The sequence below is a fragment of the Leucoraja erinacea genome, chromosome 26 (assembly GCF_028641065.1).
Source record: "Leucoraja erinacea ecotype New England chromosome 26, Leri_hhj_1, whole genome shotgun sequence".
In the NCBI taxonomy this organism is placed as follows: domain Eukaryota; kingdom Metazoa; phylum Chordata; class Chondrichthyes; order Rajiformes; family Rajidae; genus Leucoraja; species Leucoraja erinaceus.
In genome coordinates this window covers 32,097,771-32,161,993 of record NC_073402.1, presented here as the reverse complement: position 1 = coordinate 32,161,993, position 64,223 = coordinate 32,097,771, and the positions used below count along the sequence as shown (strand labels likewise).

Here is a 64,223-nt window from a genome sequence, read left to right as displayed (position 1 = left end):
GACACACACAAGCACACAGATAGAAGCACAGCACACACACACACACAGACAAACATGCACCGACAGACAGACAGACACACAGACAAACATAGACACACACACAGGACAGACACACACACACACACACAGACAAACAAACACACCGACAGACAGACACACACACACACACACAGACACACACACACACACACACACACACACACACACACAGACAAACATGTACCGACAGACAGACAGACACACACACACAGACAAACAAACATACACCGACAGGCAGACACAAACACACAGAAAAACAAACATACACCGACAGACACACACACACAAAGACAACACACAGACAAACATACAAAGACAGACACACTCAGCCACAGACAAACAAACATACACCGACAGACAGACACACACACACACAGACAAACATACACCGACAGACACACAGGCACAGATAGACACACACACGGGCATACAGACACACACGCACACACACACACACACACACACACACACACACACACACACACAGACACACACACACACACACACACACACACACACACACACACACACACACACACACACAGTCTATCCCTGATGACTATCCAAATGTACAGAAAAACATTCCCCTGAGGATTTTCTCCAACACTTTCCCCGATTACTCTCATGTGTCTGCTCAGCCTGTGGGATAAAGGACAACACAGTCCACATACCTACGGAGGGATTGAATGTTCTGGAGACCGACTGCTGTAAAACATAATTCCTTAACTCAAAGCTGTAGCTGGAGCTCCTGTTGCCATTGGCGACTGCCAGAATACTCTCCAGCGAGTAGAGACCATTTCCGTCTCGTTGGTGCCAGATCTCGGACTGGAAGGAGATGTTCTTCCTCCCTGCACTGTTCCAACAATCACTGGCTTCAGGGTAACCGCGGGACACCAATGTGAATGTCCACCCAGATGCCGTTAACCTGATGAGTAGCTTGGGTTCTGTGTAGTACGCTGCAGAGTAAAAATTAAACTTGTCAAAAAACAATTCCAGGCAGAATTAGGCGGTGTAAAGTGAGATGTTGCCACAGCAACAGAGGCAAAGTAGAATGGAGATGTGCCTGGACTTTTTGCTGCAGAGGGTGGTGGATGCCACGGGTGGTGGTTGAGGCAGTTGATAAATTATAAGAGCAGAGTTAGGCCATTCGGCCTATCAAGGGCCTGTTCCTGTGCTGTACTGCTCTATGTTCTGAACAACAGTGAATGATACTGTGAGAGAATCTCAAGCATCCAAGAAGATGATAACTGCAAGGTCAAACTGGTAGGAGAAGTTCATTGCTCTTTATTGTGCTCAATTTGTTGAGATATCTGAATAGTTTTATATAAAATAATCACAATATACAATAGGTGCAGGAGTAGGCCATTCGGCCCTTCGAGCCAGCACCGCCATTCAATGTAGTCATGGCTGATCATCCACAATCAGTTCCCCGTTCCTGCCTTCTCCCCATATCCCCTGACTCCGCTATTTTTAAGAGCCCTATCTAGCTCTCTCTTGAAAGTATCCAGAGAACCGGCCTCCACCGCCCTCTGAGGCAGAGAATTCCACAGACTCACCACTCTGTGTGAAGAAGTGTTTCCTTGTCTCCGTTCTAAATGGCATACCCCCTATTCTTAAACTGTGGCCCCTGGTTCTGGACTCCCCCAACATCGGGAACATGTTTCCTGCCTCTAGCGTGTCCAAACCTTTGATAATGTTATATGTTTCAAAGAGATTGCCTCTCATCCTAAACTGCAGAGTGTACAAGCCCAGCCGCTCCATTCTCTCAGCAGACAACAGTCCCGCCATCCCGAGAATTAACCTTGTAAACCTACGCTGCACTCCCTCAATAGCAAGAATGTCCTTCCTCAAATTAGGGGACCAAAACTGTACACAATACTCCAGGTGTGGTCTCACAAATCACCTACAACATTGCACTGAAACCAGGTACCACTAGATCCAGGAACAGCTTCTTCCACACTGTTATCACCTCCTGAGTCTCCCATAGTCTAGGAATGTAGTCCCCATCTCCCAACCTACATCTTGTTTCTCTGTAACTAACACAATAACCCTGTAACTCTATATTCTGCAATGGTATTTTTTGCTTTGTACTACCTGGTATGGGTTGGTTGTACTCATGGCAGTCTGACTGGATAGCACATAAACAAGGCTTTTCACTGTACAAATGGTAATAATAAGCTAAAACAAACACCAGTAAATCTTTCACCAGAACCAACCAAGGCAAACTGGAAAAGCTAGCAATCTGAAGTTCTTGAATTCCGTGTTCCAGAGTGCTGGAGTAACTACATGGGTCAGACAGCATCCCCAGAGAAAGACACAAAGTGCTGGAGTAACTCAGCGTCAGGCAGAATTTCTGGAGAAAAGGGATGGGTGACGTTTCGGGTTGGGGCCCTTCTTCAGATTGAAAGAACATGGATAGGTGATGTGTCTTCAGACTGATGACATCATAGACATAGGATTCTTCTGACCATCCATCACATACAGTTTCAGTAAACGACACCTTCCTTCTTCATGAGTCAAAACATAAAACACCTTTGGGTAAAGTTCTGCAACGTCAAGGATCCTCACCTGAAATTTCACCTCTTCATGGTTTTCGGAAATGCTGCTGGGCAGCACTTTTGTGACTTTGTTTTTGTTAAAACAGCATCTGGACTATTTCAGGTGACTCCAAAGGTTTGGAGATACAGGCCTGAACCCACATAAATGGGACTAATTCAGGTAGACGTCTTGAACAGGTTTGCCTGAAGGGCCTGTTTCTCTGCTGTGTACCAAACTCTCTGTCATGACAGATACCACAACAACATTTGAAAGGTACATGGACAGATTCATGGATAGGAAAGATTTAGAGGGATATGGGCCAAATATGGCCAATGGGATTTGGTTGAGTCGGGTTGAATGGCCTGTTTCCATGTCGGATTACTCTACGAAGTGTTTTCTTGTCTTAATTTTGAATTTGGTGGAAAATGAGAGAAGACAAAGTCAGAGGAGCCCAAATGGGACAGAGCATTGAACGGGACATTTAGTGTGACCCCTTGCCCATGAAATGGGGGCATTTGCCAAACCGGTCGCCATCCATTCCCCAATCCTTGCCTTCTGTTCTCCCACGGTCCCTTCCCCTGGTTCTATTGTGTCTGAAGAAGGGGTTTCGGACCGAAACGTCGTCTATTTCCTTCGCTCCATAGATGCTGCTGCACCCGCTGCGTTTCTCCAGCACTTCTGTCTGCCTTCTATTGTACTTGACTTTGAACTGAGTGTATTTATTTATGTACAGAATATCTGATCTGGCTGGATAGACTTTCACTCTCACGGGGGGGGAGGGATGTGTGTGTGTGTGTGTGTGTATGTGGGGAGCGCTCCCTCACCGGGGTGTGTGTGTGTGTGTGTGTGTGTGGGGGAGCGCTCCGTCTCCGTCTCTGGGCGGGCGGGGGGAAGAGGCGGAGTTGGGACGATTTGAAAGTTGTGCCGCCCGTTCCGCCCGCGGGTCTCGGTCACCGTCCCCGCCGCCTCCTTGAGCCTCTCTCCCCGCCTGGGGCGCGCCCATGCCGGCCTCACCCCGCACCCCGCGACCCGGGACCCGCTGCAGCTGCCAGGGACAGTTCCCACGGCCGGGGCTCCAGGTAGGTGGATCGTTCCCCCAACGCGGCTGCCCCCCCCCCCCCCCCCCCCCCCCCCCCCCCCCCCCCCCCACTAGTCCCCCCCCCCCTTGCTCTGCACCCCCAACCCCCGCCTGTCCCCAACTACCTGACCTCCCGTCCCCGGACCCCAGCCCCCCCTCCCCCCCCCCCCCCCCCCCAACCCCCTCCCTACTCGCGCTCTCCCGGACCCCGGACCCACTTCTCCCCCCCAGTCCCCGCTAGACCCCCCCCGTTATCTGCACCCCCCCCCCCCCTCCTGCACCCCCAACCCCCTCCCCACTCATGCTCCCGGACCCTGCCCCCGTTCTCTCTCTCCCCCTCCACCCCCCTCTATCGGCACCCTGCTCTGCCTGACCCCTGATCCCCTGTTCTCTCCAGCCCTCCCCCCGACCCCTTCACCCCCCCCCTTCCCTGCTCCCTCCCCCCCCAGACCCTCTTCCTCCCCCCCCCACCCAGACACCCGACCCCAGTCCCCTCTTGTCCCCCCCCCCCCCCCCCCCAGACACCCGACCCCAGCCCCCTCTTGTCCCTAGCCCCCCCCCCCCCCCCCTCTCCCTCTGCACCCCCAACTCCTGCCTGACCACCCGTCCCCGGACCCCAGCCCCCTCCGGCCCCCCCTTCTCTGAACCCCCACTCCCTACCCAAAGACCAGGACCCCTCCATTTCACTATCCACACACCGGGGTGGGTACAGGGTGAAACGCTGACTTGTACATTTGTGATTGTCCAGAGTGGTCATAACTATTTACTTTCATCGGATGTGTGTCAGTAACAATATTCCCAAATACAGAGCAATGAGGCACAAACATTGTGGGCTGAATGGCCTGATCCTCTGCTGTACTGTGTTACAGTAGAGAGATACAATGAGAGATACAATGTGGAAACGGACCCTTTGGTCCAGAGACCACGGCGAACAAGAATCACCTGAATACTCCGTACACTAGTTCTAGCCTACACCCTTAACAGAGTTCTCAATTTACAGAGGGCCAATTAACCTACAAACCTGTACGTCTTTGGAGTGTGGGAGGAAACCGGAGCACCCGGAGAAAACCCACAAGGTCCCAGGGAGAACGTACAAACTCTGTACGGACAGCACCAGAGCTCAGGATTGAACCCGGGTCTCTGGAGCTGTGAGATGGCAACTCTACCGCTGTGCCATCGTGCCGTGTAATGGTATAAAGTTGTCATGCTACATCTGATGAGTACAACGGGATAGAGTAAAGTACAAGAGTCTGTGGCAGCACCCGCGCCTAGCATGGGGTGACTGGACTATTGAGATGAAAAGGAGACAAAAAGGTGCAAGATAAGTAGACAAGTGGAGGCAGAGGAAAGGATTAATGCATCCCTATTGTAGAAACAGAACAGCAGATGCTGGTTCGTACCAAAAATAGACACAAAGTGCTGGAGTAACTCAGAGGGTCAGACAACATCTGTGGAGAGAGAGGATGAGGGATGCTTCAGGTCGGGGCCATCTTCAGATTCAATGGTCTTTATTCCTATTGTTTGTTAGTCAATGATCCCGATGGGAATGACTGCACATTCCCACCAATGGGGAAGCCCCCCGAACTTGTGCCTCAGCTTCTGATTTGCCGTCTTCCCCCTTCGCTTGCCCCCCCCCATCCCCCCACCCGTTTGTTACGTATCCACCTTACTCCAGCACCACCATATTTCCATGTCATAAAACTGTTGACTCCACTTCATTGCTTTATGCTTTTCCAAATGACCTGCTGTTACCTACTTCGTGCATTCCAGCAATTTTCCTAGTTTCCTGCTTCCTGCTTCTCTCCATGAATAGTGCCTTTACATTCACTGTTTTCCATTACACTGTGAACTATCAACACATCCACATTGTCGGTAGCTACCCGCTTTAAGCTGGCCTTGAGGCCTCTTAGTTTGAAACCAGTCCGCTTCTATTTGTCTGATAAACCTTTGGTTGACCGTGCTATAGCAGAAACCTGCCTTCAGAATGGGGGGAGCACGTGTGTAGTATGGGGGCTGTGGTCTTACTATAGGGCGGGTGGGCAGCTTGCGCTATTGAATCCTGGCCTTGAAAGTTAAATCCCACCAGAGCAGTTAAAAACTTTAAATTCGGGTGATTGAATTCACATTTTTTTAAATTACTATCAATAGACAATAGGTGCAGGAGTAGGCCATTCGGCCCTTCGAGCCAGCACCGCCATTCACTGTGATCATGGCTGATCATCCACAAGCAGTGCCCTGTTCCTGCCTTCTCCCCATACCCCCTGACTCCGCTATTGTTAAGAGATCTATCTAACTCTCTCTTGAAAGCCTCCAGAGAATAGGCCTCCACCACCCTCTGAGGCAGAGAATTCCACAGATTCACAACTCTCTGGGTGAAAAGGTTTTTCCTCATCTCTGTTCTAAATGGCTTACCCCTTATTCTTAAACTGTGGCCCCTGGTTCTTGACTCCCCCAACATCAGGAACATGTTTCTTGCCTCTAATGTGCCCAAACCCTTAATATTCTTATGTTTCATTAAGATTCCATCTCATCCTTCTAAATTCTATAGTATACAAGCCCAGCTGCTCCATTCTATCAACATATGACAGTCGGCCATCCCGGGAATTAACCTGGTGAACCTACGCTGCACTCCCTCAATAGCAAGAGTGTCCTTCCTCAAATTAGGGGACCAAAACCGCACACAGTACTCCAGGTGTGGTCTCACTAGGGTCCTGTACAACTGCAGAAGGACCTCTTTGCTCCTATACTCAACTCCTCTTGTTATGAAGGCCAACATGCCATTGGCTTTCTTCACTGCCTGCTGTACCTGCAAGATTACTTTCAGTGCCATTTATCAATAATGGCAATAACGAAACAATGGGATTGATTAGTTTAGAGATACAGCGCAGAAACAGGTCCTTCGGCCCACCGAGTCCATGCCGACTAGCAATCCCCGCACATTAACACAATTCTACACCCACTAGGGACAATTTACAATTATACCAAGCCATTTAACCCCTCAAACCTGTGCATCTTTGGAGTGTAGGAGGAAACCAGAGCACCTGGAGAAAACCCACACAGTCACAGGGAGAACGTACATACAAGCACCCGTAGTCAGGGTAAAACCTTGGTCTCTGGCAGTGGAAGGCAGCAACTCTACCACTGCGCCACCGTGCCGCCCATAACACTTCTGGGTCACTCCAATCCTGGCCTGAATATATTCAACACCTCCCAGGAATTTGCAAACACTCAGACTTGTTGAAGAAATAGTTCATCTCTATCTCCACCTCCGAACTCTGGTTACAGTCATACAGCAAGGAAACGGGCCCTTGATCCCAACTCATTCAAGACTACCAAGATACCCTGTCTAATTCCTCACATTTGGGCCCCGTGACCCTCGAAACATTTCCTATCCATGTACCTGCCCGAGTGTCTTTTAAATGTTCTTGAAGCTGCCTCAACCACTTCCTCTGGCAGCTCATTTCAGAAACCCACACCTCCCCTCCCCCACCAAGTGTAAAAAAAGTAGCTCTCGGGTTCCTGCTAAATCTTTCTCCGTTCAGGCAAATGCAACGTTACATTTATTTCAAGAGGGCTCAAATATAAAAATAGAGGTGTAATGCTGAGGCTCTATAAGGTGCTGGTCAGATCACATTTGGAATACTGTAAGCAGTTTAAGGCTCCATATCTGAGGAAATGTGCTGGCTCTGGAGAGGGTCCAGAGGAGGTTTACAAGAATTATCCCAGGAATGAGTGGGTTAACCTATGATGAGCATTTGTCAGTCGGACTGTACTCGCTGGAGTTTAGAAGGATGAGTGGGCATCTCATTGAAACTTACTGAATAGTGAAAGGCCTGGATAGAGTGGTTGTGGAGAAGATGTTTCTGTTTCCATTGGTTGAAGAGTCTAGGACCAGAGGGCACAGCCTCAGAATTCATGGACCTACCTTTAGAAAGGAGATGAGGAGGAATTTCTTCAGTCAGAAGGTGGTGAATCTGTGGAATTCATTGCCACAGACGGCTGTGGAGGCCACGAGTCAGTGGACAGTTTTAAGGTGGAGATTGATAGATTCTTGATTAGTTTGGGTGTCAGGGGCTATGGGGAGAAGGCAGGAGAAGGGGAAGAGAAGATAGATCAGCCATGATTGAATGGCGGAGTAAACTTGATGGGCCGAATGGCCTGATTCTGCTCCTATCTCACCTTAAACCTATTCCCCTGCCCTGGGGAAAGTGTGTATTCTCCCCACCTATTCAGCTTGGCTGTGGGTAACAACATGTGTTGCCCTTGTTCTGGGTGAACATGTTTAATGTCAGTGGGAAACTGGGATGTGAGCTTGTCGCTGGGTTATTGGTGTTGGTTTAATAGTAAGATTAAACGAGAACTTACCAGTTTGAAGTTTGATCTGTATTTTATGAGGAGTTACGATGAGGGATTACGTGAAGAACCCGTCCAGCGCGCAGGCGCGGCATACTTCAAAGCAGCGGTGTGGAATCACAGACAGGCACAGTAAGTGAAATAAACATAGTAAAGAAAAGGAGAGCTTAGATACCAGTTTGATCTCTATTATTGAGGGTGGGAGCTGAGGGCACGTAATCCCTCATCGTAACTCCTCATAAAATACAGATCAAACTTCAAACTGGTAAGTTCTCGTTTAATCTTACTATTTTACTTCGGAGTCACGTGAGTGACTACGTGAAGATTTTAAAGCTCTGTGATTTCAAACCGTGTAACAGTTCATACTTCACTCACTGCCGAAGTCACTTGAGGGAGGAAGTGTGTTATCGTAATCAACCAATGAATCTGTTTGTAAAAACAATAATGGTATTTATTAACAAGAACAAAAAAACAAATTGCTCCCCCGGGCTTAAATTATATATTTGCAGATTGTAATATTTTCTCTGCAAATAAAGCAGGTTTTGCCAACGGCTTATTATAAAAAGTTCTGAACGTTCTTTCCCCAGACCACCCCGCTGTAGCCAGGATGTGGTCTATTGGTACGTCCATTCTCTTACCCGCCGACGTGGATGCTGCCCTGGTGGAGTGAGATTTGTACATGTTAGTATTTATACCAGCAGCTTTCAGCACCTGCTTGAGCCATCTAGAAATGGTTTGGCTCGTCACCCGACCATAAGGTTTCTTGTAGCTGACCCATAAGACTTTTTCACTCCCTCGATGGATTTTAGTTGTGTCTGTATAGTACAGTAGGTGGGTCATGGCACATAACCCTGGTTCTGGTGGGCAGGCCCGGAATTCCATGACTGGATTTGATGTTCCTGGCCTGCTCTGTTTGACCAGCCCCTGGATAGTAAATGAGACATGGTCTGGAGTTATGATCATGTTGTCCAGTCGTAAAAGGTGAAGTGACTGGACTCTTTGTGCTGACACAAGTGCCATCAGCATGATCGTCTTGAGAGTTAATTGTTCCAGGGTGAGGGACCTGGCTGGTGACCATCTCTTAAGGTATGTCAGGACCACACTGACATCCCAGATATGGGTGTACCTAGGTCTAGGGGGGTTAGAGTTGAATATCCCCCTCATGAGTTTGACCACCAGCGGGTGGGACCCCATGGCCTGTTGTCCTGGTGCCTGTATTAAATAGGCAGACAGAGCACTTCTGGCTGTGTTGATGGCGCTGTAGCTGAGTCCTTCATTGTGGTAAAGGCCTGCCAGGAACTCCAGTACATTGGTGACTGTTGTGGTTGAATAGGTGGTTCCTGTATCCAAGCAGTATTTCTCCCACTTCTTGATACTAGATAAGTACTGTTTCCTTGTGGATACACGGTGGGATGCTGTCATGGTGTTGATGGTGTTTTCTGACAATCCCAGGCCCAGCAAAGGTCTTTTCAAAATCTGCAACCCAGGAGTTTGATTTTATCATGGCAAGGGTGGCTTGTGCCAGATACTGGGTGGGTTAGCAATTCTGGGCTGCTGGGAAAAGTCATTGGGGTCTCGACGATCATGTCGAGGACCACTGGGAACCATGGCTGTGTCGGCCAGTCGGGTACTATCAAAATACCTGAAGCAGAGTCCAATTGTTATTTGCGTAGTACCCGACTGATGAGGCAGAAGGGAGGAAATGCATAAAAGAAGACATTTCCCCAGTCCAGCACAAAAGCATCTACCGCTGCTGCCTCAGGGTCTGGTTCCCAAGCGACATACATAGGAACCTGGTGATTTAGTCTGGATGCAAATAGATTGATATCTGGCGTGCCATATTGCTTGGTAATTTTAGCAAATACTTTGGGATTTAACATCCATTCGGTGTTGTCATTGAATTTGCGTGACCTGGTGTCTGCCACTGTATCTAGCTTACCCGGCAGGTAAGTTGCTGATAGCCAAATATGTCTGTTGACACACCATTGCCAAATTGTGTTGACCAAATTGTCGCATGATATCGATTTTATGCCGCCCATATGGTTAATACAGGCCACCACCGTAGTATTATCTATTTGTAACCAAACATGCAAGTGATGCATATTTGTTGAATATGCTTTTAATCCATAAAATGCACCCAACATTTCTAGATAATTTATGCCCAGTGTAAGTAGTAACGATGACTCTGGGTTAGTCCATCTACCACCTGTGCTGGATATGGAATTAGTTGCTCCCCAGCCTTGAGCACTGGCACCTGTTTGGATAACTAATGTAGGGTTAATGATGATGATAGGGCTGAAACTATGCCAAATGTTCTCTAGCCACCACTGTAGTTCTGATGTTGCTTTAGTGGGTAATTTCATGACTTGGTCAAAATGACCTGCATGTTGTTTTAGTGCCTGCACTTTTGCTCTTTGTAAGTTTTGATAGTGCAGAGGTCCAAATTTATTAGCTGGAAATGCTGCTACCATTTTGCCAATTACTCTCGCCACTTGTCGAATAGTTGGTCGATCGTTGACCATTAAATTGTTACATGTTTGTGCCAATTCAGCTGTTTTTGTTTTTGGCAAAGTTACAGACATGTGGACTGAGTTAATTGTGAAGCCCAGATAGTCCATGGTTGTGGATGGCTTCAACTTAGATTTATCTGGATGTAAGACAAATCCCAAGGTTTCAAACAATTGTTTGGTAGCTGACACTGCTGATTTTGCCAATTCCATGGTTTTGCCTACTATTAAGATATCATCAAGATATGCCATGACAATATGTTTTGGTCTTCTTAATATTGCCAAGGCTGGCTTTAGTATCTTGGTGAATAATCTTGGGGCTGATGTTAACTCATTAAGCAACACTTTAACCTGCCATAGCTGCCCCATCCAGGTACATTTCAGGTATCTGCGATGATCCTTATGAATGGGTACTGAATAGTAAGCATCTTTAAGATCAATGCTTGCCATGAAGTATCCTTTGGAAATCAGTTGTTTGGCAGTTACAAACGTTTCCATTTTGAAATGTATATACTTAACAAACATATTTTGTGAAGTTAAGTCAATTATGATGCAACATCTACCATCTTTTTAAGTTTTAGTGAATATATTAGAGACAAATTCCAAGGGTTCATGTTTGTTTTTTTCAATGATACCCTTTGTGATTAGCCTCACCAGTTCAGCTTGTCCCTCTCGTTTTTCTTTAACTGAGAGGGAAAAGACCCTTTGGGGTGAATGCTGAACTGGTGACAATTTTTCTAGTGCAAACTGTATTTTGTATCCACGAATGCTGTTGAGTATATACTTGTCATTCGTGATAGACTTCCATGCTTGCTCAAACAGGTGTAATCTCCCCCCTGTTAGTATAGAACCCCCACTTTCTATATGCTGGTAGGAACCAGACCCACCTACCTCCATGGTTACGGGTGTTTCTTTTGCTTCTTTGTCGGGCGATGAGTCTTCCGATGAGTTGTCTGATGTGCTGTTGGTTGGGGGGTGGCGCATTTTCCATGGGGTCCGTTCTGGGCCTTGGCCTAAAAAAGGCTTGTGATGTTCGGACCCCGAGCTTTCACCAGTCCCATAGGGTTGACGTCGACTGGTGGACGCGGTGGGGTACTACCGCTTGGGTTTAGTGGGTTTGCTCGTCCGGGGGCCTGCCCTCATGAGGCCAAATGTTTTGGACTCCTCCTCCATATCTTTCACTTTCTTGGAGAGGTTTTTGCCGAAGACCAGGATTTCTGGCTCTGTGGTCGGCGTTTTGTACAAACCCGCGAATTTTGGGTCGAGGGCAGGACTTATAATCTCCTTGCGGAGGTTGTTAATTTCAAACTGGGTATTACACAGCAGTGCGAGTGTATCCTGCTGAATCGTGGTCATTTCTGTCCCATCCACGGAACGAGCATATGAAGTGATGGCTGACGTCAGGAGCCTGAGGATCTGCTGTAGTTTGAGCTCTTGGTTGCAGATATTTGGCCCAACGTGCCCCCAGATTTGACTGTTGACAGCCGGCACGTTGAGCGAGGCACAATTCTCTGGGGCCGAATACAGCTCTAGGGCCTCATTAACTACCTGCTCCTGTAGGGGCTTGAAGGATAGGTAGTTAATGCTGGCCGCCAGATTTGGCTCTAATGGCTGTCCTGCTCGTGGAGCTGCCACGTAGCGGTCTACCACACCCAGCAGCTCTTCCTGTTCCTGTACCCCAGGCGTACTCCCGACATCTTCGGCCAGTGACCCCTCTTCTTGACCAGCCCAGCCCTAGTCGCCAAAGCTGCCCTCGGAAGAGGGGGCAGCGATAGCCAGTGTGTGAGGCACTGTGGTGGGAGTGCCTGAACTCCCTCTGCGAGACTGCCCCTCTCTCGAAGCAAGTCACGCTGGAGCATACGTTCCACGAACCGCTCCACGCGGCTCAGGCGGCTGTCTCTGCCCCGCGCGGGCGGTGAGACGTCCCCGTCCGATGAATCGGAAACCACCGGCCGGTTGGTGTTCCGTGCTGCTTTACAACCAGCCCGCTGCTCAGGCTGCGCTAGCGGGACTGGGCTCGGCACGGTGTCGGGGATGGTGGATCGCTGGGTTAGCGGTCCTACCGCCTCTTGCCCCCACTGATGGAACGCTCCTCCGTTGGAGTCGAACGGGGGGCAGATTTCTTGGATAGTCTTGTTTTGTTCATGTTCTCCCTGTTGAAACAAAACAACACCCTTCTTTTCCGGAAAAAACAACCTCAGAATAAACTTACCTGACGGTCCGTCTTTGTAAACTGTAGCGGGAGCGCCTGACTCCCGCTGTGTCGCTGTTGCACTGCGTAAACGCAATGTCGCGCATGCGTGCTGGACGGGTTCTTCACGTAGTCACTCACGTGACTCCAAAGTAAAATTGCCAACCTCTACTTGGAGGCAGCAAAGTTTGATGTGTTGGGCTGTTCAATGAATGAGTTTGCTGCTGTCTTAGTGTAGTCATAAACATCAAAGCTTCAATTCTCATCTCTAACATTGTCATATTTCTATGCACAAAACATGTAGATGTCCTGCTCAAGTTCAAATGTTGTTCAAGCATTTTAAGGTGTACCTTAGTTTATTCAGGCGTTGCAGAAAAAGTTTGTGGGCGGCAGTGAGAGAATTGCTGCATTCACAGCAGCAGAGACCTGGCTTTGATCCTGACTAGAGTTGCTGTCTGTGTCCGTGCAGTTTGTACATTCTCCTTGTGGTTGCGTGGGTTTCTTTCCACATTCAAAGGACGTGTGGGTTTGTAGGTTATTTGGCCTCTGTAAATTGCCCCAAGTGTTTTCGGAGTGGATGAGAAAGTGGGCGTCACGATGGCGCAGCGGGTAGAGCTGCTGCCTCACAGCGCCACAGATGTGGGTTCGACCCTGACTACGGGTGCTGTCTGTACGGAGTTTGTACGTTCTCCCCGTGACTGTGTGGGTTCCCTTACACACTACAAAGGCGTACAGGTTTGTAGGTTAATTGGCTTCGATAAGAATTGGAAATTGTCTCAAGTGTGTGTGTAGGATGGTGCTAGTGGTAATGATGTATTGTCTTTCCACTGACTGGATAGCACGCAACAAAAGCTTTTCACTGTACCTTGGTATGGAGAGAAGGCAGGGAGAGGATACTGAGTTGGATGATTAGCCATGATCATATTGAATGGCAAATGGTGCAGGCTCGAAGGGCCGAATGGCCTCTACTCCTGCACCTATTTTCTATGTTTACCTTGGCACGGGTGACAATAAACTAAATTACAAAGTGATTGATGGATGGCGTGGACTCTGCGGGCCGGAGTGCTAGCCTCATCTCTAATCTAAACGAAGCTTTTTGTTTCAGTCCACACAGGTTGTTCAGAGGAAGATGGGAGGGGTTGAGGGACTGAACATTCCGATATCACAGCCGTGGTACTCCACTGCCAAGAGAAATGAGCACTTGACCAATGACCGCCAGAACAGCAGAGACGACGACCTCAACCACGTGAAGATGGCGCACAAGAACGGCGAGAAGGCTCACGGATGCTGTTCGTTCATGTCCGATGTGTATCGGGTCGCCCAGAAGGAAGCAAAGAATGTTATGCACTTTCCCAATAGTCAGAGCTGGGAGGCCGTTGTGAGCAGCTCGGGTGCACTACTCCGGTCACAGTGTGACCAGCACTACGCTGGAGCCAAGTTCAGTGAGCCACCATCACCAAGTGTGTTACCCAGACCACCAAGCCACTGGGTACATATTCCCCTGGACCCTTCTGACCACAGTGACATGGCCTTTCAATTGAAGACCTTACTTAAAGTGCAAGCATAGACTGTAGCTCAAATGTGGGGTTTGTTCAGGGCTGGCATTCTTGTTTTTAATTACATCTTTCAGTAGAGTTTAAAAATTTCAGCCACACGCTGCCTTTAATTACCCACCCAGGGTGTTTACTTGCTTAGTGTACATTGGCCCAGCTTGGTGAGGTTTGGTGCCTTTGTGCAGCTTGGACTTTCTACTGCATAAGTGAACTTGTTTTCTCATCCAGCTTTGCCTGCCTTTCCCTCTTCTTCCTTAAAGAGGAAAGAGCTGAGTTCTGTGTCTGAGTCTCCCATTGCTGGGCATGTTCCTATGTGCAATGAAGTTAGTGTGTCATCCACTTGGGTCCAAAGTACTGAGGCAGCTTTAATGTTGCTTCCTTTCCCAATTGTCCAGCTGCAATTAACCAACGCAGGTTGTATGTGTAGCCCATGTGCTACATACCTTTCACTACATCCATTCTTCAATGGGATTTTTGCAACTCTTGATCATTGAACTGTTGTCTGTTGGAGGCAGCTTGTACACAGGGCAGGCAACAAGCCACAGACATAACCTCCAGCATCAACTCCTTGCAGAGCCCCCTTGTTTTATTGTTCACTTTTATTGAGAAAAGTATTTTTAATGCTTCCAACCAACCGAGTAAGTGTATTTATTGAACAGGCTATTACTTAAAACTACCCGTTTAGTTGTATTAACACAGAAAAGTCATTGAGCTATCATGTTGCCTGCCAATCACTGCTGACCAAAGCAGATCTTCGTAAATGAGCAAATTTGAGCAAATTTTCATCTTTCCTCTCCGAAGGCTTTGGTCTTTCAAACATCTCCTTTGCTTTGATGCAAACCTGGAATCCAAATTTGGTTTTAGATTTTATCATTTGCCAAAAAGAACTCTTGTACAGGGATAATGAGTTTATTACTGTTAAAACCGCTGCCAGTATACAAGGATTAAGAATGTGCATATGTATATTTTAAAACGGGGTGTCCCTGTTGATAAAGTATTTTGGTACGATAGGTCAGTGTAAACAATGCCATCTTTCGTGGCGTGTGTAAACCTAAGATTAATTTTCTTTAAAAAAAAATACAAATGAATAAGAAAAAGTTAAGTTGTTCACAACGTGACCTGAAAGCTGCGATTGCGGGTGTGAAAACGAGCATTAAAAAAAAAACTAAGTTGCAGAAATAATAGCTCATTTCCTATTTTAAAAAAAACACAGAATGAGGTTGCTGTGCCAAACCTGTATCTGTTATACATTATTTTCAATGTAGTTACCTGATCATATCTGACTTTGATAAAAGGATTACCAAAAGCAATGGTAGGGAAAATGTAACACAAGTATGGATTCTGTACTGTTAATGTCAGGATTGGAATGAGCCTGGATTGATGCCACGATTTTTGATCGCACTTGTGCAATGGTGTACCATGTTCTTTGTTGATCTTTTAAACCGTGGATCAAAGCTGATTGCTTCATGTTTCATCAGAACCGGGCAAAGATTGCAAAAACAACATTCATACACACCAATGGAGCCCATTCATCTCAGATGTGGCTTGGATACTTCTTTTGCCTTAATATTTAGAAATTGGGTTTGATACAAATTTTCAATAACACATTCTGTAATAATGACATTTGATTCAATTGTAATTCAGTGATCACTCAGATTTCCCCCAGAATGTCATGTTTGCTATTTGTCCTTTCATTATATAAAGCAGAGACATTTATTCAATAATGGGCATTCTGTTGCCTCTCAGTTAATGCCAGGTAGAGGGCCTACTATTTGAATACAAAATATCATAATTAAATTGGGTACAAATGTCCCAATTCAGCAGCCCAAAATCCAGAAAAAAGGTCATGTTTTTTTTATTTATAATCTCCCCTATTTAGATTTGATGGACAAGTTAAATACAATAATGGAATTATTCCAATTACTGTTGAAACCAAATTAAGTCAATTAATTTTAAATATGTATTTAATTGAATGGTAGTGTAATGATTTATATAACAATAAAGATTTCCGTTTCTCCCCCAATTGGGTTGTTTGTCTTTTGGTCCATAGAGAATTGAGTTTGCACACTTTGGGGCGTTCATTGCATGGCTCCTGTGCTAATTGAAACCACACTCTCTGTCTTTGCTTGTTACCCAGTTGCCAAGTATAAGTTCATAAGTGAGAGGAGCAGAATAAGGCAATTAAGCCCGTCAAGTCTATGCCAATCAATATGCAGGAAAGAACTGCAGATGCTGGTTTTAATCGAAGAGAGACACAAAATGCTGGAGTAACTCAGCAGGGCAGGCAGCATCTCTGGAGAGAAGGAATGGGTAACGTTTTGGGTTGAGACCCTTCTTCCTCTCCCCCTCGACTCCATCCAAGGAACCCAACAGTCTTTTCAGGTGAGGCCGAGGTTCACTTGCACCTCATCTACTGTATCCGCTGTTCCTGGTGTCAACTTCTGTCCATCGGTGAGACCAAGCGCAGGCTCGATGATCGTTTCGCTGGACACTTCCGTCAGTCCACCTTAACCTACCTGATCTCCCGGTGGCCCAACACTTCAACTCCCCCTCCCATTCCCAAACTGACCTTTCTGTCCTGGGCCTCCTCCATTGTCAAAGCGAGGCCCAGCAGAAATTGGATGAACGCAACCTCATAATTCGCTTGGGTAGCTTACACCCCAGCGATATGAACATTGACTTCTCGAACTTCAAATGGCCCTTACTTTCCCTCTCCAGTTCTCCCACCAGTCTGTCACCGACTACATTCTATCTGTCCTGCCCACTCCCAACATCAGTCTGAAGTGTCTTGACCCAAGACGTCACCCATTCCTTCTCTCCAGAGATGCTGCTTGTCCCGCTGAGGTATTCCAGCATTTTGTGTTTACCTCTGCCAATCAATCATAGCTGATCCCATTCTCCTGCCTTCTCCCCATATCCCCCGACACCTGTACTAATCTAGAATCTGTCCGTCTCCACCTTAAAAATATCTATTGACGTGGTTTCCTCCACCATCTGTGGGAAATAATTCCAGATTCACCACCCTGGCTAAATAAATTCAGTTTCATCTACTTTCTAAAATTCCAGGGCTAGGGCTTCTGGTCCGAGACTCTCCCACTTCTCCACATCCCCTCTATCCAGGCTTTTCACTATTCAGTAAGTCTCAATGAGGTCCTCCCTCATCCTTCTAAACTCCAGTGAGTGCAGTCCTAGTGCTGACCCTCTTCATATGTTAACCCACTGTAGGATTGCATTTGGTTGGGCATGTTAGTCACCATTGTGTTCTTCCTACCATCAATGGGGATAAGTGTAAGTGGAATGCCATTGGCTGTTAACATGGCCAGACAACACCTTTATTCACTAATACCAGTTAATGGATAGCACGGGAATCCTGGTTATGCTGCTGAAGGGTTGCTTAATGAACTGACGAATGCATAATACAAAATAGATGCAGGAGGCCATTCGGCCCTTCGAGCCAGCACCACCATTCATTGTGATCATGGCTGATCATCCACAATCAGTAACCCGTGCCTGCCTTCTCCTCGTATCCCTTGATTCCGGTAGCCCCATAAAGATAATGAATGAACTGAAATTCCTGGACTTTCAGATTGTTAATTTGTGGGTTTAAACTGGAGAGGAATTATACATTGGCTATTCTATAGCCAGAAGGAATGTTGAGGAAAATATGTATATATTATTAATATAAGAAAGTAGCAGGTTCAATTAATTTTAATGTTCTTAGGAAATAGCAAACCCAGACTTTGCAGTATTCTTAGGAAAAAGGTGTTTAACAAAGATTAGTCATACAGGCGGGGAATAGACTTAACTAATGTTGCAGGGTTCTTCAGAAATGGGCAAGAAAGGTTAAAGTTGTAAATAAAAGTCAGTTTAACTCTGGAAATGGGAAAATTAACGAATGATATAACTAACAGGACTAACACAAAGGGTGGTGAATGTATGGAACAAACTGCCAGAGGAGGTAGTTGAGGCAGGCACTATCCCAACATTTAAGAAATAGTTACGACAGGTACATGGATAAGACAGGTTTGGAGGGATATAGACCAAACGCAGGATGGTGGGGACATGTTGGGCCAAAGGGCCTGTTTCCACACTATCACACTACGATTCTATGGCTGTCAGCTTGGGAAGATCGTGCAAGCTGATATTTGAAAGTAAGATTTCTGATACAGGCAAGGTATTTGATGTACGTTATGGAATTTAGTGAGCTGAAAGCTTCATGATAAGGTAGTAAAGGTTGAGTACTTAAGACATTTGGTGCAGGGTTCAATGTGGTTTTTACTAGACCACCTGCTTTTTGTTCTGTATTTTTAACAATCATTCCTGCACAGACTTGGTGGTTCTTAGTGATAATATTGGTTAGATGACAAAGTCGCAAATGGGATCCAATCTAGAAAAGTGGTTTTGTAACAGCAACATGACGCAATGCATCTGCAGTCTCTTTATCTTAAACCCCAATAGCAACTTCTGGGACGTCTTACCTATTCCTGCTGTGAACATTATAGAATAATTCCAATTGAGCATCACCACTTTCCTACGCCACTGTATTTAAATGTAGAAACTTGGGATTATTCACCTTGATAGTCAGGTGGTTATGAAAGGGGTTGTCTGAACAGTGAACAGCATTAGAACAGAATAATAACAAACAAAGATTAGCAGACATCATGCATAGGACATTTGTGATAGGAAATACATTGACCATATGATATTATGATAGTGGATAACAATATGGAAGATAAATTATCTAATAAGTAATTGGAAGAAAATAAACTAGTCCTGTTAAGAGCTGGTATAGGCTCCATCAGCTAAGGTGCCTCTTACGCTGCACAAGCCATAACATGCTGCAGCAAAGGAGGAAAAAAGAAACAGATCCTGCAGGTGCTTTATTATACAGCAGAGGTTTATTTACAAATGAAGTTACAGTCAGCTATGAACAAAAAGAATGAGTACGACTTACACAAGTTGTCCCCAAAACTCAAGATGTCGTTAGCTTCAATTCTGAACCTGTGCTAAGTTTACAAGGAGAGTTTTTGTACTGCATATCTTAAACCAAACTCTAAAAAAGTAATGAAAAGCATAGTCTGTATTTGTGGCCTTCACAAGCACAAAAATCTGGTTGTCAAGACAGGAATCAAACCAGGCCTCAAAAGGCAAGGCAGTCTGTATATATCCTGGCCAGATCCCTAAAATGGCACAAATTAAAAGGATAACCAGCAACTTGTAGTTGTAGAGCCTCAATTTGATACATCTGCAAGTTACGGCAGCTGATCAGGCCACTTGCGCCAATTTTCACCCAGTTTCGTTTCTCCCAATGTGAATGGGTAAATGTGACTTCTCGGGCCCCAAATGCAAATTCTTTAGATTATACGACTGTTACTTGTACTTCAAAGCAACACGCCCTGAAAGATCAATACCATTTAAAATGTCACATCTTTCTATCCATGCAAAAAGCTACACAACTTGGTATTTTAAAGCTTAACTGAAAACATTTATACTATAGATGAACTGTTACAAACGGCTTTTATTAAAAAGACAGTATAAAAATCCCTTTTTTTACAAGCTTCTACATGAAAGAAAATAAGTTTTTTGATCACTTTCTCAGCTGTTCAGTAAGCCTAAATTCTCCAGTTTCTGTAGTTTTCTTACATTCAAATAAATGTAGTTTCTGCAACAATGTTAGCAAATTATCTTTACAGCCAAGAATGAAACAAAAAGCAGTCATGCAAAATACACAAATCAATATTACAGGAAGCATGCCCGATCACTGCATTGCATCAATGCACACAAACGGAACAAGAGTCTGGACAGCAAATTGCTGCAACTTTCTGATTGTGCTTAAAGTGATCAGTCAAGCAAAGTGATTCCTGAAATTGAACTTCAGGCAACAAATTGAAAGATATAATAAAATTCTCATTATGTTAATGAATACAGCACTGTTCGTGACTTGTTAACAGCCTTTACAAATTTCTAATTCACACAGTTTGATTTGTACCAGCAGTTTTATTAATCCAATTGAATATTAACTGCAAAAACAATTTAGTATGTTTCGTTGCACAGTTTAGAGGGCACTGCTTTATTTAAAAAAAAACAACACAGCATAGTCATTGATCAAACTCTAAAATTGCCTAAAAGCAAAATTGTGAAAGAGTTTCAATGAACTAATGAATAATACCAATGTTAACGGGACTTTAATTAACTAGTTGTAGTTACTGCACCATTCGGTTTAAAATCGTGGCTGAAATCTTTCAAGCACCTTCAACAAATTAGTCTTTCACACTAGATTTTCTTGTAGTCATAAAACAGTACCCACCTTCTCTTAACATCTACAAGACCCCCCCCCCCCCCCCCCCCCCCCCCCCCCCCCCCCCCCCCCCCCCCCCCCCCCCCAGAAAAAAATAAAATAAAAAAAAAGAAGCACAAATGGAAGCTGAAAATGGATGCCATTCCACTGTTTCAGTCTTCATGGTGACTGTCAGACTTGTGGGCACTCATCGACCTGGATTTAGACCTAGACCCCGATCTCGAGTGGGTACATGATCTTGATTGTGATCGTGTCTTCGATTCCTTTCTGGATGCTGATTTTGATCTTGATACTGATTTAGACCTGGATCGTGATCTAGATCTTGACCTCGACCTGGATCTTGATCTGGTGTAAGAACGGTGCCGACGTCTATGCCTAAGGGAAAAGATGGAATTACATTTCTAGAGCATCTTTCAAAATTGGTGACTAAAGCACTGAAATGTAATCATTCCTGCAAGTAGGTAAAATAGCAATTTCCAGCATCTTCATTTTCATTCTGTGGCCTCTTCACACTATTCAACAACATAATTGGCTTGAGCAAAAGACAAAGTGCTGGAGGAATTCAGAGGGTCAGTCATATCTGTGGAGGGGGACAGACAGATGACATTTCAGGTCAGGACCCTTCTTCAGACTAAATAAAATACGAGAATGTTGATCCAACATTACATTTCCAATTTTCGGCATTTTGTCCCACAAGCCTCTACTCATTAGACATTTACCTTGGCCTAAAGTATACACAAGGACTCAGACCCACATGATAACTTGTTTATTAGCTCTAAAGCTCACCAACTTAACTGCTTTATTTTTTAACCAACATTAATTTCTGATTGTTACTCATGCCATGGTTGGCTAATATGTCTAGCAGACCCTGTCTCACTTCTCCTGCGAAGACCAACTTGAAGCAGTTATTAATACCCCTGCCTTGTTCTTTCTCTATTAGCAAAATATACATTGCATTTACATTTACCCTCACTAGTCTTTTCTACATCCAAGCAAAAATTTTAATGTCTCACCAGTGAACTCATGTTTACTCAGCCACTTTAAACCAATTTCTTGGTCCTTTGGTGCTGATTGCCAGGATACAAGAACACGACTCTCTGGTTAATGCAGAAACATGGCTATCCTTCCCTACTGCACTCTTTTACAACAGTTTCAATGTGATCCAATGTTGATTGAGTTCTCACAAGTTCAGTCTCTAGCTTACTGTACACCCAACTTATTCAGGCTAGGTAAGTTAAAGACCTCACTGATTAATGTAGTTACTTAACAGTGCTAAGTTGTTAAATCTAGAAACTTTAACAGAAACATGTGTAGCAGTCAATGCAGTCCACTTGCCCATACCTGTCATTGAAGGAGTTACTGCGGCTGCGTCTGCGCTTTCCACTGGATCTGCTCCGTGAGCTAGCAACAAGAGACACAGTTAAACAACTGAAAGCGATTCCATTGAATTTGGGTCAAGCACAATGTTGTCATTACCACCTACTTTTTCGGGCTGTCAGACCTCCTGTGACTGCGATCATATGAACGACTTCGTGACCTCCTCCGGTCATAGCTGCGACTTCTGGACCGCCTCCTCCGATCATAGTCATCGTAACGATCATAGCGAGGTGAGCTTCGCGAGGACCTTCGTTCCTTTGACTTCATCTGACCAGGTGCTGGAATTATTCAAGTCAGGATTTGCAGAAATGCAAGGTCAGAAATAAAGAATCAAAAAGTCTTACCGTCTATGACGTGCAATACATTTTTGCCTCAAATAAACATGAAAAACATGTAAAAAACTTAAAAGCACAACTTTCAGAAATTACTATGCTGGAAAGAGATTTAGATGAAACAAGGAGGACTAGAAGGCATGGAGGTGTTTTTACCCCCTCTTGCGACCTTGCATAGCAGAAAGTTCAAATTTAAATTCAAAAATACATTCAATTTGAGCAAACAAATTCCTGGTGGAACTCAGCTGGTCAGGAGCAAATGTGCAGACGATGTATGATAGACGCAGGAGAAATGTGCGCGTACTAGGGCAGGGATGGGTTGGGGTATACTTGAAATGTCTGTGGATTGTGGGCTTCTCAAGCAGACCACGAAGTGCCATGCTTTCCATTTTTAGTGGCCTCACTGGCAATGGAGGCCCAGGACAAAAAGGTTGATATGGGAGTGGGAAGGAGAGCTAGCAGGCCTTGGAGGACGCAGAATACAAGCTTTCAGTGAAACAGCTGCCTAAGCTATGCTTGGTCTCGCCAACGTAAAGGAGGCCACATTAATTTTAATCTTTCATTTGAATTATACTTACTTTTTCGATCACCTTGGGCAAACTGGATCTCAATTTGCCGGCCACACACCCACTTTCTGTCCAGGTTGTGGAGTGCATCTTCTGCATCACGAACATCTTCAAACATGCTAAGCTGTTAAGGGGGCTTTTCACTTTCACAGGTTGCGAACAAATCCTACAATCTTTAATACACATTTTCAGCCACAACAATGCTTTGCCAAAAATCTAGAAAGCTAGTTCTTAAATAAAATTGCATAAGATGCTAAAGTTCCATTATCGGTCTATTCCTTAAAATACACATACAAGTTTACTAATTTTACAATGAATCAAAATTGTTATATCAATTACATCTAAACGATAAAATCAAAACTAATCTACAATATTACATCCCAAATTAATTGTCAGGCTGTATCCAATCACCACTGTTTGTCTTCATTAATTAGATTTAGCAAAATTATGCAAACAAAATTAAGTAAGTTATAAATATAAAACAATAATACACTGCTGGTCAAAGCATCAAAACAGCTTCACTGCAGTAAAATGCATCTTGGACCAGGGAAACACCAGTCATGTGCCACGGTAGTGATCACACAAGGGGATAAAACCCTGCCCAGAAGGCAAATGCCTCCCACAATATACAGGTGCTGACAGGTTGCAGGCATCCACCAATGAATGCCAACTCTGCTTTACATTTACTAGGTCAAGTCACAATGGCACTCGCAATTATAGTTTTGCAGCACCTAGTTGATTAAGGAGTGGCAGTTAAATAGCTTTAAACAGAAACAAAACTACTCAAGCTTGAGAAATCCAAAAATACACTTTTTTTTTTTTTTTTTTTTTAAAAAGGGGGAGCATTAATTGACAGGAATTTTATTTTTGGAAGCACATGATGGAAAATGGACTCATCACAAGAGCATTTAAACCCATCATCTCCTGTCAAGCCAATGTAGTTGGAAAAATAAATGGTTGCAAACATTACAAACAAATATAACAAATGAAAATTAAAAAAAAGAATTTATCAGCAGCAATACTGAGACTATGAATTATGAATTAAACGTTTTACAGATTTGTATTACATAAGGATCATTTAAGTTTGTAAAAATCACAATCAAAACATTTAAAGAGCGAATTAATTGTTTTCACTACAGTAGGATACAATATCAGGACTTTGCCGGTTACCTTAAATTTGGCTGTAAACTTGACCTTGCACCGTCAGCTTGACCTTTAACTCTTTAAGTGCTTGCCAGAAGGACTTGACATGAGGCGCTGGCCCAAATAAGACACTTGACTTTGACAAAACAACCTTTTTCCAATTGCGGACAAATCGAGGCCTTGACTTTTCCCTCTTCAAGCTTTAATCTTTTTCACCCTCCCTCTCTTTTCTTCAAGCCTGATCCTTAAGAGGTCTTTGGCTTGTCTGCTTGTCTTATGCTTGGATTTCTATCTAAAGGCTCTTTCATACTCTTTGTGGGATCGCCAGTTACAGCGGAATGCTTTAAAATTTCTGAGGCAACAACAACAAAAAAATTATGTCAGGGGATGGGTATAAAGAGACAAACATGCAGGGTTTGAAATCATTTTTTGACTACCTCCAAAACTAGCCACAAAAGTCACCAGCAGGTACATTTTACAAACAACTTAAATCTACCCATCATATTTTTCATTATTCAAACTTATGGTTAAGTACTTACAGTGGCATATAAATAGAAAAAGTTGTTAGAAAAAGTAATACTGGTGTGCAATACAAACCAGCACTAGCAGTTCCTACAACCACCATGATAACAATAGAACACAAGCCACACAAATCAGTACAATACGTTTACATTATGTGGAAACATATCAACAGCTCTAAGCTTCCAACCAAGTCCTGCTAGTCACAGGATTTAGAGCAAACTAACATCTATGAATGTAGTATTTTAATACCCAAGTTATATGCAATGAACATTAAAAACACACACCTTCAACTGACTGTACTTTAATGGCTATCTAAGAATACTTACCATGATTGGAATTAGTAATAGGGAATGCAACATTTTACTTTTTTCCCCAGCAAGATCAGTTTCTCCCCACACTTTTACTCAATGTTACTGGATTTTAGTTTTCCTACTATATTATTTCATTAAAAATGAAAAATTATTAGCCAGATGACCTAACATGTCATGAATTCAAAATGAAATCAACTGTAGATTAGGTCTGCATTTAATTTTTTAAATACTAAAGCAGACTTTAGGCAAATAAAGTGATTTATATAATCAGACTTTAAATCAAACTTGAAGCAAAAAAATTAAGGAAATGGAAGAAGCTCTAATTTGTTCAAATTTTCAAAATTATGATGTCCACAGGACTGGTGTACAAAAAAAATAATTATTTAACTGCGTGAAAAAGATATAGGTTCCAAGATGCCAAAAATATTTAATTCTAATTTAGTTTGTCAGCTGCCGTAAACATTTTAGCAGTCATAACAATATAATATTTCGTAAAATATAATTCATTAGATTAGTTTAAGGTCATCTTCCCCCAAAGAAAAACCTCCCAAAACAGTGTAATCTGCCATTTTAGTTTTGAATTTTCAAAACGTTAATTCAATCTCAATGTTAATGAAAGTGCATGCTAAAATATATTTTCTGAAATAAAATTATGTATAATTGTAGGAAGAAGAATTTTCATTTTTCACTTTGCATTTGCACCTAGTTCACAGCACATAATATCAATGCACTAGAACAATGACAAAGTTAAACGAATTGATGTTTTAGGAGACAAGAAACTCCAGAGGTAATCCTATTTAGATCCCATAATTTATTAATGGTATATTAAGCACATCCCATGTTCACATTCAAACGTGCAAGGATGCAAATGTATTCAAAATAAAAAATTGTGCCCATTAATCCAAAGGAGAACTTGCTAGGGATGAATTTCTTTGAATTCAAAACAATTAGCAGAAAATTGCTTTATTTCAGAGGCACAGTAATAGATATTTTAGCCTTTTGTAACCTAGAAAGTGAGTTTTAAATCTAAATAACCATTATATACAACATTGGACTAATATTACCCATGCATACAACCCAGAATGAATGCAACATGATTAGCACAGAGTAACACAAGATGAATGATATATGTGCCAAGGTTTTCTGGGCAGTAAAATTGAAGTGTCAGGTACTTTAAAACAGCTCGAGACTAAAATGTTCACGCAGTAGCTACATTCTAACGAACTCTGATTACGCACAGCTAGCCTGTACTGCACACCACACCATTTGTTGTCTTGCAACATGGTTGGTGCTGCCAAGGGAAATAATACAAATCCATTGTACTGCAAAATACTTTAGATTTGTCAATTTGAATTTTATTATCACAATTTTAGTTTCCCTGCTGAATAGAAAAATAATGCTTTAATGGAATATAGAATGGGCCATAATATAACCCAAACTTTGCGGATACCATTATTTGCAGTGTCTATAGCTAGGATGTTCATTAACAATTCCACATTGGTAAATGAAGCTTGTTAACACCCTCAACTATGGCCTGGTGACAAAAACCATGGCACTCTAAACTGTAAAATTAAGGCCCAGTCAGCCTCGAGACCATCATCCAAAAACCTAATAAATAAAAGCAATACAATTAACAATACTCACTAATGCTCATTATAGATTCCACCAAGGCCAAATTGAGTTTCTTTTAAAACTATATTTGAACAGTTGTAGCAGTAAAAAAAAAAAAGAAATTCTTCACATTAGTGACATACTTTGCACCAAGATGATTATAAATAAGTGGTAGGACATTTACAGGAAATTATTTAACACAAACATGGGCTGGAATCTGGCATGTCCTGTCTGGGGTAGTGAGTGGTAGAGGCATACACTAATGCAAGCACTTAAATCACTAAGCTATGGACTTCATGTATCTAAAGGGGCTATTTCTGCTCCTTGCACCTTTTCTTTAGGCTGATTTGCATGATCTAGAAGCACTGAAAGAATTTCTCTGTTTAATCCTCAATGCAAAAACTGATCTGAGCTGTTAACGGCAAGTATAACCATTGGCATGGCACTCAAGAGAAATTCCACAATAAACCCCCATTGGGCTCAATATCAACTAGAGCTCAACGGGATCTGTGACAAATGCCATACTTGCTCCAGGTCAAACGCTGAATATTTCTCAAAAAGCAGAGCAACTCAACTCTCAAAGCCTTAAAAGAACCTACTGTCTGGGTGGATCCAATTTCTATATAAAGCTCAACATTATCACAACCAAAACAATCTGCTTGTATGGTCCTTTCCATGTTCGTTTAAACATCTATCCTCAACATCTAGCTATGTCAGCACATCACAATAATGGCAACGTTACTTTGCTGCCACTCGGCAAATCCACAATGGTAACATTTTAAAGAACAAAGGCAGACAGTACTTGGAAAAACTCTGCTGAAGGATGCACCAGCATTAGTTGCTACAATGAGTTGTAGTACGTTGCAGCTGAGCAACTAAAAACTGGATTGAATGTGTTCAATTCAATTCAGGTCTCAAATGAAATGCACAACATGCCATTCCACATTCGAAACATGCAATCCCACACCTTTTCCAGTAAACTGATAAATGCCACCAAGTAATCAGTTCTGATTCCTGGTACTGAGCATTTATTTCTCTCGATTTCCACAATTAAATAGACTACATTCAATTATGAACTGGCCTTTTATCAATATTTCAGGTAAACCATCGAAACTGTCAATTGAAATGCTCTTTTAGAAACATTCAAGAGATATCCTAATCATTCGGCATCTGTCTCACTGTATTGAAGCTTGACTCAATGACTCTGACTCGACTCATTGAAACTTAATGAATAGTAAAAGACTTGGATGGAATGGTTCCACTAGTGGGAGAGTCTAGGATAGATGTCATAGCCTCAGAATTAAAGGACATTCCGTTAGGAAGGAGATGGAAGAATGGCGGTGAATCTGCAGAATTCTTTGCCATAGAAGGCTGGAAGCCAAGTCAATTTTTAAGACGGCGATAGATAGATTCTTGATTGGTACGTGTGTCAGAGGTTCTGGGGAGAAGGCAGGAGAATGGGTTTAGGAAGGAGATAGTTCAGCCATGATTGAATGGCGGAGTAGGCTTCATGGGCCGAATAGCCTAATTCTGCTCCCATCACTTGTGACCAATGACTGTATCCCCATGCCTCATGTTCCCTTTAAGCCCACTGAGCTCCACGCCCAATTTTCCTTTAAGCTCACTGGAAGAATATACCATTGTACAACATTTTAAAAAAGTTTAAAGAATTTATATCAATAGCAGTAATACCCAATAGTTCTGCAAAAACCTGCCTGTTCACCCCAAAGTTCTGATGGTGTCAGATTAATCAGTAAATTTCAATTTCAAATTTGGTTAAGAGTTTAAAATTGGATTTAGACCCGTTTTAATAATCTTAGCAATTAAAACCTATTTTCAGTGTGAAATAACTAAAGTTCCACTATGTGGAAATAAATTGTATGATTCTTGTGAATTACATTAAAATCGGCGCCTATTCATTTAGATTCACATATTTAAGCTATGTTTATGAGGTTCAAGGAACAGACAATCAGGGCAAATGGGATCACACATTTGCTAGCAATATTAATTAAAAATTATTAACCCATATTATATGCAAGGAACATATGGAGTACATATCTGCTCCTGTGATGCAAAATCAATGTTCCTTCAATTAGATTGTATAGGTGTTAAGTTACAAAGAAAATGACATTGTTTTTAAATTTATCTGTAGATACTTCAAAATCGGCCATGACATATTTCCATTCACACATACCCATACTGATTACAGCAACCATCACATACATGGGAAAATCGAGAATGCATGAATATGCCCGCTGTAAACAATGGAGCCTGTATACATGATTGCACACACACCCCAACATAGTATCTTATCTCCACCAATTTCCAAAGGAATAACACTTTACGAAACTAAAATAATAAGACATTCAAATGCATCAAACCAAAAAGATTTAGTATCTCTGCTTCGCTCATTTAGGAGAATTGAAGAAAGGATATTGTATATATGCAAATCCTCTTGGACGTCGAGTGTAGAAGTCAAGGGGAACGTAAACATCTACTATTGGGCCATAGCGACCAAATTCACGACGTAAATCCTCAGGCCTAAAGTACCATAAAAATGATATAGTTGATTTGTAATATGAATTGCCCTTTGTGCACGTGCTGAAGAGTCCAAAAACCTCATTGATATTAAACCATCTGGAAGGAGATTATTTTATCATCTCAAATTTTGGAACATCAAATCAACGCGAAAATTATGAGAGGAATAGAACCAGTCAATTTGCTGGTTTTCAGGTGAGTGAAAGGCTCGAGCCATTTTCAATTATATTGCTTTAATGCTGGTTTAACGGTAGATTAACGGTTCTGCTGGATTTATCAATTTACCCCAAGCATTTTGAGGTCTAAATAATTTGACACCTGAATATTGCTTTTTCTAGCTATATGGTCCTTCCTGAACCATCTGGAACTAAATGTCCAAATTTATCTTGTATCATTGAAATTTGTGCCAGATTTCAATTGTTTAATCAGCAATCTTAATTAGGCATGACTAGTTGCAGTGATTAACGTTAACTGTGTAGGTGCATACATTGATAGCTCATTATACCATAAATGGAACAAAGGAATAGCCATACATGTCACCTAATCCAGCAATTGGGTTCTATTTATCTGCATAGATGATCTGAAGCTCTCTGTGGGATATATTTGGGCATTTTATTAATATTCCATCGAACACTACAGGTAGTTCTGCGATAACGCGATAGCTGCTTTCCTAAGAAACCGTGTGCTATAGAAAGTGGTGTCATAAAAAGAATTATGTCAATGGGAAGGAGGGGGAGTTTCAGTTTCAGACCCAATTATTTTTCTCTGTAGAATTTTCAGAAAAAAAATTACTATGATTTTTGTCACTGCATGCAAAAATAGTGAATGCTATATAATACATATTTGAGCAAAGTATCATTGTACAGGTGTCAATAGAAGTGATTCCTGGCAATTTCCTGCAGTGCAGTTATATTCTAAGGGACAACAATGTCTGATTATTTTAAGAACTTGGAAAATATCACACCATAACAATTTCAGCATGCATAATACAAATTAATTGTTGCATTATATCCACCTCATGTTATGGAAACACGTTATAGCAGAACTACCCAAATAGCCTTTTAAACTTTTACTATAAAGTATCTACTGAGCAGTAATTCCAAACGTTCATAATATCTAAATACCCAGCAAGCTGTTCTTTGAGGCAACAAGCTTGAATTAAAAGTTGAAGAATCACCGATCGGAAATATGAACTTTTTCCCTTTCATCGGATGCGGTCAAACTTGCTACACGCGTTCTCGCTGTATTTATTTCAACCCTCCAGCATCTGCAGTTCTAGGTTTTGCTTGAAACTAATTACTATTCAGCACAACTAAATTTTAAAAACTTCCCTTTCAACCCATTGGACTTAAAAAAAATAAATAAAAAAAATAGAATTAACACATTAAGGAACATTAAGCATCTTTGATGTTAAATCCAATCTGAAAAGGGTTACTGCAAGGATAAACCAAAACAAAACTTTCTTTAAGCTTTTACTCCCAATAAAGGTACCAAATACCAGTTGGGGAGCTGCAGCACATCCAGATCAGGATTCTACTGCACACACATGTAACACACGCATCCTTCTACAGATCGGTTTTGTACAAAGTTGGATCAACTATGATCTATTTGATTCCTATTAGTGCACTCCATCCCGAAAAACCACCCAAAGGATAGGATACCCACAAATAATGCATATTTTCCCTTCACTGAAGCTTTAAAAAGGAAGCATTAATGGGGCATAGAGAGCCACATGATTTGGAACATGCTAAAAGCCTAGTTACATAAATTTAAAGAGTGCTGACACTAAACTAAACATTTTCACGGTGTTAAATTCAATTTTTAACGTTTTGCAAAATTTATGATAATTATAATCATGCTTCTCCCAATTTGTTAACATGGTTATATCCAAAAAACAAGGTTCTTAGATTAATAGTCATTCATGTTGCATGATAAGAGCTGCGTTCCCCTTAGTTGTCAAATAATGGAGAATTTTAGGTGCTGTAGTATGCAAAACCTTTACATAGACCTTTTTAATATGATACACATTTGTCTTTTGGAACAATTAACCAAAGCTATACACCTTTAAGATAAACATCAGCATTTCTAAAATCCAACATTTGTACTTTTTAAATTGTGGTCCCAAATCTAAAATGAACATAATAACATGACCAAAGATTGATATACAATTCAATAATTTAAGAAAGAGGACCTTCCACACTCCCATTGACAGATCTGCAAATATACTAAACACTAAATAAATTTACATTAAAATGAAAATATGGAATTTTTTCCCCTAAAATACACCCTCTAATCCTCATATTTCAAAAACTTTTAAAACCACAAGATGTTTATTTTTCGAAAAAGTTAACATTTTAAATTGCAGATATTCTTTGGTACATTTTTTGGAGGGAGATCAGGTTAATACCGAAACGTGCACTTCATGCAGCCGATGTAGACCACAATGCAGATAAAATCCCTCCAATTCCAAACCACCAGACCAGGGACGTCCTACTTTAACCGCGCTCTTTATTCTCGGCCCCTAATGCCCACAGCTCCAGAGAGAGGAGGTGACGGAGAGCCCTCCCTGCCAGGGTAGTTAACATGGGGCTGGGGGTACACACTCACCCCCCTCCCCCCCGGTCCCGGAGCCCCGCCTGGACCTGCAGGAAACACCGTGGGCCCTGGGGCTGGACGCTGCCCATCCTGGCCCGGGGACAAGGGGCGCCGAGGCTGCGGCCTTGCGGTGGCGGCGCCTCATGGTGTGGGGGTGGGGGTGGGAGACACACACACCCCCCTCCCTCCCTCCCTCTCCCTCTCCCCCGCGGTACCCGCGCCCACACCCCGACCCTCACATCCCCCTCTCCCCCCTCACCTGGTGCAGTCGCCCACATTCCTAACGAAGAGGGAACTATTGGGCGGACGGGCGTACCGAGACATGGCGGCACCGAGCGGGACGGGACGGGACGGGACGGGACAGGGGGTCAGTGCGCACGCGCCTCAGCCCTCCCGCCGCATGGAACCCACTAGAAGGCAGGCGCGTCACAGCGGCGCGCCGACAAATGGGAGCGCGGCTTGCGGGCGGGTGGCCGCCGCCATCTTGGTGCAGGAGGTGAGGCTCGGACCGGCCGCCATTTGGTGAGGAGATGGAGACGGAGACTGAGACTCCAGGCTGTCCGCTCCCGCCGCTGTTGCCGCTGTTGTTGTTGTTGCCGGCGCCGACACTCCACTGCCGCTCCTCCCGCTCTCCTCGCCGCCTATTTACAGCCCGCGGTCTCGCCAGCGATCGCCATCATGCAACGTCACGAACATAGGAGTTTAAAAGCTCGCAGACACCAGGGACTGGCTGACAGACTGACAGCGAAAGACACTTGTCTGAAGAGGGGTTTCGGCCCGAAACGTTGCCTATTTCCTTCGCTCCATAGATGCTGCTGCACCCGCTGAGTTTCTCCAGCTTTTTTGTGTACCAGCGAAGGACACACACACACACGGCTGGACACACATACACACACACACACACACACACAGGGCTGGACACACACACACACACACACACAGGGCTGGACACACACACAGTGCTGGACACACACACACACACACACACAGGGCTGGACACACACACACACACACAGGGCTGTTATAGTGTAGTCTACTATAGTGTGGACACACACACACACACAGGGCTGGACACACACACACACACAGGGCTGGACACACACACAGGGCTGGACACACACACACAGTGCTGGACAAGACCCGACCTGTCGAAGGCCATCGCCAACCAGGTCAAGTCTGCTCTGGACCAAACCTGTGCTGTACCTGGCAAGAACATCACAGACAGCCTGCCACTGCCGAGTCTGAGATACCATTGCCTATGTGCAGGAAAGACGTAGATTTATGCCTAGTCAGCTTGGACCAGGAGAAGGCCCTCCACAGGATATCGCACACGTAGAAACATAAAAATATATAAAAGGACTGGACAAGCTAGATGCAGGAAAAATGTTCCCAATGTTGGGCGAGTCCAGAACCAGGGGCCACACAGTCTTAGATTAAAGGGGAGGCCATTTAAGACTGAGGTAAGAAAACACTTTTTCACCCAGAGAGTTGTGAATTTGTGGAATTCCCTGTCACAGAGGACAGTGGAGGCCAAATCACTGGATGGCTTTAAGAGGGAGTTAGATAGAGCTGTAGGGGCTGGTGGAATCAAGGGATATGGGGGGAAGGCAGGCACGGGTTATTGATTGGGGACGACCATTATCCTGCATCATATTGCATCTGAAACATGAAAAGTACTTCAGGGGCCTAAAATTATGAGATGTTAGACTAAACGCAGAAAGATATCAGGGGGAGAATATAAAACTTGCAAGAAGTCAGCAGGGAATTCATGTCTCTGACTGGAATATCAAACCAACGCCATCAATGTAAATGAGGAAGCTGAAAGCTTAAATCCCTTAAGAACTGAGGAAGAAGTAATTGCATTCTAGATCTCTAGGGTAATCCATTGATGACACTTCATTCAGTGCAGAAAAACATGTGTACACTAAGGTCTGAACCTTGCTCACCAAAACGCAAAGTGCTGTAGTAACTCAGCGATCAGGCGACATCTTGGGTCGGGACTCTTCTTCAGGCTGATTGTAGTAGGGGGAAGAAAGCTGGAGGAGAGGGGATGGGGACAAAATCTGGCAAGTGTTCGACTGTACAGGTGTGGGGGTATTGATTGGCAGATAGTTGGACAAAGGTCAGAGATGAATAGAAAAAAAGTGTGATAAAGAAAAAAGCGTCACAAAATATGAAGCCGGAGGAAGGAATATGGGTGGAAAGGGAAAAGGGAGAACATAGCACAGATTACACCCAGGTGGGGCACAGGAAAAAGAGGTGTATAAAAAGGGAAGGGGTTGGTTGTAGGTTAGTCACCTACAATCGGAGAATTCTATGTTCGTACCATTGAGTTGTAAGCTACCCAAGTGGAATATGCTTCCTCCAGTTTCCATGTGGCCTTCTCTGGCAGGGAGGAGACCCACCGCAGAAAGATTAGCAGGGGAATGGGAAGGGAAGTTAAAATGATTAGCAACTGGGAGATCCAGCAGGTCTTGGTGGACCAAGCATGTGTTCGGTGAAACAGTCGAATAGCCTATGCTTGGTCTTGCTGATATAACGGAGGCCACATCAGGAGCACTGAATCCAGTAGATGAGGTCTCTAAGATTTAAAATTAAACTGCATCATTTTTGGATTATTGCAATTGTTCAATATCATTGATTTGCAAAGTACAGTTTACAGTTACCATTTGTCTACAGTAGCAAATATAATAATGTTAGTGTCTTCAATCCCTTCATGTCAGCATGTGATGCAAAACAGCAGATTAAAGTGAAATCCATCTTAACGTTATTTTGTAATATGCTGAAAATCCTGTTTACTTCTGGAAAAGCTGAGGGTGACAAGAAATTACAATAAAGTAACATAGCAAGGAAACTTTAAAAACACTTTTCACTAAGGGTGAGATCACATTTTGCTGATCATCAGCTAAAATATTTATAACACTAAAGCACTGGACACAAAGGTTCTAATATAATTTGCATTGAAGCAAAATAATGCTCCCAGTGTTTTTCATTCTCAGATACATGACAGAGGGTTATGTAAACAAAATGCAGATATGATCCATGGATTAAGACGGGACAGGCAGCATCTCTGGAGAGAAGGAATGGGTGACATTTTGGGTTGAGACCCTTCTTCAGGCTAGTCGGGGGAAAGGAAAATGAGAGATATAGACAGTGATGTAGAGAGATATAGGAAGATATGCAAAAAAAAGTGATGATAAAGGAAACAGGACATTGTTAGCTGTTTGCTAGGTGAAAACGAGAAGCTTGGGTGGGGGAGGGATGGAGATGGAATGCAAGGGTTACTTGAAGTTAGAGAAATCAATATTCATACCACTGGGTTGTAAGCTGCCCAAGTGAAATATGAGATGCTGTTCCTCCAAGTAGCCTCACTCTGACAATGGAGGAGGCCTTGGACAGAAAAGTCACTATGGGAATTGGAAGGGGAATTAAAGTGTTTGGCAATCGTGAGTTCAGGTAGGTCCAGGCGGGCTGAGCAAAGGTGTTCAGCGTCACGATCGCCCAGTCACTGAGCGAAGGTATTCAGCGAAACGATCGCCCAGTCATGTGGGTTTGACTATGGTAATTATGGATAGTATAATCTGATCTGCGTGGATAGCAAGCAATACAAAGCTTTTCACTATACATTTGGTCATATGACAATAATAAACCTTAACCCAGAACGAGAGAAATGAAATAAATATAAACATGAATAAAATATACCTTTAAAATATTCCCTGCGAGTGAAATTTTAGCCAACCATTTTGTCTGTTTTGGTTCACTACGAGTTATGCATTCTTGCTGCAGGTCTCTGACTGCATTGGAGCATGTGAGTGGAAACACAGCAAACATTTACAGAGCATAAATGGTCATGAGGAAAGCCTTGTGCCTGATCGTGAGTTGACAGGTGAGAGTCGTATGAAACCTCTGTCTGTTCTCAGTCACCCTCCCTTTGGCTTGGCTGCTGATCTTTGTGATCACATCATGTGTCATACCATGTGACAATCTCCCATGCCAAGGCACTATTTAAAATTAAGTTGTTTTTTCAGGAGTCATCTCCTGAGGCAGAAATTCAAAGAGCAGTGGCATGTGAATAAGCATAAAGTATTCAAACGTACTTAAAGTATTTGACTTCCCAACTTCAAGTAGCGTCGGTTCACGGGCCGATCTAATCGAAGGCAACGGAGGAAGGCCCTGCAGGAGCCTGGGGCTTACCTGGATCAGGTACTGCACCTGTGGACCAAGAGTGCGGGTGGACCGGACTTTGGGAATGGCGCCAAAACATGGTGGTGCACGCATTTGTAAATATGCAAAAATAAAGCTCCATTGAACCACTGAACAATTGAATCATGGCTTCTCCTTTACATGGTGGATGGGGCTCTTGACCAGATATTCCTTATGGACAGAGCAAGAATAGAGTTCTACCTGAAGAGACACAAAGTGCTTGAGTAACAGCGGATCAGGCAGCATCTATGGAGAACAAGGATGGGTGATGTTTTGGGTCCGCACCGTTGTTCAGACTCTGAAATGTAGAAACAAATAACTGCAGTTGCTGGACTGAAGAAGGTTCCCGCCACAAAACGTTACCTATCCACGTTCTCCAGAGATGCTGCCTGAAACGTGGTGTTACTTCAGCACTTTATCATTTTTTTTGTAAACCAGCAGGTGCAGTTCTTTGTTTCTCCAACAGAGTTCCTCTGGTCTTTACCTTACACCTCAGCACCCTAAACATTCAACAGATCATCCTTTGCAATTTCTGCAGGCACCTAAAAAAATTTCACCACCAAACACAATGTCAACATTTCCCAGAGAACACTCCTTTCAAACGACTCTGATCAGTTCCACCCCCATCAAACATTCTCCATCTTAAAGCTTTTTCTAAAGCAGGAGATGCCACAGCTAGCCTTTCATCTCTTCCCTTCCCACCATCCAGGGGATCAAACAATCCTTCCAAGTGAAAGAACAATTCTCTTGCTTCTTCCAAGTGAGATCTCCTCTACACTGGAGACAACTAATGCAGATTGGGTGGCTGCTTTGAGAGTCTTGGGTTCAGAGATACAGCATGGAAACAGGCCCTTCGGCAAGCGTGTTGGGGATGTGGGGGGAAATTGAAGCACCAGAGGAAGCCCACGTGGTCACATGGGGAATGTGCAAACTCCACACAGACAGCACCCGAAGTCAGGATCGAATAAGAGGGGGGGCAGCTCTACCAGCTGAAGCACTGGGTCACCCTTTGGGGAGCTCCTGTGCTCAGTGCAATCTTCATGTTGTCTCCTCCGGAAATCGAACTTGTTTTTGTTTCTTTCCCACCCTTGACCTTGGGCTCAGGATTGGAAACACTTATCTGTTTCTCTTTTCACATAATGGTCCCTGACCTGCTTAGTGTTTCCATCCTGATTGTGTTTTTGATTATGTTGACTCTGGACATTGATGTTAGTTTGCTTATTCTTCCAGTGCATCTGGAGGATTCTGCAGAGAAGCAGTGATGGTGTCTGCCAGTACCTTGAGTCCAGGTCTCACAAGCATGTGTGAGGGGCGGGAGATTGCAACCTTCACGTGGTCTACCCTGTTTCGACTAATGCAATCAACCCGACGTGCACAAACAAATAGACCAAATAGTACAAGTTGACCTGCGCCCCACACACAAGAAGAAGCAAATGGGAAGGAAGGGATCGCTGCTACACAATTCACTGTGTATTTTGCTGGCAGGTGGTTTTCCTCTTCAAACCCCATTTTTCTTCAATGATATTGCCAGTTTTGGGCACAGTGGTAGAGTTGCTGCCTCACAGTGCCAGAGACCCTGTCTGTGGTTACTTCCTGTGTGGAGTTTGCACGTTCTCCCTGTGACTGTGTGTGTGTGTCTGTCTGGTGCTCTAGTCTTCTCCCACATCCCAAAGACGTGCAGGTTTGTAGCTAATTGCCCCGAGTGTGTAGGGAATAGATGAGAAAGTGGGATGACATAAAACTGGTGTGAACGGGTGATCGATGGTCAACGTAGACTCGATGGGTAGAAGGGCCTTTTTCAATGCTGTATCTTTAAATCAAATGATGCCTTACAATTACAACAGCATTCATTCCATGAATACCTCCAATACTTCACGCAGTCACGTTTTCTGTGGAAGCTGATTTATTCGGCGGTGTTTGGGTCAGGTTTAGTTATTTTACATCCAGATTCTTTGCCCTGGTTATTAGTACAGTATTTACAAAAAACATCTCTGCCAAAATGGAAAAGGCTCCGTATCTGAAGCTGCGGAAAGTTGTCGATGATAAAGTATTTTCTGTTGTGCAGATGAGAAAATATTTTTATTTTAGAAGTATTTAGAAAATATTTTGGAAGTACTTTGACTCGGCACATGTAACCTGTGCTATTTTCTTGTTTAACAAGTTGTACAGGTCTTATTTTAGTGCATATTTGAATGGCATCGGAGCAATTTGGAGCATCACGTGTGCTGATCTCAGCTGAGGGAATTGAAGGCAATATCTCCAAGTTTGCGGATGACACTAAGCTGGGGGGCAGTGTTAGCTGTGAGGAGGATGCTAGGAGACTGCAAGGTGACTTGGATAGGCTGGGGTGAGTGGGCAAATGTTTGGCAGATGCAGTATAATGTGGATAAATGTGAGGTTATCCATTTTGGTGGCAAAAACGGGAAAGCAGACTATTATCTAAATGGTGGCCGATTGGGAAAGGGGGAGATGCAGCGAGACCTGGGTGTCATGGTACACCAGTCATTGAAGGTAGGCATGCAGGTGCGGCAGGCAGTAAAGAAAGCGAATGGTATGTTAGCTTTCATTGCAAAAGGATTTGAGTATAGGAGCAGGGAGGTTCTACTGCAGTTGTACAGGGTCTTGGTGAGACCACACCTGGAGTATTGCGTACAGTTTTGGTCTCCAAATCTGAGGAAGGACATTATTGCCATAGAGGGAGTGCAGAGACGGTTCACCAGACTGATTCCTGGGATGTCAGGACTGTCTTATGAAGAAAGACTGGATAGACTTGGTTTATACTCTCTAGAATTTAGGAGATTGAGAGGGGATCTTATAGAAACTTACAAAATTCTTAAGGGGTTGGACAGGCTAGATGCAGGAAGATTGTTCCCGATGTTGGGGAAGTCCAGGACAAGGGGTCACAGCTTAAGGATAAAGGGGAAATCCTTTAAAACCGAGATGAGAAGAACTTTTTTCACACACAGAGTGGTGAATCTCTGGAACTCTCTGCCACAGAGGGTAGTTGAGGCCAGTTCATTGGCTATATTTAAGAGGGAGTTAGATGTGGCTAAGGGGATCAGGGGGTATGGAGAGAAGGCAGGTACGGGATACTGAGTTGGATGATCAGCCATGATCATATTGAATGGCGGTGCGGGCTCGAAGGGCCGAATGGCCTACTCCTGCACCTAATTTCTATGTTTCTATCTATTATTATTTGTATCCTTGCACTGTGCACACATTATCCGCTCACCGCTGCTTTCAGTAGGATTTAGTTTGTATATTTTGCACTTCAATTATTTGTGCACTTATTTATTTCTGAAAAAAAAACCCGAGTCGCCTATTCCTTCGCTCCATAGATGCTGCCTCACCCGCTGAGTTTCTCCAGCATTTTTGTCTACCTTGATAAGAGTAACAATGGACAACTTAGCTCCACATACTGAACCTTCTGCAGCATCATGATTGATTTTGACTTGTGCCTCAGCTGCACTTTGCCGCCTGTTTCTGTAAACCCTTACAACAAAAAACTAGACTGTCTCAGCCGTGTGTACGTGGAATAAAAGCTTACTAGAATAGAGTTTCTTTGCATTAAACTACAGTACGTTCCACAATAGTAAAGGTGAGTGCAGCACCAGCAAGTCTCAAGACGCTGGGTGCCAACGAAACAAAGCAGCCCCTTGGACACTGGTCAATATTATCTCCCACTGTCGCTGATGTGCAGTAGCCACAGCAGATGGCAACAAATAACACAATCGAGAAGTTCCACCCCTCTGCAAATTGTGCCACCATGGTGAAACCAAAATGTATAAAAATTGCCTTTATTAAAATCTGACAATGTGCACTTTAGCCACACGTGGGAGGACATGAAAGGTGGCGTGTAATATTTGCATCACAAAGGTGTCAGATGATCTAAAATATCATAAACAGATATATGATAGGAGCAGAATTAAGCCATTTGGCCCATTAAGTCTACTCCATCATTCAATCATGGCTGATCTATCTCTCCCTCCTAACCCCATTCTCCTGCCTTCTCCCCATAACCTCTGACACCCCGTACTAATCAACAAACTGATCATCTCCAACAGGAGAGAATGGAACTACCTAGATAGTATCTGGACTGGATCTGCCACATAAATACTGTGACTACGAGCAAGTCCGAGGCCGATATGTTGCAGCGAGTGACTCATTTTCTAGCATCATTAACATTGCACATGTGTTGAGTGTGATGGAATGTTGTCCACTTGCCTGGATGAGTGCAGCACCAACACTAGATGCCACCCACTTGACCAACACTCATCAACGTTATCTCCCGCCACCATTGATGTACAAGAGATGGTCACTGCAGTTCCTTACCTCCCATGCCACCTCAACCATCACAAAGGGCAGAGACAGCAGGTGCATGGGACAACAAGTTACACCAATCCTGCATCGTTCTAAACCCTGGAACTCCCTCCCAGACTGCATTCAGGAGCACCTTTACCAATAGAACTACTGCTTGCATGAAGACAGTGCACCATCTCTTCTCAAAGCCAACGTGGAAGAAGCATTAATACTGGCTTTGCCTTTAGACTCATGAAATTATACAGCTGTACAGCACGGAAACGGCCTTCGGCCCACCTTATCCAAGCCAAACAAGTTGACTGGGCTAGTCCCATTTGCCACTGATACCTGTAAATTGTAAATTAATTAAAAACGCTCTCCAATCAACAGGTTGTGTTATAGTTTGTGATTCTATGCCACTCTTAAAGGTGTTAAGAAATATCTCATGACACCAATCCCACCCACCATTCTACACTAAAACAATGCCGAATCAGGTCGGAACCAAACGGGGACAAACAACACTCACATACATACACATCCACACAAATATGGTAAGATAAACGAAACAAAAAGTACTAAAAAAAAAAAGAAGAAAAAAAGAGGGGGCCACTAATAGCAGTAAATAAGTAAGTAATTAAATAAATAAGTGTGGGGAGGGGGGTGGTGGTTAAGGGGAGAGCAGCTGAAGTAGAGCAGAACAATGGTGGAGAGCACTCAGTCCTCTTCCGAGTCCGGGGACAAGTTGAGAGAGTTAACAAGTTCCAAGAAAGGGTTCCATGTATCTAGGAATGTCTTGGTAGAGCCTTTGAGAGAGAACCTAGGTTTTTCAAGCTTTAAATTGTAAAGCACCTCCTTAATCCAGCGGGTGTGTGTCGGGGGACAGGTGAGCCTCCAGTCTCCGGGTTAACAAGGTTGTAAAAGCTAGGACCCGTTTCACCGCAACAGAGAGGTTGGTCTTGGGAGGGGAACCGAAAATGGCTGACAGTGGGTTTGGAGGAATAGTCTGGCCGTAGGCTCTGCTTATCAAGTCGAAAGCACTCCTCCAAAAGGCTGCTAGCTTAGGGCAAGACCAAAACATATGGCTATGGTTGGCAGGAGATTGATTACATCTGTTGCAGGTGTCCCTAACAGCGGGGTAAATTCTAGATAATCTTGCATTTGTGTAGTGGACTTTGTGAAGGACTTTGCATTGGATTAGGCCATGACGGGCACATATGGAGGAAGAATGGATCAAGTCCCAAGCATTGCTGCTCTGTTAGTTTCGTATTCATGTTCAGCCCTTCTAAGCTATGACTTAGAATTTGTATGACTTAGCTACAACTAAGTCAATAAGTCTTCTTCTTCTTCTTATCGAGTCCACATCACAAGATTAGAAATTGTTCAGCCAGAGCTGAAAACACTTCCTACAATGGCATCTTGCCCGTCTGCGCTTCTTGTGCGTGGTGGTGGACACCGGCGCGCGAGGTGATCACTCTTTCCTTAACCCCGGTCATTAAGTGATTGTTTACTTTTATATAATCCCTACGGGACGTATTATAGATGTTTTGAACGTCATTCTCTGCAGCAGGTCCATCCACATTCTTCATTTTTTTAACTTAAGCTTCAGGTGTTTATTTCCATCTGATTCTATTCCTGGTTATCAAACAATGAGCAAAGCCGTCTAGGCTGGATATCAACCGAGGAGATTCCCGTCAGACTTCTCCTAATGCTGTATGAGATACGAAAAATAATTCCTCGTTTTATCCAAGGTAAGCCAAGATCATATTTCCGATGTTTACAGTTAAAAATATATAAGGTGTTAATTGATTGGTGGAGAAGAATTACCTACAGTCAGGTAAGGTACATTAGACAGACACGAAAAGCTGGAGTAACTCAGCGGGTCAGACAGCATCTCTGAAGAAAAAGAATAGGTGATGTTTCGGGTCGAGACCCGTCTTCAGACAGTCAGGGGATGACTGTATGGGATGGGTGGGTTGTCTAATGAGGAAAGACTTGACAGTATGTGTTTGTATCCACTGTGGATTTGAAGAGTGAGAGTGGAATTGAAACGTTTAAAATCCTGACGATCACGACAGGATGATTGTGGAGCAGACATGGCTTCTTGTGAAAGAATCAAGAACAAGGATTGCCCTTTCACTACAGACAAAGAGAATGTTGTGAGTCTTGGATCTCTTTCTCTTAAAGAATGTTGCAAATAGAGGCTTTGAATATTTTTTAAGACAGCGGCAAACACATTCTTGACAAGTAAAGGAGTGAAAATTTATTCAAACAGTTGGGAATGTAGAGTTGAGTTTATGATCTTATCTCAGCCATGATTTTATTAAGTGATGGAAAAGGCAAGTAAGCATTTCATTGTTCCGTCTCAGGACAAATTTGACACTTGACTCTTGAAGTCCAGGACAAGGGGTCACAGCTTAAGGATAAGGGGGAAATCCTTTAAAACCGAGATGAGAAGAACTTTTTTCACACAGAGAGTGGTGAATCTCTGGAACTCTGCCACAGAGGGTAGTTGAGGCCAGTTCATTGGCTATATTTAAGAGGGAGTTAGATGTGGCCCTTGTGGCTAAGGGGATCAGGGGTTTATGGAGAGAAGGCAGGTACGGGATACTGAGTTGGATGATCAGCCATGATCATATTGAATGGCGGTGCAGGCTCGAAGGGCCGAATGGCCTACTCCTGCACCTACTTTCTATGTTTCTATGTTTCAAGCGGTGGACTGGCCTTTGTGTACTCAAATGCTCATCTGATTACAAAAGGAGATATTTCTCCACTGTCATTTTTAATCTTTTTAAAACAAATCACAAGATGCCATAACTGAGATGTTATAATTATTGGAAAACATTGAACAATCAGTGTAGATAAAAGGCTAAAGGCTAAACTTTATACCAAAGATAGACACAACGTGCTGGAGTTACCCAGTAGGTCAGGCAGCATCTCTGGAGAAATAGGATAGGTGATGTTTCGGGTCGGAACCCTGCTTTTACCATTTTTTTGCCTCCGCCTCTGCACTCTCCCCCCTCTACTTTCAGACTGAAGAAGGGTCTCGACACAAAACATCACCTATCCTTTTCCTCCAGAGATGCTGCCTGACCCGCTGAGTTACTCCAGCGCTTTGTGTCTATCTTTAAATAAAAGACTGATTGAGGTATTGATGACTCTGAAAGCATAGTCATTGGGAAAGTGGGTCCTACTTAATGTTCACAAAGATCCAGAGAGTTGTGAATCTCTGCCTCAGAAGGCAGTGGTGGCCGATTCACTGGATGCATTCAAAAGAGAGTTAGGTAGAGTTCTTAGGGTTAGGGATATGGAGAGAAGGCAGGAATGGGGTACTGATTGTGGATGGTCAGCCATGATCACATTGAATGGTGGTGTTGGCTCGAATGGCCTACTTATTTTCTATAAGGAATTAAGGAGAATGTTATTTTAGTGAGAAGCTGAGTTAATTATTGTCACCTGTACTGAGGAACAATGACAATGTTTTGGTGTGTGCTATCCAGTTTGCAAAAAGACTATACATAATTACAATCAAACCGCCCCACTGTGTACAGATACAGGATAAATGGAATAACGTTTAGTGCAAGAAAAGGTCGGATTAAATATAGGGTTCGAGGTTCTCCAATGAGGTTGATGGTAGGTCAGGACCACTGTCTAGTTGGTGATGGGATGGTTGAGTTGCCTGGTGACAGCTGGGAAGAAACTGTCCCTGAATCTGGAGGTGACGTGTTGCACATTTAATGGTCTATGGTAAATGATCTCAATGAGGAGAAGGAGTAAAAGGAGTAATTGGAGCACAAATAGTGACATAGTCTCCTTGGGAGGAAGCCAACACACTACTGTGTTTCATGAGACTGAGATGTCTTCACAAAATGAGACTGCAGGTTTGCTTGTTTTTAAAAAAGCGAATATAGGAGAAAGGAATAACTGAGGGATTCAAAGAATTCCATCATTTCATGACGTTGGAAGAACATGAGTCAGCAAAGGAGAGCAATGAATCATTTTTGAGGATGCGTGATGCAGGAATGAATGTAGAATGGTTTTACAGCTTGGAGCAACAATGACGGCTGAGAAACAGAGCCCTTTGTGACATCAATCAAAGCAAGGGCGTGGAGATTGTGAAAGAAACTGTTGAAAGGTGGAGACACAAGGAACTGTAGATGCTGGAATGTTGAGTAAAATGCTGAGTGCTCGAGGAATTGTGGGTCAGGCAGCATCTGTGAAGGAATGAACATTTTGGACCGGCACTCTTTAGAAGAAACATCGTGAAAAGTCGTCTATCCAATCCCTCAAGAGATGCTGCCTGACCCGCTGTGTTACTCCAGCACAAAATGTTGAAAGATGTTTAGCCCAAAACTGTGGCGTTTAGGGAAGATAGACTTGGGACTGGTGGTGACGAACTTGTAGAGTTTCTGGACTATTGGATGTCTGGGTCACAGTGAGTGTAAAGGGAGTGCAGGAACCAGAACGTTGGTGAGTGGGGAGGGAGATGTGGTGCTGGGTCTCCAGTGAATGGGGAAGGCAGCGAAGGAAGAATTAGAGTGTTATGGTAACTCAGCGGGTCAGGAAGCATCTGTGGAGAACATGGATAGGTGACGTTTCACAGAGTGCTGGAGTAACTCAGCGGGTCAGGCAGCATCTGTGGAGAACATGGATAGGTGACGTTTCACACAGTGCTGGAGTAACTCAGCGGGTCAGGCAACATCTGTGGAGAACATGGATAGGTGACGTTTTAGGGCGGGATCCTTCATCAAACTCAGTTAAATTGACCTTCAATGGACTTTATTCTCCACAACTAACATCTGCAGTTCCCGGTCTCTACAAGTACAAGGCAGTGAGGCACCGGGGTCTGATCTAAATCCCCAGGCAGTGGATTACTGGCTTTTTCCTGCACTTGACACCTTTAAATATTAATGGGATATTAATTAGGATAATACAGGAAAATGGTGCTCAGGTGTGTGATCTCAATGAACAAAGAGCAAAACATCAGATGCTCTCCTGACACTCCTATTTCTTATTTTGTTACCATATTAAAAAATGGAAGATGCTTAAATATTTGTTTTATTTGATTGTTAGTGGTCATCTGCCTTTTTTTTGGTTTATTTAATTTGTTTTTGGTTTAAGGCATGAGATATTTGCTAATTACTCTTTTTCTAATCTTTCCATTATATGGGTAGAACCTTTGTGATAAAAAACGAGTATTATTGACCGTAAAATTATCATGTTGCTGTTAAAAAAAACCCATTGAATTCAATATCAGGTAACTCAATGGGTCAGGCAGCATCCCTGGAACAAATGGATGGGTGATGTTTCAGGTTGGAACTCTTCTTGGGACTGATTGTACGAGAGGGCATCACACATCTCCAGTCAGGGAGAGGAGGAGAACTCTGACTGGAGATTTCACAGTGAAACCATAAAATATAAATATAGACAAAAGGAACTGCAGATGCTGGTTTACAAGAAAAGGCACAGTGTGCTGGAGTAACTCAAAACATGTCCACGTCTGTGAATGAATGGAAACAAAAATGATCAACTGCAATTGTTGCATTATGAGGTTCTAACGGCTTCCAAAAGTGTAAAACTATGAACTCTCAGGGTGTTTTCAATAACAATAGTTTGTATATTGGCTGCAGACTCTCTGTAGAAAGGTCTCGACTGGAAAGTCACCTATTCCTTCGTTCCATAGATGCTGCCTCACCCCGTTGAGTTTCTCCAGCATTTTTGTCTACCTTCGATTTTTCCAGCAGTTCCTTCTTAATCATTTCATTGATGTAGAAGGTTTATCACCATGAGTCATTCATTGAAGTTGGAAGCATCAGGCTGAATGCTACAAGATCAAACATCTTGTTTAGAGATACAGCATGGGATCAGGCCCTTCGGCCCACCGAGTCCTTGCCGACCATTGATTACATGTTCACATTAGTTTGATGTTATCCTATTTTCTCATCCACTCCATAGACGACAGGGGCAATTGACGGAGGTCGATCAACCTACAAACCTGCTCGCCTTTCTAATGTGGCAGGAATCTGGGGCGCTCTGAGGAAACCCACGTGGTCACAGGGAGAACATACAAACTCCACACAGACAGCACCTGAGGTCAGCAACGTAGCCGGGACTCTGGCGCTGTGAGGCAGCGGCTCTGACAGCTGTACCACTACACTGCAAATGTCTTTTTACTTGTCTCTTGAATGTAATGGTGGCATCCCACAGAAGTGTCAGTGTCTTGCACTGTATCTGATTGCACAAATCTGGTGGGTCTGGTAAATCTGTGGGATTCGTTGCCACAGAAGGGTGTAGAGGCCAAAAAAAGTAATTGGATTTCTTTAAAGCAGAGATAGATAGATTCATGATTAGTACAGGTGTCAGGGGTTATGGGGTGGGGGGAGGCAGGAGAATGGGGTTAGGAGGAAGAGATAGATCAGCCATGATTGAATGGTGGTACAGACTTGATGGGCCGAATGGCCTAATACTGCTCCTATCACTTATGACGTTATGAGTACCCTGCACCGATACACGCATGTACAATTCAAGGCCTCCACACAAGGGGAATGATGAAAGTCTTAGTTAGGATTGCCTAGATTCCACCAAAAACCCATCACTTTCTACAGCAAAGAACATATTTCATATTTTTTTGCAATCAGAAGCAAAGACAGTCTTATTTTCGTGAAAATGGGCAAGAAAGTTTAAATTGAGAGAGGAAAGATAATTTAAAACAGACTTTAGGAGCAGGCACTTCACACAGAGGGTAGTGTGTGCATGGAACGAGCTGCCACAGAGGTAGTTGAGGAATCAAAATATGTACAAGGCTTTAGGTCAGATACAAGCATAGGTCAGGGGAAATGGGCCAAATGTGGGCAGGTGGTTCTAGGTTACAAGGGCATCTTGGTCAACGTGGATGAGTTGGGCCAAAGGACTTGTTTTTGATTTGTAAAGACACTTCTTTATTTCATGCGGCAGTGAAGTAACTGATGCTGTTTAATCCTAGAGTGAACTACAATGGGATGGCATATCCTCCATTCTCTGCTAAATGGGGTCAACAAATACTCCACGTCGCTGGGCAAGGTGTGGCTCTCGGTGATTTTCGTTTTCCGTGTGTTGGTCTTGGTGGTGGCGGCCGAGACGGTTTGGGGAGATGAGCAGAGCGACTTTGTCTGCAACACCCAACAGCCCGGCTGCAGGAACGTCTGCTATGACCGCTTCTTCCCCATCTCCCACATCCGGCTGTGGGTCTTCCAGCTGCTCTTTGTGTCCGTCCCCTCCTTACTCATCGGCATGCACGTCTCCCAAAGGAAAAAGAGCAGGAAGAACATCAAAATCTTTCACCTGAATGCAGCTAAACTGAAAATAAAAATCGATGCCCCTCTCCTACGGACTTACCTGGTCAGTCTTGTCTTCAAGATGCTATTTGAAGCCAGCTTTATGTACTTGTTCTACTGGATCTACGAGGGCTACCAGATGTTGCGACTTGTGAAGTGCAGTGAATACCCCTGTCCCAACACTGTAGACTGCTTCATTTCCAGGCCCACCGAGAAAACGATTTTTACCATTTTCATGCTGGTGATTTCGGCATTGTGTATCGTTTTGAATGTGGCTGAGCTCTGCTTTTTGATCATTAGATATTGCTTTGTGCATTGGAAGCAAAGTATGTTTTCTGCAGCAGAAAACAACGCGAGAGACAGAAGATTAACGGCTATCACCTCCGCCGACAAGACCACGGCTGACACAGATATTGACCAAGACAGCCACTCAGAACACTCCTCTGTCTGTTAAACCCCCCCCCCACATTTTATGAATTTAGACGTTAGAAGTACAACGCATCAATAGGTCATTCGTCCAGTGATCCCCGCACACCAACATAGATAGAAACATAGAAATTAGGTGCAGGAGTAGGCCATTCGGCCCTTCGAGCCTGCACCGCCATTCAATATGATCATGGCTGATCATCCAACTCTGTATCCCGTACCAACATTATCCTACACACACTAGGGACAATTTACAATTTTACCAAATCCAATTAAACTACAAATCTGAAGGTCTTGGGAGTTCGTGAGGTAACCGGAGCACCCGGAGAAAACCCACACGGCTCACAGGGAGAATGTATAAACTCTGTACAGCCAGCACCTGTTGTCAGGATCGAACCCATGTATCTGGCGCTGTGAGGCAGCAACTCTACCGCTGCGCCACCGTGCTGCCCACTAATGGGTGCCACAGATATGATCATACAATTTACAATGCACACACATAAACACAGCTCACAACCAACACAATCCTTGTATGGACTGCTGCAGTGGTTACATGGTGATGGGAGAGGAGAAATGTCACTTGTGTTCTCTTTATATTTAGTTATGTGTTGCACCCACATAATTGACACTTAAGTGGAAGGTATTATTGCATTGCGACCTTCTGCAAGCCTTCAGGAATGTCACCACCCATGAAAAATATTCAGCAACAGAGGATTATAAGATACATTATTTATGCGTAACTAATAGGTACATCTGATAGGGAAGTTGATGCAGATTGGAACGATACTTTAAATTCTAGGTATTGAATAGATGATTAATGTTAGGACCTAAGAGAATTTGACAAATTATTAGATAAAATATTGTAGAGAACATAATGACACGTGGATGTTTAATAAATAGGGAACAGCAAATGTCCTTATCCTAATAACATTGATGTGTTTATTTCCAGTCCACCAGAACATGTTTTACTCTCTCTATATGAGTGATTTTAGCGGTATGCACCCCACTGAATATTGTTGAACTGTGCAGTTTGATTGTAACATATGACCCCCTCAGACTAGGATACAGCTTATGTTTGTAGAAGTGTTCCAGTTTGTACATTCTCCCTGTGACCTTGTGGGTTTTCTCCGGGTGCTCCGGTTTCCTCCCACACACCAAAGACGTCCAGGTTTGTAGGCTAATTAACCATATAACCATATAACAATTACAGCACGGAAACAGGCCATCTCGGCCCTACAAGTCCGTGCCGAACAATTATTTTTTTCCCCTTAGTCCCACCTGCCTGCACTCATACCATAACCCTCCATTCCCTTCCCATCCATATGCCTATCCAATTTATTTTTAAATGGTACCAATGAACCTGCCTCTACCACTTCCACTGGAAGTTCATTCCACACCGCTACCACTCTCTGAGTAAAGAAGTAATTGGCTTGGTAAAATTGTAAATTGTCCCTAGTGTGTGTAGGAGTGTTAGTGTGCGAGCACGGACTTAGTGGACCGAATGGCTTGTTTCTACACTGTATATCACACTAAACTAAACGAGTGAAGCTTGTTATGATACATCTATCAACCTCATTCAGAACCCAGTAGCTTTAGTACACGGCAAACTCCAGTTCATTATACACCCTGTGATGCTATTGTCAATGTTCTTGCAGGCTGAGCCCAGCCATCTGCACAGCTGGCAGGTGACACACCAACATCTGGTAATCCAGGTGTGCATTGGCATGCAATCCAACAAGCACAGCTCCTCTGTTTGGTTGGGCGTATGATGGTGAGATTACTGCAGACATGTTGGAGGTGGCACTGGGATGTGATGTCTCCAACTGTGCCAGGCTGCTCCTGGGCATTGCCTTACGCCCTATAAATAGTAATGATACTGACGGGAGAGTAACCAAACAAGGACAACCTTTTGTGGTGGGCATGATCACAGGGAGACAGATTCCATGGTCAATGTTCCTGTGGAGTGTGTGTGGTCTCCTGTCCTCAGCCCCTGTGCTTGGTCCTGTCCTGAGGGTATTGGCTGGCCCAGGGAGCTGGTCCTCTAGGTGAGAGATTGCCTGGCATTTGGCTTGCCTGTTGGGGGAGTGGGAGTGCATGGAGCCTCTTGATTTACAACTTTGCCATACACCAATCATGTTTGCACGCAGCAATAAACTGTTTACATTTGAACTAAACTCTGTGTCTGATCGTGTGTGAATTTGACAATTATAGGAACACAAACAAAATTTGGAGCTGGAATATTGAGAGCAAGATCTTCATTGAAGCCGCTGCCTGATCTGCCGAGTTCTTCCAGCACTTTGTGTTTTACTCAATATTCCAGCAGCTGCACTTTCTTGTTCCTTCAATGGAATGTTCTGAATAGTTTTTACTATTTTACTATTTGGCCACAAATGGAATACTTCTCATTACCTGGGTCACGAGGTACAGAGATGGGCAGAAACTGCATAGAAATTAGGTGCAGTAGTAGGCCATTCGGCCCTTCGAGCCTGCACTGCCATTCAATATGATCATGGCTGATCATCCAACTCAGTATCCCGTACCTGCCTTCTCTCCATACCCTCTGATCCCCTTAGCCACAAGGGCCACATCTAACTCCCTCTTAAATATAGCCAATGAACTGTGGCCTCAACTACCTTCTGTGGCAGAGAGTTCCAGAGATTCACCACTCTCTGTGTGAAAAAAGTTCTTCTCATCTCGGTTTTAAAAGATTTCCCCCTTATCCTTAAGCTGTGACCCCTTGTCCTGGACTTCCCCAACATCGGGAGCAATCTTCCTGCATAAATCAGAGGACTATGAATCTTCACAACTCTCTGACTCCAGGGTGATTCAAGGGGGAGATTGGCAGAGATTTGGACCATATGGTAATTAAAGGAATACGGGGAAAAGTCAAAGACCATGCTGGAGGAACTAACAAGGTTAGACAGCATCTCTGGAAGGAAGTGAGTGAAGAATGGCCACAACCTGAAACGCTGTCGTACCATTCTCTCCACAGATGCTGCCTGACCCGCCCAGTTCACCCAGCACTTTGTGAGTTGCATCTGCAGTTCCTTGTGCCTCTAAACCAGTGGTTCCCAACGTGGGGCGTACGCCCCACAGGGGGGCAATTTGATTTTTAAGGGGGGCAATTGAGCGCGACTGAGGAGGTCTGGGTCCAAATTTTCGATTTTTTTTTTTTTGGATTTTCCGTCAGGTAAACGTATGTAGTTTATGTTTCAGATGTTATTTTGAGTAAATAATTTTTTTGGGGTAAAAAAGGTCTTTATTGTGTAGTTATTACATAATCACCGCGCCATCGCTCTTCATGCACGTCGCACGAAGCGGGCGAGGTAATGGGAGAATTATATATCACCACATGGGGGGGGCATCAGGATTTTAGATGTGATTAGGTGGGGCATGGCCAAAAAAAGGTTGGCAACCACCGATTTAGAGCAAGTGTATAAGTGTGGCTATTAGGAATGATCCCTTTGAATGTCGGTGCTGACTCAATGACTCTGAGGGGAGGAGCTGGTGTTCACTATATCAATACCTTCTGATGAAAGAACTTTGACCTGAAATGTCAACTCTGTTTCACTTCCCATAGTTGCTACCTGATCTGCAGACCACTCCGCTATTTGCTATGTTTATTTCAGCCTTCCAGCATCTGCAGTTTCTTTGATTCAGTTTGCATCATTAATAGTTTCCAAAATTGAGTAGATATATATATTCACAGGCTTTGATGAACTTTTAAGCACTAGATTTATGCCGCTGTTTTTTGAGCTACCACCAAAAGTGATGAAACTGGAGAGTCCTTGGATAGACACAAAACGCAGAGTAACTCAGCGGGACAGGCAGCATCTCCTGAGTGAAGTAATATGTGCCGTTTCGGGTCGAGACCATTCTTCAAGACGTGTGACAATAAAGTATTCATTCATTCATTCATTAACCTTGGTTTCTTACTAATAATTATTATTTATTATTATTTAGTTAATATTGATTCTCAGCTGTAACAACATAACTGACGGGTGACGTTTTGGGTCGAGACACTTGTTCAGACCCGAAACATCACCCATTCCTTCTCTCCAGAGATGCTGCCTGTCCCGCTGAGTTACTCCAGCTTTTTGTATCTATCTTCGGTTCCAACCAGCATCTGCAGTTCCTTCCCACACAACATAACTCGTGCTGTTTATTCCTAGGGTAATCCAAGATGGATTGGGACACCCTTCAAGAGTTGCTCGGCGAGATGAACAAATACTCCACGTCGCTGGGCAAGGTGTGGCTCTCGGTGATTTTCGTTTTCCGTGTGTTGGTCTTGGTGGTGGCGGCCGAGACGGTTTGGGGAGATGAGCAGAGCGACTTTGTCTGCAACACCCAACAGCCCGGCTGCAGGAACGTCTGCTATGACCGCTTCTTCCCCATCTCCCACATCCGGCTGTGGGTCTTCCAGCTGCTCTTTGTGTCTGTCCCCTCCTTTCTCATCGGCATGCACGTCTCCCAAAGGAAAAAGAGCAGGAAGAACATCAAGATCTTTCACCTGAATGCAGCTAAACTGAAAATAAAAATCGATGCCCCTCTCCTACGGACTTACCTGGTCAGTCTTGTCTTCAAGATGCTATTTGAAGCCAGCTTTATGTACTTGTTCTACTGGATCTACGAGGGCTACCAGATGTTGCGACTTGTGAAGTGCAGTGAATACCCCTGTCCCAACACTGTAGATTGCTTCATTTCCAGGCCCACTGAGAAGACTATCTGTACTGTGTTTATGTTGGTGATCTCAGCTCTGTGCATCTTGTTGAATGTGTCTGAGCTCTGCTTCTTGGTTGTAAAATATTGCATTATTCAGTGTAGAACGTCTTGTTTCCCCGCAGTAGAAAACGAGACAAGGTCCAAGAGGTAGTAAATACCAGACCCTCCTTCCTCAGAAATCAACTCGCGGTGAATCACTGAGAGAGAAATGTTCAACTTTTGTGGGAAATATTTCCATTATCTTCAGTAAAAAACGTTGCATGAAATAGCCTATTTATTTTATTCATGATTGGCTTCACTGAGAAGTCTAGATTGGTGGCAAAGTGTTTCAGCACAATGGCCTCTGTCTGGGTAACTGAATGGTGTCCACCATGTGTAGCCCTCTTCCCAGTTGGGATGGCTATCCCAGAGTGAGTCAAGCCCAGCCTGAAACTGCCAGACCCCGAGAACCATACCTCTACATCAATATCCTAGACTCCAGGCACAAGAGACTGCAGATGCTGGAATCCATGGGATGTGGTGATACATGGATAGGACAGATTTGGAGGGATATGGACCAAATGCAGGCAGGTGGGACTAGTGTAGCTGGGACATGTTAGCCCATGTGGGCAAGTTGAGCCAAAGGGCCTGTTTCAACACTGTATCACCTATGAATCTGTGACTCTATCCTGAGCAATCTTAACAGACGATGTTCCAGGTCAGGACTCTTCTCCATTCCCACAGATGCTGCCTGACCTGCTGAGTTCCTCCAGCACTTTGAGTTTTGTCAATGTCCTAGACTCCTTCCATATACCCATCATCTGTGGGTGAACAATTTGCCCCTCAAGGTCCTAACCAATCTTGCCCCCTCACTTTAAACCTATGAACGCTAGTTCTTTATTCCCTTACTTTAGGTAAAATATTCTGTAAGATCACCCCTTAGCCTCGTGTGCTCCAAGGAATAAGGTCCTAGTGCTGCCCAACTTCTCCCTATAGCTCAGGCCCTTGAGTCCTGGCAACATCCTTGTAAATCTTCTCTCCACCCTTTCCAGCCTAACGGCATCTGCCCTACAGCAGGCTGACTTATTCTGAACACAATACTACAGAGATAAACACAAAATGCGGGAGTAACTCTGTGGAACTGGAGAGCAGGAATGAGTGACGGTTTGAGTTGAGACTTGTCTTCAGACTGTAGAAGGGTCTCGACCCCAAATGTCACCCATTCCTTCTCTCCAGATACTGCCTGGCCTGCTGAGTTACTCCAGCATTTTGTGTCTATCTTCAGTGTAAACCTGCATCTGCAGTTCCTTCCTACACAATACGAGGAAATACTTTTTCTCACGGAGAGTGGCGAGTCTGTAGAATTCTTGGCCTCAGAGGGCGGTGGAGGCCGGTTCTCTGGATACTTTCAAGAGAGCGCTGGATAGGGCTCTTAAAAAAGTCAGCGGAGTCAGGGGATATGGGGAGAAGGCGGGAACGGGATACTGATTGGGGATGATCAGCCACGATCACATTAAATGGCGGTGCTGGCTCGAAGGGCCGAATGGCCTCCTCCTGCATCTATTGTCTATAACACTCCAAATGTGGCCTCACCAATGTCTTGTGAAACTACCATAACCTCCCAACACTGATATTTTGGGAACCAAAATATAAACATTATATATATATATATATATGCATATATACACACAAATAGCAGGATTGAAATCCTTTTATTTCAATACAGAACCAGTGGCTGTTGTTACATTCGATGACTTTTCCTGGTCATGGTGGTGGTTCCTGCTGTAAGTTTCTGTAAAATAAAATGCAGGAGTTGAAATGAGTCAAAACGAGTGGTAACGTCATCGATCTGGTCAAAGCAGAACAGCCTAACGGCATCTGCCCTGGGGGAGGGCTGTGAGTGAGTGGGGGAACACAATGGGGGAGGGGGTGACAAAGTGGGGGGGGGGAGTAAGTCTGCAGAACTGGAGAGGAGGAATGGGGGAGGGGTTTGAGTGAGACTTGTCTTCAAACTGTAGAAGGGTCTCGAGGGGGTGAGTGGGGGAGGGGGTGCCTGGCCTGTGAATTTGGGGCATTTTGGGTGAGTGAGGTGTAAACCTGCATCTGAGTTCCTGACTTGGGGGAGTGAGTGGGGGAGGGGGGGGGGAGTGAGTGGGGGAGTGAGTGGGGGTGAGGGGGGGAGTGAGAGCAACACTTTTTTCTCACGGAGAGTGGGGGAGGGGTGGGAGTCAGTGGGGGAGTGAGAGGGCGGGGGGGCCGGTTTCTGGGTGAGTGAGATACTTTCAAGGGGTGAGTGGCTAGATAGGGCTCTTAAAAAAGAGTCAGGGGGGAGTGATATGGGGAGAAGGCAGGGGGAGGGGGGTGGGGGGTACTGATTGGGGATGATCAGCCACGATCACATTTAAAATGGGTGTGCTGGCTCGAAGTGCCGAATGAGTGGGGGACTCCTGTGGGGGATTGGTGGGATAACACTCCAAATGGGGGGGTCACCAATGTCTTGTGGTGGGGGGGAACCTGGGGAGTGGGGGATTAATTTTTGGGAACCAAAATATAAACAGTATTATATATATATATTATGCATATATACAGTGGGGGAGGGGTGGGAGTGGGATGGGGGACCTTTGAGTGGTCAATACAGAACCAGTGGGGTGAGTACATTGGGGGGGGGGGGTGGTCAGTGGGGGAGGGGGGGGTTCCTGCTGTAGTGTTTCTGTAAAATAAATGCAGGAGTTGGGAGGGGGTGAGTGAGTGGGGGAGTGGTAACGTCATCGATCTGGGTCAAAGCAGAACAGAGTGAGTGAGTGGGGGAGGGTGGGAGTGAGTGTGGGGGAGGGTGAGTGAGTGGGTGAGTGGTGAGTGGGGGAGGGGGTGAGTGAGTGGGAGGGGTGAGTGGGGGGAGGGGGGGAGTGAGTGGGGGAGGGGGTGAGCGAGTGGGGGAGGGGGTGAGGAGGGGGGGTGAGTGAGTGGGGGTGAGGGTGGGGGGGGGAGTGAGTGAGTGAGTGGGGGAGGGTGGGGGGAGTGGGGGTGGGGGGGGTGAGTGGGGAGAGTGAGTGAGTGGGGGGGGTGGGGGTGGGAGTCAGTGGGGGAGGGGTGAGTGGGGGGGGGTGGGAGTGAGTGGGTGAGGGGTGAGTGAGTGGGGGAGGGGGAGTGAGTGAGTGAGTGGGTGGGTGGGGGAGTGGAGTGAGTGGGGGGTGGGGGGGGGTGGGAGTGGGTGGGGGGGGGGTGAGTGGTGAGTGGGGGAGGGGGTGAGTGAGGGGGGTGGGGTGGGAGTGAGTGGGGGTGGGGTGGGAGTGAGTGGGGGAGGGGTGGGAGTGAGTGGGGGGGGGTGGGGTGAGGTGAGTGGGGGGGGGGGTGGGAGTGAGTGGGGGAGGGGGTGGGAGTGAGTGGGGGAGGGGGGGTGAGTGGGGGAGGGGGGGAGTGAGTGGTGGGGGGGGGGGGGGAGTGAGTGGGAGTGGGGTGAGGGTGGGGGTGTGAGTGGGGGAGGGGGTAGTGGGGGGAGGATGGGAGATGCCGAGATCACAATATCAGGTGATGTAATGAGGAAAATCCACCCTGCTGTGTGGCCTCATGTGTTAATGCCCTGAGGAACAATGACCCCAACCATGTGGGAGAGGGGGTCAAGGAAAGAGCGTTCACGCTGATCGTGGCCCTGGTTCCACCAATCCTTTCCACCTCCATTGTAGGCAGATGTCGAGAAGTGTGTTCAGCTCCGGCTGAACAATTTCTCATCTTGTGATGTAGACTTGATAAGAAGAAGAGCTGGGGAGCCTTTGGTACCTCGACGTCTTAGTGCTGGTGAACAAAGGGTCCTTGCATTCCAATGCACATTGATGGGGGGAGTGGTGGCTGGGGTGTCCGTTGTGTGGGTTGCTTTATTGCCACCCCCCCTTCCCTCATTCCCACCCACCATCCTGTTGTGTCTAAATGTCTCCCACCCCACCTACTCCATTCCCCACCTCCGCACACTCACCCTCTCCATCCCCATGTCTTATATTTCAATTTTAATCCTCCCCGTCCCATCCGGATGATCCGGCTCCCCTGCTGTGTCCCAAACTGTGCGGGACTATTGGCGGTGGCAGCCCTGGTCCCAGTGGGTGGGAGGGAGATGGTGGGAACATGGGGAGGATACAACAGGATGAACATGGAATGGTGTGTATGGCCAGCACGGACTTGGTGGGCTGAAGGGCCTGTTTCTGTGCTGCATCATTCTATGACTATATCTCTCCTGAGGTTTAGGCATTGATCGATGTTTGCTGAAAGCTGTACAATGTTCAGAGTTTGAAGAGGAAGTTTATCATCTGGCATGGACTGTGACTCAGTGATCTCCATCTGGGCCATCATGTCCCTGGTCTACAATTCCATGAACTTACTTCAATCATTTCGGTTCCCTGCACCTCCTGTACATGCAGGAAGTTCTTTAACTTGCAGATTAGCTTCCCGTCCTCCATCTGAACCATGCACTGTGCAGAAGAGAAGATCATTGTACATGTGTGCAACATATCCTGCCCTCCATTCTGGATCCACCCCCCTCATGCCCCCCCCCCCCCCTCCCACCCCCCCAACACGGGGGAACGATTAATTGCTTCCATAAATTTCCTTCTGGGGGGGTGATTGTCTGGGGGGGGGGGGGGGGGGGGGGGGGGGGGGGGGGGGGGGGGGGGGGGGGATAGATAGATAGATAGATAGATAGATAGATAGATAGATAGATAGATAGATAGATAGATAGATAGATAGATAGATAGATAGATAGATAGATAGATAGATAGATAGATAGATAGATAGATAGAGAGATAGGTAGGTAGATAGATAGATAGATAGATAGATAGATATAGATATAGATAGATAGATAGATATGAAATCCAGAACAAGGGTTCACAGTTTAAGGATAAGGGGGAAATCTTTTAGGACCGAGATGATGAAAACATTTTTCACACAGAGAGTGGTGAATATGTGGAACTCTCTGCCACAGAAGGTAGTTGAGGCCACAGTTTTCATTGGCTATATTTAAGAGGGAGTTAGATGTGGCCCTTGTGGCTAAAGGGATCAGGGGGTATGGAGAGAAGGCAGGTACAGGATACTGAGTTGGATGATCAGCCATGATCATATTGAATGGCGGTGCAGGCTCGAAGGGCCGAATGGCCTACTCCTGCACCTATTTTTTTTATGTTTCTATGAAAGAGCCCCATGACTGGCAGGCAAGAGTCGGGTTTGCAGAGGGATGAGTTGTTGAAGAAAGCAGTGACCCGCCCAACATTTACAAACATGCTTGATGTACCGTGACTTGGTCTGTGTCAACAGTCATTTTGAGTTGAGTTTATTGTCACGTGTACCGAGGTACAGTGAAAAGCTTTCGTTGCGTGCTGACCAGTCAGCGGAAAGACAATACATCATTGAGGCAATGCATGTTTATACAATGATAGGACAACTAGGCATCAGGTTAAATTACCTTCATCTTTTTGCCATCCATGCTGGTGATATCGGCTTCTTTCCCGATGGTGAATTCATTGGTCACCGACTGACGGGGATTTTTGGTCGTGATGACAAAGTTGTCTCCGGTTTGTTTGATTTCAATAACTGGCATGATGTCTTTCCCAATCTTGATTATATCTTCTGGAAGCGCTGTGAAGTTATACAAGTCACACATTTGTAACTGGAGTGCAATGTCATCTTTACAATTGTACCTTGAATGTTAAGCACAGGGTTTGAAGTTTGCTGAGGGGAGACTTTAAATCGGTCCAGGTCAGGTAAAATTCATGGTTCAGGTGATGCGAGATCCTGGCCCTGGTCAATGGACCATTTCCTTAGCCAGCTCTGATTTGTTCATATGTCTAGTTTCCTTCACCCCTGCCACTCAGTCTAAATCAGGGTCTTGACCCAAAGCATCACCTATTCATTTTCTCCAGCGATGCTGCCTGACCCGCTGAGTTACTCTAGCATTTTGTGTCTGTCTTCGATGTAAGCAGGCATCTGCAGTTCATTCCTACACACAGACCATTGTTTTGTTAGGCATTCATAAAGCAATAGATTTTTGTGTTAAGATAAGGCATGAGGCAGTGATAGTGATCGTTTAGATATAGACGTATCCACTGTCCACCAACATCTCTACACCACTGCACCCGTCCTGAGCTGGGAATGTATGACCAGCCCGTCTTGTCATCAGTTTATGTCATAGGAGCAGAATTAGGCCATTCGGCCCATCATGTTTCCTCCGCCATTCAATCATGGCTTATCTGTCTTTCCCTCTCAACATCATTCTCCTGCCTTCACCCCATAATCTTTGATACCCTTATGCCCCTGTCCCACTTAGGAAACCTGAACGGAAACCTCTGGAGACTTTGCGCCCCACCCAAGGTTTCCGTGCGGTTCCCGGAGGTTGCAGGTAGTTGCCGGAGGTTGCAAGTAGTGGAAGCAGGTAGGGAGACTGACAAAAATCTCCGGGAGCCGCACGGAAACCTTGGGTGGGGCACAAAGTCTCCAGAGGTTTCCGTTCAGGTTGCCTAAGTGGGACAGGGGCATTACTAATCAGAAATCTTTAATTCTCCACTTTAAAAATACCCAATAACAATAACCCAATACCTCTACAGCCATCAGTGGCAGTGAATTCCACAGATTCACCACCCTCTGATTAAATAAATTCCTCTTCATCTCCTTTCTAAATGTTTTCTCCTTGCTAACTCTAAAAGAGGGAAGGACAAGCCTCATCCCTATATTAATGGATGGCGATAGCTGCAAATGATTCCTGGCAATTATCTATCTGGATATTGGAACTGTCAAATTATCTGAACTCAAAAAATATACTGAAAAATTATTGAGCAAACCACAAAATGCTGGAGGAACGGCAGGTCGGGCAGCATCTGTGGAGGGAATGGACTCGCAACATTTCAGGTCAGGACCCTTCCTCAGACTAACACAGTGGGGGGGGGGGGGGGGGGGGGGGGGGAGAAAGTTGAAAAAGAGAGGTGGGGACAGGATAAATGCTGGCAAGTTGGGTCCCGACCCGAATCGCCACCTATCCATTCTCAAACCCATGACTTCTGCTAGGTACCAGGACTGCAGGTGAACGCAACACGCCATGCTGACTGGGAAATATATCACTCACTGAGTCTAAATCTTGGTTCAAGATTCAAGAGTATTTCAATGTTATATGTACTGACAACGGAACAATGAAATTCTTACTTTCTGCAGCGTTACAGGTCCGTAAACTCAATAACACACAGATAAATATATAATAATTAATAATGCAAATAAATTAATAACAGTGATGCTATGTAATGATAACTGCACAAAACTGAAGTTCGTAATGCAGCTAAAGACACTGTGGCTTTTCTTGCGCCAAGGACTTGGGTAGTTTGACCAAAGTTGCTGAGGTTAGTGGTGACGAGACGTTGGTTGCTGAGAAGAAGCTGTTCTTGAAGTTGTTGGTCACGGACAGCTTGATCTTCACCTGGTTAGCTCAACTAGACAGTTGGGATCTTCAGGTTTGAAGAAAGGTCTCGACCCGAAATGTCACCTATTCCTTCCCTCCAGCCTGTCCCGCTGAGTTTCAATAGACAATAGGTGCAGGAGTAGGCCATTTGGCCCTTCGAGCCAGCACCGCCATTCAATGTGATCATGGCTGATCATACCCAATCAGTAACCCGTTCCTGCCTTCTCCCCATATCCCCTGACTCCGCTATTTCTAAGAGCCCTATCTAGCTCTCGCTTGAAGGCATCCAGAAAACCTGCCTCCACCGCCCTCTGAGGCAGAGAATTCCACAGACTCACCACTCTCTGTGAGAAAAAGTGTTTCCTCGTCTCCGTTCTAAATGGCTTATCCCTTATTCTTAAACTGTGACCCCTGGTTCTGGACTCCCCCAACATCGGGAACATGTTTCCGGCCTCTAACGTGTCCAAGCCCTTAACAATCTTGGATGTTTAAATGCGATTCCCTCTCATCCTTCTAAACTCCAGAGTGTACAAGCCCAGCCACTCCATTCTCCAGCATTTTGTGACTATCTCTGGTGTAAACCAGCATCTGCAGTTCCCCCCCTACACAGCTGAGTTCTTGAGTTCACCAAGAACTCCACAAGTCTTGATGAACTCTTGAACACCATTCTGGAGTTTGTGCCATGCAGGGTACAAGCGCTATGCCACAATCCCAAACAGTGAACTAACCAACAACTGAAACTCCTGCTGCATATCCTGGATTCCCAAGGGAGTCGCTGTCACTTACAGAGAGCCCGCATGAAGTCCTCAATGTTCTCCTGAGCGTAGACCTGCCATGTCCCGGTGAATGCCATCCTTGCTGCAGTCTGGTCTGGGGATCGTTGCACACAGAGGAGCAGCACATATACTTAACACTGAGCACAGGGACAGTCGGGTTGGTTAATAACCTGACTGCCGAATTGGTTTGAAGGTTCACATCTAATCATTAACTGAAGAGTCATCAATGTCGGTCCTCTGCACAAACATCAAGTGGTTCTGGATGTAAATAACCTCACATTCAATCTCACTGGATCATAGGACATGGAACAGTACAGAACTTCTGGCCCACAATGTTGCTGCCAAACATGATGACAAGGTAAACTATTCTCTGCCTGCATGTGAGGGTGGCGGATTTCCGCTTCCTGGGAATCCACATTGAGGAGGACCTGACGTGTGAACACACTGATCAGCAAATGGACCTGGTGACTCAGGAAAAACAGTCACCAGACCTTGCGTCCTTTTACCCACTGAGAGCCATACTAAGTACTGTGTATGCCAAACCAGCTGCACAGTGGCTCAGATCTAACCATTAACTCTGCCCCTCATGTCGGTGCCCTCTCCTTTTGAGGAAACATCTGCACCAAAAAAACCCAGAATATTCTCTCCACCCCGGATGTCCCTAACCTCACTGTTGCCTCACTGGACAAGGACAAATAGACTACAAAACAGTTTTTACCCCACTGCTATAAAAGCACTAAATGTGGGCCGAAAGGAACGCAGGGGCGATCGACTAAGGGACTGTGGTAAACGGTGGAATCGACAGAAGGATGGAGGGTTGGGTGTGTATGCGTGCTTTGTCTGTGTTTTTTATTTATTGCTTATCTTTATTATTTTACCGTGGATGTTTCGTTAGCTTTAGAAATGTTTGAATGCTGCACTGACTGGCTGACATTTTAAATTTCGTTGTACATGGCCCATGTTACAATGACAATAAAGAAACTATTCTATTCTATTCTATGTGATCCATATTCCTCCATTCGATGCAACTCCATGTGTCTATCCAAAAGCCTTTTCAATGCGACTGAAACCTGCCACCATCACTCCTGGCAGGCAGCATGTTGCAGGAACTTACCACTCACTGCCCCGCTCATCGCCAAACTTCTCCCCTTCCATCTACAAGCTGTGCCCTCTAGTATTGAATATTTCCACCTTGGGAAAAGGTTCTGACTGACCATCTCTGCCACTCATAATTTTATATTTTTCTGTCAGGTGTGCCCTTAACCTCCAACATTCAGTGTTGATTTTCCAAGACAGGTAAACTGTTCACCGTTCCTTCAACCACAGTTAATGAAATTATTGGTCAAACACTTAAATTAAATTAATTAAGATGAGAAGAACTTTTTTCACACAGAGAGTGGTGAATCTCTGGAATTCTCTGCCACAGAAGGTAGTTGAGGCCACAGTTCATTGGCTATATTTAAGAGGGAGTTAGATGTGGCCCTTGTGGCTAAGGGGATCAGGGGGTATGGAGAGAAGGCAGGTACGGGATACTGAGTTGGATGATCAGCCATGATCATATTGAATGGCGGTGCAGGCTCGAAGGGCCGAATGGCCTCTACTCCTGCACCTATTTTCTATGTTTCTATTTATGCTTTGTGATTTAAACCAAAATGTTTTTTTCCCCAAACTATTCCACAAATTCTGTGACAGTACCAGGAAGGAGGCAGAGAAAGTTGATGAAAACGCTGCAGTCCTAACTATCAATGAAAATACTTGCCATCTAAAATCTTTTCTTAGATCAGTCATCTAGTTCCTCATTTACTGTTGATGACTATACAATAAAACCTCTGGGGCACAAATCAAGACAGCGTTGTCTGTGTTTTAATTAGATTTAATATAAGCTTTCAATCCTTAATACTCAGTGTACAGCACCATCAGAGCTGCTGCCTCCCAGCTCCAGAGGCCCAGGTTCGATTCTCACCCCGGGCTCTGTCTGCGTGGAGTTTGCATGTTCACCCTGTGACACTATATTTTCCTTCAGGTGCTCCTGTGTCCTCCTACATTCTATGAAAATGCTCATGTTTTCGGCTTATTGGTCACTGACACCACTGTGTAAGTAAAGGGTTGAATCTAGATGGGAAGATATGACACAAAAAGCTGAAGTAATTCAGCAGGTCAGGCAGCATCTCTAGAGAAAAGGAACAGGTGACGTTTCGGGTCGGGACCCTTCTTTTTTTTTTTTTTTTTGTTTGTTTATTTTATAAGAAGTTAATACAGCACAAAACAGTACAGTGGCACCTAATTTTAGGTGCCAACTATGTAATACCGTAATCCATTCTATGTACAACCTCTAGTTTTATGTTATAAGAAGGAAGTAAGCAGAACAAGAAAAAGAAAACAATAGAAAGGGGAAAAAGTGGAAAAATAGATGGTAGAGAGTAGAAGAACGTGAAGTGTGTATATAAAAAATAAAAAAAGGAAGAGAGAAAGTGGAAAGTAGAAATAGAAGAGAAGGCCCCTTAAAAGAGAATTTTTCAAATCTGTATTCGGAGATGTAGATCTATCCGCGTCATGAACTGAAATCAGCAATCCTTACGGCACCGCTGCATCACATGATTCCAAAAAGTCGATGAAAGGAGACCAACTCTTTAAGAATTGGTCATATTTATCTATTAGTCGGAGTCTCATTTCTTCAAGTCGTGCTATGTCCATCATATTCCTAATCCACATTTTAACAGTTGGTGTGGTTGTATTTTTCCAAAATTAAGTAACAATTTCTTTCCAATCGGGACCCTTCTTGAGACGGAGTTTATGGGAATGTGGACAGAATAAAATGGGATTGGTTGGGGGAGTCCAGAATCAGGGGCCACAGTTTAAGAATAAGGAGTAAGCCATTTAGAACGGAGACGAGGATACATTTTTTCTCACAGAGAGTGGTGAGTCTGTGGAATTCTCTGCCTCAGAGGGCGGTGGAGGCAGGTTCTCTGGATGCTTTCAAGAGAGAGCTAGATAGGGCTCTTAAAAATAGCAGAGTCAGGGGATATGGGGAGAAGGCAGGAACGGGGTACTGATTTGGGATGATCAGTCATGATCACATTGAATGGCGGTGCTGGCTTGAAGGGCCAAATGGCCTACTCCTGCACCTATTGTCTATTGGGTTACTGGGCGTGATGATGGAATTAGTTTGTTGGGCTCAAAGACCTGTTTCTCTGATGTACGACTGACATGACATTGACTATTTACAGTAGCGGTTAGTCTGCCATATACCAATGGATCCTCGATGTTGCAGCATGGATTCAGAGACAAGATACTGCAACGCAAGATTTGCATCTGATCTAACATTTATTACTTTACTCTTCCAGTTGTGGACAATGCCTTTTACAGACGGCGAATGTTAAAGTTTTAATGGGCTAGAAGACTTGGGTCCATTGAAGATGGAAGCATTTTGTGAGAATTGCTCACAGCCTGCAGATGGAGGAACACTAACCATGTGTTAATCAAATTTCTTCAGAAGGGCATGTTTGATCTGAACTTTTTGATCAAAGTCT

The 64,223-nt window shown here is 44.5% G+C and overlaps 5 protein-coding genes across 6 annotated transcripts; 3 read left to right on the top strand and 2 right to left on the bottom strand.

The window, feature by feature from the left end:
- The first annotated feature begins 3,478 nt into the window (after positions 1 to 3,478).
- Positions 3,479 to 16,282, top strand: pnrc2 (proline-rich nuclear receptor coactivator 2). Its single transcript, XM_055656660.1, has 2 exons — positions 3,479 to 3,656; positions 13,812 to 16,282. Exons 1-2 carry the CDS (start codon positions 3,579 to 3,581, stop codon positions 14,271 to 14,273), a joined length of 540 nt encoding a protein of 179 aa, XP_055512635.1. The 5' UTR covers positions 3,479 to 3,578; the 3' UTR covers positions 14,274 to 16,282.
- Positions 16,283 to 19,135: 2,853 nt separating this feature from the next.
- Positions 19,136 to 31,972, bottom strand: LOC129709950 (serine/arginine-rich splicing factor 10-like). 2 transcript variants are annotated; one of them, XM_055656658.1, is made up of 6 exons: positions 31,812 to 31,972; positions 28,856 to 28,960; positions 22,845 to 22,948; positions 22,041 to 22,212; positions 21,899 to 21,958; positions 19,136 to 20,932 (listed from the first exon to the last, which is right to left on the bottom strand). In XM_055656658.1, the coding sequence occupies exons 1-6, from the start codon at positions 31,874 to 31,876 to the stop codon at positions 20,710 to 20,712; spliced, it is 729 nt and encodes a 242-aa protein (XP_055512633.1). In that variant the 5' UTR covers positions 31,877 to 31,972; the 3' UTR covers positions 19,136 to 20,709. The 2 variants fall into 2 exon arrangements, with proteins under 2 accessions (XP_055512633.1, XP_055512634.1); XM_055656659.1 differs by having other exon boundaries at positions 20,790 to 21,137; positions 31,812 to 31,970.
- A 9,671-nt stretch (positions 31,973 to 41,643) lies between these two features.
- Positions 41,644 to 50,027, top strand: LOC129709949 (gap junction beta-2 protein-like). Its single transcript, XM_055656657.1, has 3 exons — positions 41,644 to 41,802; positions 46,007 to 46,144; positions 47,034 to 50,027. The coding sequence occupies exon 3, from the start codon at positions 47,045 to 47,047 to the stop codon at positions 47,816 to 47,818; it is 774 nt and encodes a 257-aa protein (XP_055512632.1). The 5' UTR covers positions 41,644 to 41,802; positions 46,007 to 46,144; positions 47,034 to 47,044; the 3' UTR covers positions 47,819 to 50,027.
- Positions 50,028 to 50,850: 823 nt separating this feature from the next.
- LOC129709947 (gap junction beta-2 protein-like) lies at positions 50,851 to 53,313 on the top strand. Its single transcript, XM_055656654.1, has one exon. It carries the CDS (start codon positions 51,974 to 51,976, stop codon positions 52,661 to 52,663), a length of 690 nt encoding a protein of 229 aa, XP_055512629.1. The 5' UTR covers positions 50,851 to 51,973; the 3' UTR covers positions 52,664 to 53,313.
- Positions 53,314 to 54,184: 871 nt separating this feature from the next.
- fabp10a (fatty acid binding protein 10a, liver basic) lies at positions 54,185 to 60,884 on the bottom strand. The gene is made up of 4 exons (XM_055656655.1): positions 60,704 to 60,884; positions 57,938 to 58,110; positions 56,862 to 56,951; positions 54,185 to 54,283 (listed from the first exon to the last, which is right to left on the bottom strand). The coding sequence occupies exons 1-4, from the start codon at positions 60,768 to 60,770 to the stop codon at positions 54,233 to 54,235; spliced, it is 381 nt and encodes a 126-aa protein (XP_055512630.1). The 5' UTR covers positions 60,771 to 60,884; the 3' UTR covers positions 54,185 to 54,232.
- Positions 60,885 to 64,223: the final 3,339 nt, after the last annotated feature.

What these genes read in the sequence shown, in the direction of transcription:
- pnrc2 (XM_055656660.1), top strand. Translation starts at nt 3,579, where the DNA reads ATGCCGGCCTCACCCCGCACCCCGCGACCCGGGACCCGCTGCAGCTGC. An exon ending in TCCCACGGCCGGGGCTCCAG is followed by an intron (nt 3,657 to 13,811) that starts GTAGGTGGATCG and finishes TTTTTGTTTCAG; the next exon opens with TCCACACAGGTTGTTCAGAG.
- LOC129709947 (XM_055656654.1), top strand. Translation starts at nt 51,974, where the DNA reads ATGGATTGGGACACCCTTCAAGAGTTGCTCGGCGAGATGAACAAATAC.
- LOC129709949 (XM_055656657.1), top strand. Translation starts at nt 47,045, where the DNA reads ATGGGATGGCATATCCTCCATTCTCTGCTAAATGGGGTCAACAAATAC.
- LOC129709950 (XM_055656658.1), bottom strand. Translation starts at nt 31,876, where the DNA reads ATGTCTCGGTACGCCCGTCCGCCCAATAGTTCCCTCTTCGTTAGGAAT. An exon ending in AATGTGGGCGACTGCACCAG is followed by an intron (nt 28,961 to 31,811) that starts GTGAGGGGGGAG and finishes ATGGTACTTTAG; the next exon opens with GCCTGAGGATTTACGTCGTG. An exon ending in AGTAACTCCTTCAATGACAG is followed by an intron (nt 20,933 to 21,898) that starts GTATGGGCAAGT and finishes CTTTTCCCTTAG; the next exon opens with GCATAGACGTCGGCACCGTT.
- fabp10a (XM_055656655.1), bottom strand. Translation starts at nt 60,770, where the DNA reads ATGGCATTCACCGGGACATGGCAGGTCTACGCTCAGGAGAACATTGAG. An exon ending in TGGATGGCAAAAAGATGAAG is followed by an intron (nt 56,952 to 57,937) that starts GTAATTTAACCT and finishes TCTTCTGCACAG; the next exon opens with TGCATGGTTCAGATGGAGGA. An exon ending in AGGGAACCGAAATGATTGAA is followed by an intron (nt 54,284 to 56,861) that starts GTAAGTTCATGG and finishes TTTATTTTACAG; the next exon opens with AAACTTACAGCAGGAACCAC.